General features: G+C 35.6%; 1 protein-coding gene across 2 annotated transcripts; it reads left to right on the forward strand.

The window, feature by feature from the left end:
* Positions 1–7,482: 7,482 nt before the first annotated feature.
* Positions 7,483–34,589, forward strand: LOC113074402 (protein Wnt-7b). 2 transcript variants are annotated; one of them, XM_026247233.1, is made up of 4 exons: positions 7,483–7,553; positions 16,805–17,031; positions 30,257–30,528; positions 33,750–34,589. In XM_026247233.1, exons 1-4 carry the CDS (start codon positions 7,483–7,485, stop codon positions 34,227–34,229), a joined length of 1,050 nt encoding a protein of 349 aa, XP_026103018.1. In that variant the 3' UTR covers positions 34,230–34,589. The 2 variants fall into 2 exon arrangements, with proteins under 2 accessions (XP_026103018.1, XP_026103017.1); XM_026247232.1 differs by lacking the exon at positions 7,483–7,553 and adding an exon at positions 9,402–9,660.
* The last annotated feature ends 37,500 nt before the right edge of the window (positions 34,590–72,089 follow it).

Consider the following 72,089-nt stretch of genomic DNA (forward strand, 5'->3'; position numbering starts at 1 on the left):
GGTAAACATAAATACTAATAAATATTTTAATAAAAATTTAAAAATATATATTGCATTCCACTGAGTGTAGTAAGGAGGTGACGGTATTTATACATTATGTGTGTGTGTGTGTATATATATATATATGTATATGTAGGCTATAGGTTACATCAGAGTCCATAATTTCAGTGATAAAATGTATATATTTAAAAAACGTATTTAACATGTTCACATTAACAGAAAGCACAACCAGTGTTAATATATGGTGCTTGGCAGTGGTCAAAAAATACTTACAAAATTACATTTCTGACTGTAATTAGTGATTCAGATAGCAATTAAATAACCACACAACCTTGCTGTTTTTTTTCAGGTGGTAGAAAAACAAGACATTCTTGATTTTAATAGCAAGAAAACACAGGCTAGCTCTTGTAAATGTTAAAATCCGGATTGTCAGACCATTAATGCGTATTGCATTCTTAGCGTTGCCACCAGGGGTGCTGTTTTCATTTGAATTCCAACTTTAACACAATCTCTTGGTGCACTGAGACATAAAGCTGCTGTCTGTCTAAGCTTTAGAAAAAGCGAAGTGTAGTGTGTGTATGCATGTTTTGGATTTGTAAATGCATGCCACACCCAACGTTTATTAAACCCACTTATTTCAAGTGATAAAAATAACATAGATTTAGGTTTTAGTTAACTATAATTACTCTAGAAATATCAAGACTTGTGCAACTTTATTTATATTTTTTACCTTTGTTTCAAGAGATTTTGGTTCTTATATACTGTATTTTTGTCTTGTTTTCTAGTATATGTACCTAAATATTCTTAAACCAAGATGAATGTACCTCAGATGCAAAATGACTAGATATTAAGTCTAGTTTTCTGAAAAAAAAAAAGTTTTTGCTTAAAACAAGAAAAATATCTGCCAACGGTCTCAGAAAAATGCACTTATTTGCCCTGTGATTTGAGTTTTAGATTTTCTTTTAACATGCTGTAGAAATATATTTTCTTCTTGTTTTAAATTCACTTTGATACATTTGTCAGAAGTTATTTTGCTTATGAAATAAATTTACCGTAATTTAAAAATGCTTAGATATTTGTACTGGAAGAATGAGATGAAACTACTGAATACAAAAAGCATGTTTTATTTTTTTCACAGCGTACAGAAATTCAACAACTGATATAAACTGCATTGATTTGATCTGACAGCTCTAACAATGGGTTCCAGAAGTGTAAAAGACAAGCATTAGCATTCAGCGAGATGAAAACAACAAAATCATCACTTCCTGATAAACTAGTGCCAATTATTAGCAAGAAAAGTCATTTTGATGCAAATCGAAGACTTTATTCAGTAAATACATGGTCTTTCCACATGTATCTTATCTTATAACAATGTATTATAGTCAGATGATCGCATACATTTTTTTTTTTATGCATATTTAGAATTTATGCATATCTTAGCATTTCCATTTATGGACCCCGTCACATTAGTTTTTTCATGCGCATTGAGAAATGTATTCAGTAGATGTGTTTCCATCATAGTTATGTGCATGTTATATCAGGAAAAAATATATATAAAATATTTTTTTTAATTTATGTGCATCTTGGTTTTTCCATTCAGAGTTTTTAATTTTATTTTATGTCATGCAACATCCCTGAATGCACATAAAAATAGGTGGATGGAAACAGGTAATGTAGTCCCCGATCAAAAACAAGGCAGTTTAGGCTTTTGGAGTCACTTGATGCAAAGTGAACCTCATCTGCAAACTGAAAATGAACTTCAGAAGGTTTTTCTACATGAGGTCAGCATAACTTCTTAATGTCTTCTCTTGGATTCTTCTCCAAGCTCTCAAAGTGTGGCATTCAGGCTTTGGCGTCCAGCAGCACAACCTCAAAAAAGCCCTGTTTTCCTCTCCAGACGTGTCCCAGCATCCAGACGCTCAGTAATCACCTGAGAACAGAAGCCAGACGCTTGCTTCGGCCGCTGGATCTGCATATGCTCCTGCTCCACCAGTCTTGGACTGAAAATGCTCATGACTCGGCATTCGTTATCATGAATGGCGGTGCATTGGGGATTTATGTCGGTCTAGGTTGCTGTTTTTATGTTAAAAATTACAAATTACAACAAGTGATGCTTGACTTAGCAAAAACCAGTTTTAATATGGTACGATTAAACCGAATGAATCAGTATTTCCCTGTCTAGGAAAGGGGTTTCCAGCTCAAACACAACCTTGCCCACTGGCTGATTTTATTTAGCCATTAGTCAGGAGTACTTAATAATATTCAAAGAGACCGAAGGACGCTCCTTCGCCAAAACAGGAAATAAAAAGTCAGTTTAACTTCTCCGTCCTCCAGTATTTCCAGTAGAGATTGAGTGAGATGCAAGGAAACCGAGTCTGTTGGGATCATTCATGGAAAGCTCAGAAGGAAGACAAGAATTACAGTACATCGGGTTAGTGCAGAAATGTAGGCTTTTATTCATGTATTTACATTGATCATTGAACATAAACAGAGGCTCAAATGTACTTGATTGACACGCGATGCAACAAAACCTCATTGGTTCTTAAAGAAGCTCAAATGTGCTGCGTAACACACAACAAAGCATGCTTGAGCTTCTGTTTGTCATAACTGATGCGTGCATTGATTCATGTTTATATGTGGAAAAAAAGCCTAAACATGCATCACTGCCTTTATATACATTTTTATTTTGAATAATTTACATTTTTGTGCATCATAGTAAAACATGATGAGATAAAAATCACAATTCATTAGTTGTTTGCAGTTGCTGGAGATTATTTAAATGGATTCGTAGAGACATTTAAATTTTACTGTCAGATCAGATGGACTTCATCTACAAGTTTATCAAAAATTCGCATTTAAATTGTATCGTGAATTGTATTAAGAATCAAAAGAGTATCTGAAATTAGTGAGGGTTTTCTAATCAAGTTGAAGACCCTAAACTTGGCGTAGACTATCAGATGAAGATGAACGAATGTTGCTTTGAAATGACATGAGGGTGAGTAAACGATGATGACGTGAGATTTTCATTTTTGGCTGAACTACCTCTTTAAATACCCAGAACTCCAATAATTACTTGCTATTTTCAGACCTGCATTGGATTCTTTTGACAAAAACTGTTTTACGTTTAAGGAGTTAACTCATTCCCATTCATCCTAATGGCAGTTTCTGGGTCTCTGGTGCTAAACAGCCACACATGTATGTCTGAGGCTAACTGGAACATGTTAACTAGCCAAACCCTGACCAAATGACGGTCTGGGGTAAATCACCATCTTTACTCTTCTGGTTTGCTGGGGTCATGTTTTAAGTGGAAGCAACGGTTTGAAGTTAAAAACTGATAGATTTGTTTCTTACAAACACAAACCGCTTTGACGGACTGTGGATAATTGTATGTTTTTATCAGCTGTTTGGACTCTCAATCTGATGGCACCCATTCACATCCATTGGTGAGCGAGTGAGGCAATGCTACATTTCTCCAAATCTGATGAAGAAACAAACTCATCTACATCTTGGATAATGTTTTTATCAGCTGTTTGGACTCTCATTCTGACGGCACCCATTCACATCCACTGGTGAGGGAGTGAGGCAATGCTACATTTCTCCAAATCTGATGAACAAACAAACTCCTCTACATCTTGGAAGATGTTTTTATCAGCTGTTTGGACTCTCATTCTGACGGCACCCATTCACATCCACTGGTGAGGGAGTGAGGCAATGCTACATTTCTCCAAATCTGATGAACCAACAAACTCCTCTACATCTTGGAAGATGTTTTTATCAGCTGTTTGGACTCTCATTCTGACGGCACCCATTCACATGCATTGCTGAGAAAGTGCCACAATGCTACATTTCTCCAAATCTGATGCAGAAACAAACTCATCCTAATCTTAGATGAACTGAGGGTGGGTGTATTTTCAGCGAAGTTCGCTCAAAAATGCAAAGATCTCCAATTTCAGGTCTGATATCAAGAGTTCCTCCTAACCCATGATTGGTTTTAGCATGTTGCAAGGATTACAGGAGATTTTCTAATGAGTATAAAAATGCAACATTGGAAAAATCTATTAGAATGTGGTTTAAAATGTCAGTAGGTTTTGGAACAGAAACAGTATATCGGAGCATATGCGCAGGCTACGTTTAATATTTTGATTAATTATATTTTTGACATTTTGATTAAATTAATGAATAATTGAATATGTCTACTGCAAGTAAATGCAAAAAAAACTTCCATGCAGGTGTGTTGAGGAAATAAACTTTGCAGGACACTGGTCGTCCAGAACCGAGTTTGTACTCCCTCATGCTAAGCTACGCTAGCCGTTGTTTTTCTATCTCATGAAGAAGTATTTGTTTGCATTTGACCTGTTTGTCTTTACGTGACATCATGCTTTTGTCTTTTCTGAAGTCCTCTTGGAAACACACTGTCCTCAAATACAGCACCAAACCGTCTGCACGCACCAACATGTGTGCCGCGTTTGTCATGTGGCGTGAAAACACAGTGACAGATGCCATCCGGACAATCGGACGCCATAAAAGCAACAGATTGGTAGTCCTTTAAAGTTTGTAATGAAGCTAAATCAAAAAATTACGGCCATGGTGACAAACAAGACCACCGTTAATGCAACGCTTCAAACACTGCAATGCTGCAACAATCCCCCCCTGAGCAACTTTATATTTCTGCTCAATCCATCGAGCGTCATCTGGTGCAACACTGAGCTTGATTAGAAGTGCGCTCTTAAAACTAGAAGGGATGTCATGGAACAAAGCATTTCTGTGGTTTGTTGGGTTTCTCTGTCGACAAAAACAGAACAGATGAGTGACATCATAGTGCTATTAGCAGGAAGTGCTCATTATTTCAGAAGTGTGTGTGTGTGTGTGTGTGTGTGTGTCGCACGCTTCCATTTGTTATAAGATCCCTACAGAAGGCTTCAGGATTTGTCTCACTGGGAAGAAAAACCTCAGATCATTTCTTAATATCGCAGTTGTTTCTCCAGGGCAGATTATGGGGAGCAAATGGAGACTTTTACTCAAAATCAGATGCTTCTCATTATAGCATGAAGCTGGATGGTATGCGTTTGATGTAGATAATTGCAATTTATGATGTTTATTGTTTTAGTTTTTAGAAAATTTTTAAAGCCAATTTTTTTTGTGTGTGTAATTTACTTCTGTACACATCTGTAATGTCTATCTGAATTATCTTTCTGGGCTTTTATAGACAATTACAGTTAAGTTGATTACATTTTACATTTTTATTAATTTTATTTTCATTTTGAATTTCATTTTAAAGTCTAATTTAATGCTGTACACATCTGTAATGTCTTTGAATTTCATTAATTTCTGGGGTTTTAAATAATAATTTGATTGCAGTTTTTAATTTAATTTACTTTTTTATAATTATTCTAATTCAGTACTGTGCACATTTGTAATGGGCATTTATATGGATATATATATATATATATATATATATATTTTAATCAATTTGATTGCATTTATACTTTTCTATTTTTAATTTTTTAACACATTTTTTATTCAGTTTTTTATTTTAAAGTAAGTCGCTTTTAAGTCTTATTCAAAGCTGTACACATATACAATGTCTTTATTTGAGGGCTTTTACATAGACAATTTAAATTAAATTAAAAATTAAATTTGATTGCATTTTTCTTATTTGTTAATTTAGTTAGATATTTTGCGTGTTGTTGATGTTATTTAATCAATGAAGTAGTTATTTAGTAAATTTTTGCAAGCTGAAAATGTTCAAGTAATTTTTCTTAAGATGGTGACATCAAAGAAGACTCAAATGTACTGCATATAATCCAGTGACATCACGTGTTTAATCCTGGGCGGCTACAGTGCGGTGTCTGCTCTTCACCACAAGGGGGAGTGCTGTTTCCTCATTGAGTAGAGAGACGAGGTCTCTTTCAGAACCTGCATGCAACAAAATAAATTACAAAATAATTTTTAAACACATCATTGACTTACTTTTGAAAATTAATTCCAATTGATTGTAATTGTTTATATAAAAGCTCTCAAATAAAGACAATTAAAAAACATCATAGATGTGTACAGCATTGAAAAAAGAGGCTTTAGTTTTTTGCAGTTCACTACAAATGAAATGTTCACTGTTTTAAATAGCTTTGTGCAAATATGCATCTTTTACATCTCTTTTAATCCACCAGACTCTTATAAGCAGATTTGATGTTTTTTTTCTCATGAACTTTCTCAGAGGATATACAAATAGTCAGTTACTGTCATAGAAAGTCTGTGCAGATCATTCAGCTCAAATAATAGTGTTTCTGCCAAACTTGATGAAACGTGTTCGGGTTCATGTTGAGTTTTGAAGACTTCTTGATTTTAGGAACATTAATGAGATTTATATTTTGAAGCTTCCCCATTTAATCTGAAATAGAAATGATTGAGATATTAAACGTCTTATGGAAGTGCATCCTAAAAACCAAGCACTGTTTCAAATGCATTTGTTAATCTATTGTTTGCATCCACAAAAAAAAATGTCATGCAAATCTGTTAGTTATCAAACCACTGATTAAAATGGATTGCTTCATATATTGTCCTACACGCACGCGCACACACACACACACACACAAAACAAATCTGAATATGTTATGCATTGCTGAACAAAACATGCTTTTATGGTGGTACATTGCATTCTTATCTATTAGTAAACCAACCACAGATTCACATGCATTACTTAATATGTTGTTTGGACTCAAAACCAATTTTTTATTATGTAATGCATTGCTAAATAAGACGTTAAAACCCACAAATCATGTTTTTATGTTGATGCATTGCATCCTAAACTGTAAGTGAAGCAAAAACCGATTCAATTGCATTGCTTTTTATATTGTTTGGACCCCCTTATAAACTTCTGAACCTGTACTGCATTGCTAAAAATAATGTCTGCATCCAAATAGCATGTTTTTATGGTGGCACATTGCATGCAAATCTGTTACCAGTTACACCTGTAGCCCAGTTCAAGCAATATCAGCTATGAGACATGTATGCATGGAACGATCACTTAGTTGCATGATTGTGCAATGGACTTACAGCCAATTTCATTATGAAAAGGGAGGGCTGAGCCTCGATGCCTTTCATTTGCAGTCCGTGCAGCCGAAGCACGTGCTTCCTAGTGTAAAAGGCTCTCATCTGGGAGAGTAAAGCTGAAGGGGCGTGGATAAAGGCTTGAGTTACCTGCCCTAGACTTTCACCTGCGGAGGAATGGAAAGAATTGACCAAACCACCACCAGCAGCAGCAGAGGCAAGTCAAGGGAACCTGGAACATAAAACCATCGGCGAGAGAGAAGACGAGGACCTCGAAGCACACCTGAAACATTGAGAACACAGCGTGTGTAAGCCTCAGAGAACGAGACCATGGCTCTCCGGGAACCAGAAAGACCCGTGGGAGAGACAGAACGAGCGTGTTTACCTGTGCAGGTGGAGCGGAGTGACCGATGTGAGCTGCACTGACCGGACACCATGGTCAGACCCCGACGCTTCTGGATCTTTAACGTGCTCCTGTGTTTCGCCATCATTTATTCTCGACTCGGGTAAGCCGAGGATCTACTGTTTGTGCTTTATACACAAAGCATTGGATGTTCACGCTTGGGTAGCTGACACGTAAAGTCATGTATGTGCATTTTACATAATTTTATAGACCATTTTAATCAATGTTCTGCCTTCACTAGTTCTTATTAAATGCAAATATCCATGCGTCTGATTAGCACGACATCATAAAAGATTCATCATCATTGAAATGCCACATTTGTTCAATAAAATAGCTTTTTTAATCGCATTTGTACCGAGCTTAGGTTGGGGCACATTCTAATCTCAAAGACATTCATTGCAATTATTATGATATAAATACATGCAGTTGATCAGTGTGTACTGAAAGAGATGTTCAGAACGGTACACCTGCTCACTGATCCTTTACAGCTGGAGGTTAAGGTCTTTACAGCTATGAATTCGCTCCATGCTTTTCTTCGTTAACTAGTTTCTCTCAGTAATAACAGCATGCAGAGCTGTATTTCCACATTCCTTCGCCCTCCAGTTTTGCAAGACCTCACCTGAATTCTTGAGGGATTTGTTCGTGTTCCAAGAGAGCGTCGCCTGTCATCTAGTCTATTCGGGATTTACTTGTTATATTTAACTCTTTGCTCTCATTTACTTGTTTTTATTCAGTGCATGTGCACTTGAGAAATTATACTCTCAGCAATGCAGAATGGAATTAGGATATCGCCTCCGCATGCACAAACGGATCATAGTTTATCCACCTTCTGAAGTGGAAATGCATTCATGGCGCTGTTATTCATCTGAAACAGGAGATTATACAGCTTAGAGCAATTTATAACAGTAAACCAGCTCATTGGTCACTGTTTTTCCCTCAGTTTTGGCACATTTGTCATTATGTGACAGCTCTCAGATTTATCGTGCAATCTTTAGCAGACATAAGGTGGCTCACAAGACCTCATATGACTGAAAGCATGCTTTGAGATCTGGAGATAATGTGGGGTCTCGTCAGGTCACTCCTGAGGCTCTAGATCTGTCACTATACCCCTTTACTCTCTTTCTCTGTGATGCACACAGCACATGCACATACAAGCACTGCATTCACTCAGTGCATTAATAAACCTGGACTATAGACTGATGGGTTAACACTTGGACCAGAGACCTCATGTTTTATCTTCTAAAAACAATTCCTTAATGTTAAAATAAAAACGGATTGAGACTGACTGTAGTTACCAAAGAGGTACTGATGTTAATACAATATATAGTGCATATGTGAATAAAGTGAAAATGGAGAATTGATGAGAATTAATGGATTCTAAGAGAAAGTGCTCAGCATCTGATGTTGCTATGGAGACTCATGCAACGCGGTTTCTGTTTGCATCTCGCGAGCGTTTATTTAACGCTACGTGAAAATACACACATTCAACAAGTTAAGGGATTTAACACCGTTTTAAGAAGATCGAGTGACCAGTAAAATCAGGATCATTTTTGGACATTGTCATTATCATTGTTTATTACATTTAGTATTGGTTTGCATATCCCAGTAACATAATGTTATGCTCTGAAAGTCTTTTAAATTAAGTTTTTGGCGCTAAAATAGATGTCTGCGCTGGACGAATGTAAAAAAACCTTTATAGAGCAGGAAGCGGCTGTACTCACACACGCGGATTCAAAGTAAACTAAATGGATGTTTTCGGTGGAATGCATATGCATGGGACTTCTGTGGCACCCGGTTGCCTCTCCAGCGGGCAGGGCGCGCGCTGTCAGAGTGGCCCCTTTTTCCAAAAGTGGGCGGATGGTGCCGTCCTCTGCCCAATGCCCAAAGAGTAGAGAGCCGCTTCTGTTTCCATCCCCAAATCGCCCCCAAACCCATCAGCCCGCTCCGACTGAACGAAGCGCGCGATGACACAGCGCCTCTCCTTCGCGCACGCACGCGCCTGGGAGTTACGCGCAGCCTGAGAGAAGCTCCGCTCGCGAGCATCATCCTCACGGACGCGCAGCTGGAGCTAAGCGCGCGCGTCTCATTCTCGCTCTCAGCCCGTCAGAAAAGCGCCCGCATGTCACCATGATCCTCTTCTCCTCGCGCAGTGTGCTGCTGTCTGTCTATTACCCGCAGATCTTCCTCATCCTCACCAGCGGGAGCTACCTGTAAGTGTACAAACCTCCAAATCTGTTGAATTCACGCTCGTGCGATGCAACTCTTTCACGATGGCTTCAGTGCGCCTTTATATGAATCGCTTTACAAAACCAATGCATGTTTTGAAATCTATTAGTAGGACCGGTGATGGAAGGACACCTAACACGTGCACGTGTGAAAAACATCCCACACCCTTCACAATATCCCAAACGAACATGAACAGGATTCCTATTCTAATTTAAGATCCCACTTGATGAATGCATCTCTGATCTCTGATGGAATACTGGAGTTTTTAATGTGCATTCTTACTAGGAATCGTCATAGCTCTGTTGGGAATTACATTTGAATAGATCTAGTTTTTGTTTTTATGTTTGGAACTTTAAGGAAAATTCAGGCTTGAATCCTTTAGAATTGCTTGCTATTATTATAATTTTTTATTTTATTTTTTGCACTGAATTTGGTTGATAGATGTATGATGTGAGCAGAGCTCGAATCTAGACAAAGAAGAAGCTCAAATATAAGATAGATTTAATTTGCATCACTACATCATTCCCAGAGGATGGATTGATAAAACATTAACCTTTAGCATTGATCCAAGGAGATTTCTGCATCTGGACTGGTTTTTCTGAATGAACCTGTTTTATTCTGATTATTTAATATGGCTGAATCATCTTAATCATTTTTAGGCTCAGTATAGATAGAAATACCTCTTTAATATAACAACACTTGAATATTTCCACTTGTTCCAGTGTAGAAGAGTGTATTAAAGTGCAAATCTGGTTGAGGCTGGTAAATGTTCAGTGTTGAAGCTGAATGAAGAGAATTTAATTTGTCCACTGAGGGGCAGAGAAGCTCAGTAAGATCCATAAATAAAGTGTGTGTTCAATTAGAAGTTACGGTTCCTTGGTTCAACCTTCACCTGCGCTAAACACCGACTTAAAGATGTTTTGCATGCAATGCATTGGATTACAATAATACTAATGAAGTAGGGCACAGTGGGGCTAGTTGTCACACTGAATATTTCTCATTTAATGTTTATTTCCACGCAGACACAAAGCCTACAGCAATTGAACATCACCACTGTTATTGCTCAAGGGGGAAAAAAAGGTACAGTTAATGCACATTGATCCCTATAGCGGGGTAAGTTGTCACAATGTATGGAACAATCTGTTCCTATAACAGGCCATTTTAAGACTTTTCAGCATAGTGTAAACAATGAAGAATATAGAAGTTAACATACGTGCATCACGCCTACATAGATGAAATTAATTGAAATGGAATAAACTGCATGTGACAACTTGCCCCGACCTGATTTCATGATACATTTGACAAAAATGTGTATTAAAAAAAATATTAGACAACTTGGTATTTGAAAAAGCATTGTATTTGTGTGATTTGACCCAAAGTCTTTATGACAGCTACTCTGTGTGACAACTAGCCCCAGTCTCCCCTAGATTTACATTCATGCATATTTGTACATTTACAAGTTCAAGTGCATTGTATTTGCATCTTGTCCAACTGAACAGCATGTTTGACTGACAGTGATGCATTTGGTCCCCAAACTGGTCTGTCATTTTTTTTTTCTCCCTAATAATTCCGTCTCTTTGTCAAATGACCTCCAGACCAAGGTCCTAATTTAGCAGCTGGTGACCCCAAACTCAGTTTTCTAAATAGATGTGGGTTTTTCCTGGCGTTTCAGTGGGTAAAGCATTGGTTTGCACATCACAGATGACACTAAAATTTATTCTGCACATTGCAAATTTGATACATTTTGTGGAATTAATGGATTTTAAAGCAAGGTTAAAAAGGAATCACGTAGTTGGTGCTCTTCTACTAACTAATATTATGGGAATGTTTGAGTTTTTTTAGGAAGTAAGAGGAAACATGCTTTGCTATTCTATAAGAGACATAGTCTTAATAAACTGTAGTTTTAGACATATAAATAGGCCAATGAATGTCACCTGTGCCCTCTTCTGAATGCTTCAAAATGTACAGTCTGAGGTTTGAGAGTTTTCCGGTTCCACTTGGTCCATGTTGGTAGCTTCCAGTTTGTTTTAGCAGGATTAGTTTGAAGCAGAATGGACTGGGTGATAGCGCACAGGGAACATTCATTTTCTTGTGTTTAAAACTAGAGTGCATTTACTCATCCTGTGGATTATTTATTCCTCATTTACCAGGAAATCCTACTCGTGGATGAAATCTTCCTCATGAGACAGAACAGATTTATTTAGTCATATTTTATGTGGACCACAATTAAACTTACAGTCGGGGCAATTCAAATGTTGGTAAAAACATGGTTATTTTCAGATGGGAAAATAGCATGTGTGTTACTTGCTGAAGGATAAAGATATTCTGTGCTGCCTGCAAACCTGAAGACTAGTTAAGTAGCCGTTAAACATGACACTAGCTGGTCTCAGTTTTTGTTTTAGAACAAACTTCGGTTGATGTAGATCTTTTACTATTGATTTTCTTTAATTATCTTTGTCAATTTGAGTCACAAAATGAGTCAGTAGTTGACAAACTGTAGTGCACGAAGCTGTAAAGTTAATGTGAGGATGTGTATAAGCTCAGATCATTTGGTTTTTTGAGAAGAGTTTGACGAGACATATTAAAATCTCTGATTTTTCATACCCTACGATTCTTATTATATATATTTTACATTTATTTATTTATTTGCCAAGGAAAACTTGTCACAATTTTGAGGTGTTTTGTAACATGTTTTGTGTGTTGCTATGCAGTTGCTATGATGTTTTGTAGCTTATGTGGTCGAACCATTTTTAGTGATACATTTTGATATTTAATAACAAAAGATTGAGATCAGATTTTTTAAAAGGTTTTTAATAGAGGTTTCTGCTTCTTACCAAAGATGGATTTATTTGATTAAAAAGTACAGTAAAAATAGTAAAATATAATTTAGTTTTCACCTGTGATATCTGTTAAAATGTAATCTTAAATCTGAAATCACAGCATCGTCTTCAGTGTCACATGAATCTTCAGAAATCATTTTAATATACTGATTTGCTGCTTTTTAGATTTTTATGTGCTGCGTTGTATTTTTGCGGAATCACGACATAACATTTTTCCAGGATTCTTTGATGAATAGAAAGTTCAAAAGCTTTTTCTTGAGAAATCTTTTGAAACATTATAAATGTCTTTACTGTCACCTTTGATCCTTTTAATGCATCCTAGAAATGCATTTCTATAAATAAGCATATTTGCAATCAATATTTATCTCACTTTGCATTGTATTCTCGAGCATGTATAGGATTCTGTTTCTAGAATCTTTTTAAAGGTGCCTATGATGCTCTCTAGTTAGGAAGTGCACTAGGTTTGGAGCAGATCTTTGGATTTGGCAGCCAACCTCACAGTCCTCACAGCGGCTCACCTAATGCCCAAACACACTGGTTTGGATGGCTTTGGAGACGCTTCATTGCACTGCTATGTTAACGTGTGGTCGAGTGTTAGTTTGTGTTCGCTGAAGGGTTTAAATAAACATACACTTTTAGCTGCTCGCGTCTCCATTATATGCCGAAACAGGAGATGTTTCTTAAACACAGAGCGAGAGAGGGGTCCCTTGACTGCATCCCACATGTGGTTTTGTATTTAAGAGTAATTCTTAAGCCTTTGTGGACATGGAAACACAACCAGAAAAGAAGCAAACCAGCCGTATCTGATTTCCCATGAACATTCTCGTCTTTTGTTCCATGCCGTTTGATCTATTTTGACGGGGAATCCACAAGTGGCAGCTATTCTCCCAGCAGTGACACTTTTGTGCGTGCCAGTTTTTGCTGACACATGCATTGCTTGTTGCAACTCGCAGCCGGTAACGTCACTCTTCAAACTTGGCATGCATCTTTACAGTCCTCGTCTCTGACATGTTTGAAAGGCACATATCTGAACGGGTTCAATGCTTGTTAACATAGAAGCCCGCTTGTTTAGCCGCGCGGGTTTGTGTAAACACAGAGCACTGAAAATATTCAGTGTGCATATTAAGAGTTCTGTCAAGGGCTGTATCAACACGAGAAGCCGTGTGATGACAGAGATGTGTGCGTTTGGAACATGACCCACTTTGTGTGGTCACAGTTGCATGAAAATATGAGTTGAATCAAAAAAGAGGCATGAAAAATATGATCTTTATAACCAGTAACACATTGTTCTGTCTTGTCGTGTATTTTGCACTCTTGTTTTCTATTCTGTTCTGTTTTATTCTGTTCAGTCATGTTCAGTGGCGCTGTCCTATTTTACTTTATTCTGTTATGTTCTATTCCGCTGTGTCGCGTTCAGTGGCGCTGTCCTGTTTTACTGTATTCTGTTATGTTCTATTCCGCTGTGTCGCGTTCAGTGGCGCTGTCCTGTTTTACTGTATTCTGTCATGTTCTATTCCGCTGTGTCGCGTTCAGTGGCGCTGTCCTGTTTTACTGTATTCTGTCATGTTCTATTCCGCTGTGTCGCGTTTAGTGGCGCTGTCCTGTTTTACTGTATTCTATTATGTTCTATTCCGCTGTGTCGCGTTCAGTGGCGCTGTCCTGTTTTACTGTATTCTGTCATGTTCTATTCCGCTGTGTCGCGTTCAGTGGCGCTGTCCTGTTTTACTGTATTCTGTCATGTTCTATTCCGCTGTGTCGCGTTCAGTGGCGCTGTCCTGTTTTACTGTATTCTATTATGTTCTATTCCGCTGTGTCGCGTTCAGTGGCGCTGTCCTGTTTTACTGTATTCTGTCATGTTCTATTCCGCTGTGTCGCGTTCAGTGGCGCTGTCCTGTTTTACTGTATTCTGTCATGTTCTATTCCGCTGTGTCGCGTTTAGTGGCGCTGTCCTGTTTTACTGTATTCTATTATGTTCTATTCCGCTGTGTCGCGTTCAGTGGCGCTGTCCTGTTTTACTGTATTCTGTCATGTTCTATTCCGCTGTGTCGCGTTCAGTGGCGCTGTCCTGTTTTACTGTATTCTGTCATGTTCTATTCCGCTGTGTCGCGTTCAGTGGCGCTGTCCTGTTTTACTGTATTCTGTCATGTTCTATTCCGCTGTGTCGCGTTCAGTGGCGCTGTCCTGTTTTACTGTATTCTGTCATGTTCTATTCCGCTGTGTCGCGTTCAGTGGCGCTGTCCTGTTTTACTGTATTCTGTCATGTTCTATTCCGCTGTGTCGCGTTCAGTGGCGCTGTCCTGTTTTACTGTATTCTGTCATGTTCTATTCCGCTGTGTTGCGTTCAGTGGCGCTGTCCTGTTTTACTGTATTCTATTATGTTCTATTCCGCTGTGTCGCGTTCAGTGGCGCTGTCCTGTTTTACTGTATTCTGTTATGTTCTATTCCGCTGTGTCGCGTTCAGCGGCGCTGTCCTGTTTTACTGTATTCTGTCATGTTCTATTCCGCTGTGTCGCGTTCAGCGGCGCTGTCCTGTTTTACTGTATTCTATTATGTTCTATTCCGCTGTGTCGCGTTCAGTGGCGCTGTCCTGTTTTACTGTATTCTATTATGTTCTATTCCGCTGTGTCGCGTTCAGTGGCGCTGTCCTGTTTTACTGTATTCTATTATGTTCTATTCCACTGTATCACGTTCAGTGGTGGTGTACTGTTTTATTTCCACTTTTCAGTTATACATTGGGCTGTTCAATTCTATTCTGTTCAGTTTTGAACTTTTTATCCTATTCTACTTTACAGATATATCTTGTATTATTATATTCTGTGTTACAGCTGTGTTAATCTATTTACTTTTGTTAAATTCTATTTTATTTTGTTAAATTATATTCCTGGTCACTTTTATTCTATATCTTCTTAGTTATGCTGTTATGGTCCGTTCAGTTCTACACTATTATAATAATTTACATTCAGTTTTTCTTTTTCTATTTGTTTTTGTTCTGTTCTGCTCTATTATATTTTATCCTGTTGATTTCATTTTATAGTAAAGGTTTATTTTTTTTTTTGGCCTATTCACTTCTGTTCAGTTTTGTTTTGTTCATTATAGTTTACTCACTTTTATATGTCATTTTCAGTAATTCTGTTTTGGTCTATTCATTTCTTTTCTATTTTATTAATTTACATTCAGATATGTTTTTTCGTTCCTATTCAGTTGTTTCCCTTCTGCTCTACATTTGATTATTCTATTCTATTCTATATTACAATTATGAGTGGGCCAATTCACTTCAGTTCAGTTCTATATTGTGTTCAGTTTCTATTCTGTTTTGTTCCAATATGTCATGTTCATTTATGGTCTATCCAATTTTTTTCAATTTTATTTATTTTTGTTCAGTTATGTTTTTCTTTTCTACTCTACTAGTTTTCCGCTCTGTAGTTACAGTATGTCCTGGTCTATTTTATCATTTTGTCCAGTTCTATTCTGCTCACGTTTTATTCTATGACATGTTTAGGAGTGCCTTTTTTATCTTTTCAGTTCTATTCTATTTTATTTTTTCATGTTCAGTCATGTTTGTTTTTGCATTTTTATGCATGGTACATTCTATTTTATCACATGCATGTGTTGGCATATTTACTTATGTTAAATTCTGCTTTGTTCATTTCTATTCTACTCCCCTTAATTCTGTATCATGTTGAGTTATGCTGTGTTCTGGTTTATTCATTTCTATTCTATTTGATTCATTAGCATTCAGTTATGTTTATAATTTTATTTTATTCTTTTTTTCAACATGGCTCTACATTTGTCTTATTTCTATTCTATTGTCATTTCTTCTTTTTAATTCAGTTCTGATTTTATTAGTTATGTTCTACTCACTTTTATTCTGTGTCATGTTCAGTTATGCTGTTCTGGTCTAATCATTTTTATTCTTTTTTCTATGTTTTTCTTAATTCTTGTTCTTTTCTATTCTGTTCTGTTTCGATTCTCATGTATGATATCCTCTGTATTGGTCAGATCATTAATTTCTGTTTTTCCTCCTACTGTGGATGCATCACATTTGTCAAGCAATAAAATGAATTGGCAAATGTGCAAGTTTTAATTTGACAGGTGGAAATGTTCACCCATTTCATTTACTGCTCATGAGATATTATAGATGAGGTGTTATTGTTAAGAGTAATGACAGTACAGACATCACTTAAGTGCATGTTTGAGGTCATCAACCATCCACCGCTGTACGCTGTGATGCAAGTATCTCACTAATGTTCATCCAGTCTTTAGTGTCTGTGTCTCTTCTGTCCCACAGGGCTCTTTCCTCTGTGGTGGCCCTTGGTGCAAACATCATCTGCAATAAGATCCCGGGTCTCGCCCCCCGCCAGCGAGCCATCTGCCAGAGCCGGCCGGACGCCATCATCGTGATCGGAGAGGGGGCACAGCTGGGCATCAACGAATGCCAGTATCAGTTCAGATTCGGCCGCTGGAACTGCTCGGCGCTCGGCGAACGCACCGTCTTCGGACAGGAGCTGCGAGTAGGTCAGTGTTTGGTTTGTTTTCGGGCGCTGTGTGGAACAAGATCTGGATGCAGAAAATATTACCACTGGGTTCTTGATTGAAACTCGTGCAAATGTCCTTAAGCATCGTCATTCATCTCAGTGCAGTTCTGTGAATCTCTCAATATATGTCAGGGTAATTCATCTAAAATCAAGAGGAAAAACAACCTTTTTTTTTTTTGACCATTTAAGATTAAAAAAAAATAATAATAATAATTCTCATTATTATGTCCAGATGTTTTCTCTTTTCTCTTTTGTATTTTAATAACCATAATACTTTTTTATTATTATTCATATAAAACTAAGTTGTGATCTGCAATACTACTAATACTGTTAATAATACTATTCATGTATAATGTTATTTGCAATAGTATAATATTTTGGTTAATTTCAACATTTAGTATTGCATCTTATAACATTATGTCATAGATCTGAGCCGACGTGAACTAACAATAAAAAGTTGTGTTTTTATTAACTAATGTTAACAAAGATCAGTAAATACTGTAACAAATTAATTGCACATTTTGTCAGTTAATTTTAGTGTTAATTGATTGTTAGTTAATTTTAATATTACTGTTAATTTTATTGTTGTTTTATAAAGACCAATAAATGACCAATAAATACAATGTATAAAATAAAAATCTATAGGACAAATAGCTAACAATTAAAATAATGTATCCTTTTTTTTATTGTTACAGTAGTGTGTAGGAAAAGACATTGACATTTTTAATATTAAATAATTATGAAATACATTCCAGACCCAGCCATTTACTGTGACAAAAGAAAATCTCCGGACTCTTTTCAGAAACGGCCAAATGTGGTGTTATGAAAGAAGGCAGTCTTTGTGCTGTGGGCAAACCCTGGTTACACACACCACGCTGTACGTGCACACACTCGACCCTCAAAGGCTTGCGAAAGCATGTTTGTGCTGGTCTGATTATTAATATAGTGCTGATTAAGTGGAACTGGATTCACCTCGGTTCGTTTGATTACACATTGACCATACACATACACACCAGGTAGATGCTATCAGCTTACTTATTGCACTAACATTATGTTTGGAACCACATACTAGCTATTTCTGCAGTATCTATAGTATATATAGTATGTATAATGTGCTGTTTTACTGAATTCTGTGCATGCACAGGCTAGCAAAGAAAGCTTTATCTCACAATGCAATGTGCTCTCTCTCTCTCTCTCTCTCTCTCTCTCTCTCTCTCTCCGTCTCTTGTATTTATACAGTCAAAATGAGCTACAACTGGGCAAACATTTACATTTTCATGGCTTTTGTGTGAAGAGGCATTCCTGAGTGGGTTGCAGGGTGCTTAGCTCTTTCACACTGTCATTTATATATTTCCCCTCATTTAGAAGTGTTTTGTCGCTGTTAAACTGCGGTCAAACGCTCTGTAAACTCCATCACTTCTGCCCCACTATAGGCATCGCTTTGATATTTGACACTCCTGTGGTGAATCTTTGAACTTTGTTTACTCCCCTCTAAAATACGGACGGATGGAATTCTCATTTTTGCTCATTTATAAACTACTTTTATTGGATTTTGCGTCCTGTTGTCTAAAGCAAAAATGTTAAATTATGTTGTTTGTCCTGAACTGATTTATTTTCCTTATTTTTGTATTTTATTATAATATCTATTTTATTTATTAATTTATTTATAGCCTTTTTTTATTTTATGGCAATCAGTTCATTTATATTTTTTATTAATATTATAAAATATTTTATTTTGGTTTGTAAACAATTTACTTTGTTTAACATTTGTTTAACATTTATTATTATTATTATGTGATTCTTTCAATGTTTTTTTTATTTAATCAATTTCATTATTAAACTTAACCTTTTATTTAATAATCTTGATCTTGTTTTTATCACTCTTTTTACACTGTTTTTCTCTGATATGTGACTAACCTATAATAAACAACTTCTCAAGAAGAAAAAAAACTCCTCAAGAGCCATACAGCAAAACCTTGCACACAAAGCTCAAAGCTCAAGTGCTGCAAAAATCTGTTTTAAGACTGTTGAGCATCTCTCAACTAACATAAGTTTTTTAAAATGCTAGTAACGTTATTCAAATATGGCTCTATTTCATTATAGTTGACGGTAAGTGAATCTGTCACTTTGGTGATGGTGACAGACATTGAAGTAACTGCAGAAGTCACCAAAAAACGCAGATACACACAGATCTAAGACAGTCACTGACTCATTCCTATGTTGTTCTGTACGTGAAGCCTGTGAATTGTCCTTTTGTGTTGCCATCAAAGGAATAAATCAGCCAAAAATGAAGAGGAAAAACTTTTGATGGCTACCTTGATGTTGACTGTGCTCTTGGCTGTGTTTTTGATATCGATGTGGATCGTTTTGGCCATCTGAGAGTTGATTTTGTGTGGTCTTGACATTTAAAACCCTTTGCTCTTTAAAAGCTGTGTCTGAGGATGAAGTCTGTTCCGGGAATATCTGAGTCCATTCATAATGGACTGCATGAAATGCCTCATGCACAGAGACTCCAGGATTTTTTGGTGATTGTAAATCCTCCAGATTGTAACCACTAAATTGTTCCTGCTCGTAAGGAGCTCGTCTACAGGCGATCGGGGCGGCCGCTAGACTCCGTTGTTTTCGAAGAGATGATGATCAACAGACCGCAGAGTTAATTCTCCTTCTCTCTCTCTCTCTGGTCAGTTTGGATGTGTTCGGCTGTTCTCTGCGGCGCACGTTAATAGCTGGGCTATTGAGTATTTCTGAGTCCCTGAAGAGATGGTTCAAAGAAGGATTCAGTTTCAATCCAAAGAAAAGTGGATCCTCAATTTCGGAAACGGTCTGTGAATAAATATCCATAGAAAGGGCATGTCTTAAATCTGGCAGTGCACATACTGAGAGCTGACCTGGTGAGCTGTCTATGTAGGCAACATTAGAAGGCATCACAGCCCAAGGTGAAGGCTGATCCGAAAGTAGAAGACATTCTAATTCAGCATCTCTGAGAAAAATATGCATGCTCAGTGAAGTCTGTCTGTCTTCTGTCTGTCTTGTGTCTTCTGTATCTGTTTTCTGTCTTGTGTCTTCTGTCTGTCTGTCTGTCTGTCTTTCTCTCTGTCTTCTGTCTTCCTTCTGTCTGTCTTCTGTCTTCTGTCTGTCTCTCTGTCTGTCTGACTGTCTTCTGTCTTCTTTTTGCCTGTCTGTCTTCTGTCTGTTTGTCTGTCTTGTGTCTTTTGTCTGTCTTCTGTCTGTCTGTCTTGTGTCTTCTGTCTGTCTGTGTGTCTGTCTGTCTTTCTTGTTTCTTTTGTCTGTCTGTCTGTCTGTCTGTCTGTCTGTCTGTCTGTCTGTCTGTCTGTCTGTCTTCTGTCTGTTTGTCTGTCTTGTGTCTTTTGTCTGTCTGTCTTTATGTCTTATTTATCCTGTCTTCTGTCTGTGTGTCTGTCTGTCTATGAAATATTTCTAATCAAGCTAAGTACATTCAAACAACTTCCTAGCAACATGTTAATAATGCTTGGAAAATGGTAAAACAAACTAATCATGTTAAGCCATGCTAGCAACATGTTAACATCTCATTAATCATGCTATCAACATGCTAGCAACATGTTAATCATGCTAGCAAGATAAACATGTTAATAACATGCTAAATTAATTCGCAAAATTTACATATCTAGTTTTTTATTTATTTATTTTTTCGATTTTTTTAAACTTTTTGTAACGACATGCAGAACAAAATATTTAAATATTACAATATAATACAACACAATACTATATACAATATGGAAAGCAAGAGATGATTTCATTTAGAAAGCCATACAGGTTTGTAATGACATGAGGACAAGTAAATGACAAAATGGTCTTTTTTTGGATGAACTGTTTCTTTAATTGCCTAGTGAAGCTGAATTTATCTAATCTAAGATCACAACAGTTGTCGAAATGGAAAAACTGATACTATCTGTTAGTTTTGAGTGTGATTAAGGGTATGTTGAGTGTGTGTGTGTGTGTGTGTGTATTTGTGAGTGAAGGTGCTGACAGAATGAAGTGCTCGTCGCTCACACACCTTTTATGTGTCTTCCAGGTGATTCATGGCTCTCATGTTAAAGGAGTTTGTCGCCAGTTTCAGAGAAACATTAGCAGAGTTCAACCTCTCCTGCCCTTTCTCGTTTCACAAAACACTTTGCTGTGGGGCAGGTGAGCCTCTTAACCACATGAGGAATTCCCAGTCATTCCCCAAGCCGCACTAAAAGCCCCAGAGAAGATTAATATGGCTGCCGGAATCCAGAGGGATGGAGTCAGAGCGTGCCGATGATAGCAGACGATTTACACTCGCTTTCTTCTTCTGTATTCGAGCCGCTGCAGGTCACTCACACAACTAACATTTATTACTCAGAAGTTGCTCTTTATGGAGTTTTCAGTTATGTTTAATTGAAGTACTAATCTTGTCTCAGATGTTTCTCAAAGGCTGAAACGAATGTATATTTTTTTATTTTATTATTACATTTAGATTAATTGCATAATAATTGAAATTATAATTTCTATTTAATAAAATTTTTAATACACTTATTTAATTGTAAGGGAAACAGGTCAATTTAGCTCAAAGGGAATCATTTAATAATTTAAAGGGAATTTGAACAGAATCACTGTTTCACGGCTGATCACTGAGACGCCCTGCGATTCACTGAACGAGCCGTTTAACATCAAATCTGCGCTGGATACTAATATCCAAACTATAGTGAAATCAATTAGCACAGTAACAAGATCGGCAGTTTAAGACATTAACTTGTAAGCACAAAACACAAGATACTTCTCTTTTCAATATGAATAAGGCTTTATTAGATAAATCTAAGACATAGTATAAACTAATCTAACATATAAACACACACATTCACACAAGTTGCAGGAAGATCAAAAGTTAGGGAAGAATGAGTTTAAGATAATGGAAATGTGGAATCCCAAGTTTACAGCAATAAGTTAAATTGCATAGACATGAACAACAATCAATCACTTAATTAGCACTCGCATTGAGTTCCTCAGTGAGGTTAAAATTATATTAGATACACCAGTAAAGGTCACAGTCTGGAGGTAAAGTTACTTGCGTCTCCTGTGTAAAGGGAGTCGTTGAAAGGGGGTTTCCCGATGCCGCTGATTGGCTGGAAGTTCAGTAGTCGTTGAAGTGTCGTCTTGGGAAGCCCTGGTTGGGCGTTGGATGAAAATGCAGAGTTGTGTGAGCAGGTTGAAGTTGAACTCGATTACAAAACTTAACTCAGAACACGAATCTCTCAAACGGAAAAGAAAAAGTAAAGTTTGACGAGACTAGGTGGTGTTTCTTCTCATCGTGCCTAAGTAGCAGCAGGCTTGCAGGCCGAAGCACGCTGGAACCGCGCTCAAAGAACAGCTAACAGTGATGACTAACAGCATGGCTAAAAGCTAAAACTAAGAAGCAAAGCTAAAAGCAAACTAAAAGCAAACATGACTAATAGCAGAAGCTAAGAAGCAAGCTAGAAGCTAAAAGCAAGATTTTATGGTGTCCTGAGTATTTAAACTGGCCTGTTGGCCACACCTCAAATGTTGTCTTGACCAATCAGATATTGTCTTGGTTTGGGGGTATCATAAATCATATGTTATCTTATCAAGCACGTGGTCCGAATTTTCCCGCTCTTGCAGGGTCTAATTTTGAACATGATTCCTATAACACAAATATGATACATTTGACAAATAACTGATGGTAATGACTGTTTCAAACTAACAGATTCGAACACGTACACACTAAACATGAATATGAATCCTTAAGCTATCCAATAGTTATTAAAAGACATACACAATAGGTGATTATAACATGATAGTCAAATGTGTGGGTTACATATAAATGAATATGGAGTAAAGCAATGAACTGATATTCATTTATAAGTCTTTTTGGGTTCATTTTGGTCCATATATATGTAGAAAAGACAGTTTTCTGTGCCATTATCTGACAAAGATCTTTCATGAGTCACTCCACTCTTCATCGACTATGAAGCCCCTATAATAGATGTTTCTTGGGTTGCTTGTTGTTGTTCTTTGCATTAGACCAAAGTTTGGTCTAAGATGAATTGACGTCTTTCTCTCTCTTCATTTGTGGTGAAATCAAATGCTCCTGGAATTCACAGGGCAGAATTTTGCATAATCTGAACCTAATTTCAAATTAGTCTCCATTGAAGCCTAACAATATACCGACATGGTTTTATATTCAGAAAACCTTGAGGTCTAATTTTTGACCAAATAGAGTTAAGCAACTGGAATATTCTGTAGAATTCAGTTTGTTTTCACACAACAGCATATTAAATTTAATGTAGACATTGAGGAGTCATTGTTATATGGAAGCTTTTTTCTGCCACAGGATTATAAGATGTCTGAAAAGCAGTTGTGACTTTTTAATCTCACAATTTGGATTTTTTTGCCTTCAATTCTGAGTTTATAACTCACAGATCAGACTCATAATTCTCATAGAACTGTGAGATATAAACTCAGAATAGTGAGATATAAACTCAGAATTTATGAACTCAGAATTGCAAAATACAAACTCAGAATTGCGATGAATTCAGAATTGAAAGATATAAACTCAGAATTACGAGATATAAACTCAGAATTGCGAGATATAAACTCGGAATTGCGAGATATAAACTCAGAATTACGAGTTTATATAAAACTCAGACTCCAACTCAGAATTGCAAAATACAAACTCAGAATTGCGATTAATTCAGAATTGAAAGATATAAACTCAGAATTACGAGATATAACCTCAGAATTACAAGATATAAACACTGAATTGCGAGATATAAACAGAATTGCGAGATATAAACATAGAATTACGAGATATAAACTCAGAATAACGAGATATAAACTCAGAATAGCGAGATATAAACTCGGAATTCCGAGATATAAACTCGGAATTGCGAGAGATAAACAGAATTACGAGAGAGAAACAGAATTACGAGATATAAACTCAGAATAGCGAGATAAAAACTCGGAATTCCGAGATATAAACTCGGAATTGCGAGATATAAACTCGGAATTGTGAGAGATAAACAGAATTACGAGATATAAACTCAGAATAGCGAGATATAAACTCGGAATTCCGAGATATAAACTCGGAATTGCGAGAGATAAACAGAGAATTATGAGAGATAAACAGAATTATGAGATATAAACACAGAATTATGAGATATAAACACGGAACTACGAGATGTAAACAGAATTGCGAGATATAAACACAGAATTGCGAGATATAAACTCAGAATTGCGAGATATAAACACAGAATTGCGAGATATAAACTCAGAATTACGAGATATAAACTCAGAATTGATGAACTCAGAATTGCAAAATACAAACTCAGAATTGCGATGAATTCAGAATTGAAAGATAAAAAACTCCGAATTATGAGATATAAATTCAGAATTGTGAGATATAAACTCAGAATTATGATAATCCCAGATTTCTGAAATATAAACTCACTGTTGTATTTACAATTGCGAGATTTAAAAACTGCGAGATAAAAAGTAACAAATATTCTTTGGCCAAAAATAAATTTAAAAAAAGATTTGCGAATCGCAGAATTGCAAGATGTACACTAAGACTTCAGAGAAAGAAAGAAAAAAAAAACATAATTGAGTGATATAAACTCTCAAAGACCGAATTGTGCAGACAGTTTTTTTTATGCCATGGTGGAAACAAGCTTCATCCTGTTGCATCTCAGAACTTGCAGAAATGCTTTGCTTTAGTGCATCAGCACCTCATGATAAAACCGAACGAGCAGGAAGTTTTCTTTAAAGTGACGTTGCAATTATCAGAAGGAAATCTCAAGCGCTTGCATTGAAGCATGAAATCCAGCTCCTGAACGCTTCTTACATGGAATATAATGACAGGAGCTACTTGGAATAATAAACTTGGATTAAATCATCAAACATGTCTGAGTTGCAGCCAAGCATCTGCATTTTCTTGCATGCAGCGACAGTCAGAGCGCTGTCCGTGCAGGTACTGACACTTTGAAAATGGTCTGTCTGTCACTGATAAAGTACAGATTAGTTAAATCACCCTGCAGCCACAGGAAGCAGATCTGAATCTCCTCTGGAGGTATTCCTGTTCAATCAATCACTGATCTTAAATCCAGTGTGTCCGTTTAGTGCAGGTCAGGGATCAGATGTTCTCATCAGGGATTGAGAACAGAAACAGAACAGAAATTAACTGAAATGGACAGGGAAGAGGTGTGTGTGTGTGAATAGGATGATAAAAGCTCTTGTCTTTCACAATCAGATCATCTCTCCAATCTGAATTGGACAGGTGGACATACTGTAACCCTTATCATGGACACTTTAAATATAAATAGCTGTGCATTTTCATGTCTGCTGAACATATGTGATAAGAGATCTGTTGTGGTTCTTTGATCTCTGATCTTAAAGAGCATTCAAATGTGAGTGCTTCATGAGAGCTTATCTGGATGGAGTCGTGATTAAAGAGCTGCTTGACATAGATCAAGAATGATTGAGTGATGCAGAGATTCACAATGCAGAACTCGCTCAGTGCTGGATTACACAAAGTTTGTCAACTTGTTTTCAATTGCATGTGAAGGAAACGCTTCCCTTCATGTGAGCACAGTTTTTGCCGATGGCTTATCGTGCGCTGGTTTGGTTGATGTTTGCATTTGTGCTGCTGCTCATTTCCGGACACACACTCAGCCTTATTTCACAATATTTCACATCTGAATTATTTCATAATGTATTTGCTCTGAAAAGGTAAAAAAAAAAAAAAAAAAAAAAGATTATTATTTAACCAGAGCAAACAATTTCAACCAATCACTATTGCCAAGCAGATTCAATCAAAAAAATAAAAAATAAAAAAATTAATTAATAATTAAATATTACATTTACATATATGTGCGTGTAAGTTATACATAGTTACATAGTATATATGTGTATATATATATATATATATATATATATATATATATATATATATATATATATATATATATATATATATATATATATATATATATATACACACACACATACACAATGCATAATTTTAGATTATTGATTTACTTTTATTAAATGTTATTTATTAATATTTACTTCAGAATTTCATTTAAAATGTAATAATATTCACTTTTTAAGCTTTATTATTGTTGTAAAGCTTAAAGGACACACAGTCTCTTCCTGTAATTTGTGACTCTTGACAGAGTTCTATTTTTTTGTGTGAGCGATCCCTTTAAGATGCTTGACTTGGCAAGCTCCACTAATGAGTGTGCAGTGCAGAGCCAGCGATTGTCCTCTCGCAGAAAAAAAACAAACAGATTTAGCAGCACTTGGCCGTGTTGTCCAGCCTCGAAGTGCCCTCCAGGTGGACGTAGCATCCTTCAAGTGCACTTTATCTGTTCGCCGGCATGAATGGAGCATTTGGAGCTGCCCAGGCTATCATAGGGTTCAGCAGGATTGTTTGTTCTCTCTGAGGTTGTAAATCTCTTCAGCCGTGTCAAACGTGATTTGTTTAGTGGTTGGCTCTCGTCCGCCCGAGCCAAAGTGGTCAGCAGGCATCCTTCTCTACGTAAGGTCATAGGATATATATACGTAAAACAAGGGTAAACCGAGACAGAACGTTACTCTTCCACAGAGATCTTGGATTCTGTCGCAGACACTTGCCACTAAACTCTATTAGACATCTGTTTTAATATTCCTCTCTTCTTCCCTTCCAAGTTCTTTGAGGGTTTTCTGGTCAGTCCAGTTTTCCACTGGCAGGGTTCGAGGCTATCCCAGGGTGCTTCTAGCTGGAGTCGAGTCAGGGCTTTGGGTCTGGCCTCCTCTGATGTGCCTTATTCACTTTGGCGTTTGTGAGTACGGCCCTCTCGTATACCGTTAACCCGATGTGGACAGCAGCCTGATTGGGAACCGCCTGCATGGTGGATTGGAAAGATTATGAGGCTGGGGAAGACTGTAATTTTGGAAAATGTTGGAAATTGGAATTGGGATGTTTTATTTGTGAACTTGTATTCATTTTTATTTTTCAGTTTTTGATCTGAAAGTGGTGAAGTGGTGTTTTTTGTCATATTTGAAGCTATGCTGTGCTCTTTGGCTCTTTTGGCTAATTAAACCTTGCCTTTATTTATATGTTTGTTTGTTTATTTAGTTGTTTGTTTGTTTACATATGCCTTCTTTTCTTCATGAATATTTGTTATTAATATAAACATTATACTATAAATATCTATATTTAAATATTCAAACAATGGAATAATTCTAACATTGAATAATAATATATCCATCTACTGCCAAAATACAGACAACTTGTTAGAAGGGATAAACTAGTGAAAAAGAGAAATTATTTCAGGTTTTATTAGACTTACATATGATACCAAGTACGTGGAAGCTATCATTTATATGACCCCTTCTGAAAAAAGTGAGAGCAAAAGATCTAGAGGACTTTCGTCCTGTGGCGTTAACCTCATTACTAGCTAAATGCATGGAAAGAGTAGTTGGTTATAATCTAAAACCATACATATCAGAACAATTAGATGTACTGCAATTTGCATATAAATCAGAAAGAGGAACAGAGGACGCAACGCTCATTATGGTCGATACAATTGCTAGCCATTTACAACAAGCGAACGCTTATGTGCGTGTTCTTTTTATAGATTACACCTCTGCCTTTAATACCATGCAGATACATTTACTCTTGGAACGACTCTTGGTTCTAGGTGTGAATGGGGGAATAGTTCATTGGATAAAGAATTTTCTAACAAATCGACCACAGTGAGTTTGTGCTCGGGGGTTCAAATCAGATATTTAAACATGGGGGAACCGTCCTGTCACCTTTTTTATTTTCTGTTTATACAAGTAGTATAAGAGTGCAGCATGATAATTGCAAACTATATAAATATGCAGATGATATGGCACTTGTGGCACTTTTATGGAAAGACTGTGTACACTTTAAGTACGAGGAGAAGGTTTTGAAACTAGGAAAATGGTGTGAAGAAAGTTCTTTATTGATAAATGTAAGTAAAACAAAGCAGTTGATTTTAAATCATTCAGGGCCTCTAACAGAAATAATGTTATGTGATCAAACTCTTGAAATTGTGAAGACTTAAGTATTTAGGAATCATGATTGACTGTAAGTTGAACGTGAGACACAACACACCCTTTGAATCATGTTTTTGAATTATTACCATCACGTCGTCGTTACAGAACACCAAAAGCAACAAAAGCGATATATATAAAGAAACCTTTGTACCAAATGCAATAAGTCTTTTGAATAAGAGATAGGAAATGTATATTTTAATCTTGTCATTGTGGATGTTGTGTATGGTTAGATGTATTTATTGAATGTTGTGTATTGTTAATTGTTTTGTGATTGTATGGCGAGACCAAAGATACATTTTCAGCTAAGGCTGAACAATAAAGTACTACTACTATTTTCATAAAAATTTTTATTTGTGTTCTTAATTATTATATATAATTGAAATAATATAACTGAAAATTCTAAATATATATGTATACATATATATATATATATATATATTAAATATTATTATTATTAGAATATAATTGTATATTTTATTGTAATATATATATATATATGTGTGTGTGTGTGTGTGTGTGTGTGTGTGCCAAGCAGTGGTCCATGACAGCCACTTTTCCTCCTGGCAATGGTCTTTTGTTCCTGCTTTTGCCATTACACTGGCACTGTGTGTACTGTATGTGTGTTTAGTCAAAGACTTGAACATGCCAGACAACTTGATATTTATCCACTTTCTATTACCAGTAGTGACCAGTGTTTGGCTCTTCTGAGATGATCGTGGTTTGCTTTTATCAGTTAATTTATTTCCCTACTCTTTTCAGGTTGCTAAGATGTTCTAATTACTTTTTTAGCAGTGTGTGGTTGCCAAAGTGTTCTAATTTGTTTTGAGCACATTTTAGTTGCTACACTGTTTTGGCTGGTTAATAGGGAGTTGCTAAGATATTTAGAGTTTTGCCCAATTGTATGTGGTTTCTAGGATTTTCTTGTCCCGCATGTAAAAATCAAACATGGGATCATTTAAAGTAACAGCACACCTCTCTTTAGCAAAACACATGATTTGATGAGAGAGCTTGGCTCCTCTGAGATCATCAAAGGTTGCTATCGTCAGTATGTTTATTTCTCGTGGTTGATGAGTTTAAGTACTGTGGATTTCCTCTTATGTTTGCTCCACATGTCATTTTAAATAAATCTTCAGATATGTGTATGTGTGGAACCTGCCGCAGTATAAGCCCAGATGTACCTCGCTGTGTTTCTTGTGGTGGGTTTGTAAGGTGCTCTGGCAGGAGAATTCAGCACTTTGGACAGCACCTTGGCTTTTCTTTCTCACTCTCTGAGAAACGTCTGCGGCTGCTGGTTAACAGAAAGGTATACAGAAACACTGTTCAACAGCTGGGATGAAACCAGCTCAGCACACCTTTTTCATGTTTGGAAGCTAAGTTCTCATTTAAAATTATTTTTCTAAATCCATGTATTTACATTCCGTTGTCATTTTTAATTACGGCGTAAAGATATCATGTTTTTCTTTAAGATATCAAAAATCTGAAAACATCAACTGATTTTGTTGATCGTTCTTTTTTTGTTTAGTTTCTTAGACTGTAGATAAAAGATTCTGCTTTTTAAAGAAAGCATGAGTATTGTTTGCGAGATCATTGCCATGCAGTTTCTAAGGTGTTCTAATTAGAGCCCACTGTTATGTGGTTGCTTTGAAAGAATTGACAATAAAGCAGACTTGACTTGACTAATATGTTTTTAGCAAAGTGTGGTTGGTAGAGGTTTCTGGATGGTTGCTAGCATGCTGCTATGAAGTTGATAAAGTGTTCTAATTAGTTTTTAGCACGTTGTTTGGTTGCTGTGATGTTTTGGATGTCTCTAATGCTGTCCAATATGTGATCTCAACATAACAGCATGCTTCTCCTCAACAAGATTTGATGGTGTAATAATATTTGGGGTTGCCTAAATCTCTAACCTATCAGGCTTAAAAAATTTTTTTTTTTATCTAACATGTGCTCCCTGGGAATCGAACCCACAACCTTGCGCTACTAATGCAATGCTCTACCAATTGATAAATAAGCAACAGTAATAGTGATGCTAGCTCTATGCTGATTTTGCAAGTTTGTGCATGCAAATTTGTTGGCGTTTCGAGTCCTGTTTAGCAGATATCACAGCCTCTTCCCTCTTCCCCCAGGCAGCAGGGAGGCGGCATTCACCTACGCCATCACCGCCGCTGGGGTCGCCCACGCAGTGACCGCAGCATGCAGCCAGGGCAATATGAGCCAGTGCGGCTGCGACAGGGAGAAACAGGGCTACTACAACCAGGAGGAGGGCTGGAAATGGGGCGGATGCTCAGCGGACATTAAATACGGCATCGAGTTTTCCCGGAAGTTTGTGGACGCCCGGGAGATTAAAAAAAACGCCCGACGGCTGATGAACCTTCATAACAACGAAGCTGGCCGAAAGGTGAGTGTTTTTTTGTATGCACAAGCTTAAACCATTCGGTTTCGACATTTAACAACGTTGTTTCTGCAAGACTGCTGGATCGTCCAGACAACGCGTCGTGATCTTCCTTCATAAGCTTTTCGAAGAACTTGGAAGCATTGGAAGAGTTTTTGCCTTGAAGAAACAAATACGGTCATGTGCGTTCATTTGTTATTTCTCAAGAGCATTTTACCAACACTGGTCGTGGTCGCCTTGCAGAAACATTTATCCATTTTGTTTGACTACACGGTTTGGAAAATCAAGACAATGCAGCTTAAACTGTTTTAGATGTTGGAGACTTTAAAAAGAAGCTTGAAGCTTGGAAGCGGCTTTTGGCCACCGTTTAGTTGAAGAAACATAAGAACATAAGTGTGGCTCTGCAAAGACATGTGTTGTGGCTTTTCTTGACGGTCCTGCTTTGCTAAGTAAAACAGGTCTTTTTCGGACGACATCTCAAAGATTCACCCACCAACCAACCCAAAGAAAGCTTGATCGCTCAACAACCGTCAGCCAGTTTTCAGCAACCCATTTCACTTCAGCCAATTACTGCGTGTTTTCTCGGTTCCCGCCTTGATCCCGGTTCAAGCTTGGTTTGGCCGCTCGCCGCTCTGGCCATGTTTGTTTGTTTGATAGCTGTTAGCCATCCAAGAACACAAAACAACATGCACTGAAACAGCACAACCGCATGCACTCCGGTGACAAATGGATCTAATTAATAACACAGAGCTTTATGGTGTGAGCGAAGCGAGCCTAAGCCGAGCTCCAGGATCGCGGTTGCCAATTGGAGCCTGTCCAATCCCATCGCGGGCCGCTGCATGGAATCATCGAGTCTAAAGCCTGTAACAGGATATTATTGCGAATCTTTCTGCAGCACTGCAAACACAGCCCTCGCTCCATTGAGTCAGGCTTTTTTCTCGTCTTTTATAGAGGGCCCACAATGGCAATCGTGGAGCCGTGGCATCGTAGGCTAAGGGGGAATTGGACGTATGACTCTGGATGGGGGAAGATGGAAGTTGGCGCTCTGGAATTTCAATTGCTATCATCCGTGTATGTGGTTGGAGCGAGCTGGGGCCAGAACTGGTCCACATTAGTGCTGTGGATGTAAGCGTATCCAGGCTAATGTAAACAGTGGGCCTTCGGACGCCTTGTGAAGTAGCACATCGTCCATTTGACTCATTGTATGTTGAATCTAAGTTAGTCATAATCATATTTCTCTGCAGAATCAACACTGATGCATTGAAGCCACGTGGAACTGATTGTTCAAATAACCAGTGTTTTATAAGGGAACAGTTTGTCAACTGGTTAACTAGTGGCTAAAAATCCATATTTTATGAAATATAATTACCGCTTGGCAGAATTAATAAAAGATTCAACTTGTTATTAATTGTTTCAAAAGCTAGAGAGCTGCCTTGCTTTAAATACACACTACAAAATATATTTCCTTTTTTAGTTATAAGATTATACTACTTTCATTTTATTTTAACAATATATATTTAATAACATTTGTATTATTCAATATATATTTATTATACTTTTTGTTGTATAGAAAATATAATGTTAAAAGTACTATATAAAATAAAATAAAATATAAATGGAGTAATATGAAAAAGCTATATAAAAGTCTATGTATGTTCAATTTCACTTTTACATTTGTGTATTTATGTTTTTAATATTATTATTTTGTCAAAAAAATATAAAATAAATAAGTGTTACATGACTATATATATATATATATATTTAACTATATAGTTAAACTTTACAGTGTAGGCAGACTTATGCATGAATGTTTGTGTGTGTGTGTGTGTGTGTGTGTGTGTGTTGCCTTAAAATCGATTTTGCTGCCCAATAGGTTTTGGGACAAGAACACTTTAAAAAAACATATAAAATCTTACAGCAATAATACATTTATTCTGTTAATTTTTTTTTTTTAGCATAATTCAATCAGTGGCCAATTAGGAACTATTTTTTTTTATTTCAAAAGGAAAACTGGCAGCATTCATATGAGTCACAGAAAGAGGCCAGGAAGTAGAAAACAATCCTTCCGACCTCTTTTGTTATTGCACAGACCCTGTTGAAATCGAGACGTCCCAGTCGACTTTAACCGTCAATGGCCTCGCGTGGGTCAAGGCGGTTTTGTGGGATTGATCAATTAGTTTACATGTGTTTTCCAGGCAAGTGATAATTGCTTTTGGTAAGGGATCGAGACAGACAGAGAAAAGGGTCTGGAAAAAGTCTTTCAGCATTTCATAGTGTACTGACATCCAATGATCTGAAAATCTAAAAATATAACCTCTTGTTCTCTGTGCAATACACTGTACATATTTGCTTGATGATTCGAACCCTTTCTCCATCTGCAGTGCAGGTTTCTTCCGCTTTATTTCCATTTGCTGATGGTTGTTGGGTAGCTTCGTCGCTGCAAAAGATCAGCAATGCATTAAACTGCACGTCTAACTGGGAGTTTCATGGTGTTTGGTTAAAGGAGATTTATATTTGTGTTCCTGCAAATAATCATTTCATTATTTGACTGTCAACCGTACCAGCATAGTGAAAGTACAACAGTGTACTTCTCAAATGTTAGGCAGAATACAGTATATTGTTAGCTAGTATTTTAGGTCACACTTTATTTAAAGGTCTGGCTCTCGCTGTTAGCAAAGCATTTACTTTGCCTCAATAATCTCCTAATTTGCTGCTTATTAACAGTTAGTAAGATGGTTGTTAAGTTAGGTATTGGTAGTGATGTAGAATATGGTCATGCAGAATATGTGCTTTATAAGCACTTATAAACTAATTCTAGGCATGCTTTAAGCAACTATTTAATAGTGAGAATTGGAATTCCTACAGTAAAATGTTACTGTATTTTATAGTGGATATCAAGCGGGGACTAACACAGGACCAGAGATATGTAATCGTACAATGCAAAAAAAAAAAACACAGATATTGCAAATATTTAATAAATTATATATTTTAGATTTGAGACTTTAGTCTTTGCAACTCTACAGATCTTCTTTATGCACCAAGAGCTTGTTACACTCCAAAGAGAAAGGAAAAATGTATCATGAGCCCTTTAATATATTAATTACTAATATATTCACTTTTTTTTGTAAAAGAAAATCTAAATTAAAAATAAATAAAAAACTAAACTTAATAAAATTTATGAATTACTTATAATTATAATTACTTATATTATTAACTGTTTCCCGCAGGTCCTGGAAGAGCGGATGAAGCTGGAATGCAAGTGTCACGGCGTCTCGGGCTCCTGCACCACCAAAACCTGCTGGACCACGTTACCCAAGTTCCGCGAGATCGGCTACGTCCTGAAGGACAAGTACAACAAAGCGGTGCACGTGGAGGTGGTCCGCGCCTCTCGCCTGCGACAGCCCACCTTCCTCAAAGTGAAGAAGACACACGGTTATCAAAAGCCTTTAGAAACAGACTTGGTCTACATCGAGCGCTCGCCCAACTACTGCGAAGAGGACGCCAAAACGGGCAGCGTTGGGACGCAGGGGCGGCTGTGCAACCGGACATCGCCGCACACGGACGGTTGTGACCTCATGTGCTGTGGGCGGGGCTACAACACGCATCAGTACACCAAAGTGTGGCAATGCAACTGTAAATTCCAGTGGTGCTGTTTTGTGAAATGCAACACCTGTAGCGAGAGGACGGAGGTGTTCACCTGCAAATGAATCGGTTGCACAGCAGAATCTATATTTGCTTTAAGAGTTGAAATACGAGCCCAGAGGTACGTGCACTGACTCGCGCTAAAGGACTGCAGGATGCTCGCCGAGCATGCTGGGATTTGTAGTTTGGGACTCGGCGTCATCTCATAACGCCAACGAGGAACTCGTCCAAGGAGCTCAACGCAAATCGAGGATTTTTATTTGTAATGCCAACTGGAATCTGTTAGAGTATGTTAGCTATCCAGTCACACTGGGTCTGTCTGTTTGAACACTGAAAATAAATTATTATATATTATAAGTCATAGTCTCCTAAGGAACCGAAGCGCTAACGGGTAGAAATGTGTTTATTTTGTACGAAGTGTAAACCAAGAGAAAGACTTTTTAGAAGCTTGTGATTGAAAACTGAACGTTTGATGGCTAAAGATGAGCTGACTTCCGAAACCACTGTCGTATTTTTGTTTTTGGTCAGCTGACGCATGTTAACATCTTTGCTGTAATCTAGCCGTAGTTCTCCGTGAGGAATGCGGTAGACGTTCGGGCCACTTTTCTTTTTCCGACTTTGCTAAACCAGTCTGTATGAGTCAAAAGATCCTTCCTCAGTTCCTGAAATGTGGAAAGAATATATTTCTAGATATGTTACAGAGTGCTGCACTGATATATTTTCTATTCAGATACGATGAAATTAAAAATAAAATAAATAAATATCAAGTTGACTGACATCTGGGGTGTTTTTGCAGGAAAATAAATAACTATTCGGGAATCTGGGGTCTGAAACCCATGTGTTATATAATATATTGGTATAATAATTTAAATAAAAAAATATATTATAATAAAACTTTACAAAATTAAGTTATGTAATACATTATTTATACTATACTTTATTACTATAGCAATTTATATGTGTGTGTACATTTATATTTTTTAATTTATAAAATATAACAGAAAATACAGCCTATGATATTATATTTATATTTGACATTACAGATCCTATATTTTTATATATGTTTTACATTAGTATTATAAATCTTTATTTTACAATACATGGTATTATATACAATATTCTAATATAATTTTATATAATGTTTATGGAAAATATTGTATAATATTGTATAGAATTTTTTTTTACTGATATATTAGTATTTTATATTTAACTTTTTTATTATATAATAAACATGAAATATATAATATTGTATAATATTCTATATTAATATTTACAAGTGACAAAACATTTTTGCATTACAATAACAGAGTTTGGAGATGGAAAGAAATTTCTCTCCTCAGTTTTTTTTCTTTTTTTTTTTTTGCATTTACTGTAGCATTGATTTGTCCCTGCTGATTAATTGCTTTATTATTATTATATTATTATTTATGCAAAAGTCCATTGCTGAAAAGGTTTATACTGGGTTTGTTCCCAATCGTTGGTGTTTTCAAGTGCACAGACTCCAGTTTCCTGTATTTAAGAAGCCTGAAAAACCATTAAACACACATCGCCTCTCAACATAATGATCACTAAACCCGAAAATAATAGATTCGTCGCCATCTCCCCATTATAAATGACAAAATGAATTGTGCTGGTGGCTTTCTATGCCTGTTTCTTGGCCGTGTCAGGAACAGCTTTCCACTTCCATGTCTTCGAAGCCCATTTGGGAATGTTGCCTAAAATGAAGCAGCGATATTCACCGTTACTCATATTTGAGGCCGCACTCCCAAAGGACGGAAATTGTGCCCCTATTGCGCCGTTCCAGTCACAATCTTAATAGAGCACGAGCAGGAAACATAGTTAAACCAAGCGAGCAGCTCGCCCATCCAGCCTTTCTTTACGTTTTGAGGAAAACACATGTTTATAATATCTTGTGGTCTGTTCGCTTGATTGTGGCATGTGTAGAGTTATCTTTGGAATTAAAGGAAAAAAACAAGAGATTTTAGGTTGATTCGCTCTTGTACTCCAGTGGATATTATGCTTGTTCCTACTTCTTCAGTGCATGGGACTTTGTGTCAGATGTTTCTCCTAAAATTCTAATGTATGGAGATCAGAGCTGTAAAATGCATATGGATTTGATGGCTCGAAGCTCCATCTTCTATTTAGTCTCATTACTCTATAGGCAAAACATATTTTTTTTCACTCAACACAAATTCCTAGATTAATCTGGAAAATCTGAATACAATCCACTTTTTAGGTAAATTTGGGAAGTTATTGCAGAGGAATATCGGTTCTCAGAATTGTATATTCAAAACACACACACACACACATGTGTATGAAGCATTGCTCATGTTTTTCTTTTTCACTCTCTTAATTCACTCATACACAAAATTATTTGGAAAATCTGAACGCACTTCTCTTTTTAGGTAATTCTACACACTATTTTAGCAAGTTTAACAAACTAGTTTTCTGTGAATGTTGCATTGAATGTGTCAAAATAATGTTAGATTTAAATCCAAATGTATGTTTGAACTGAAATGTAATGTTAATTGATGGGTACGGCAGTATTTTTGGAGTTCATTCGTGGACTTTACGTGGAGGGAATGCTGTGGGGACCATCGTGGTCTCGGCTGAAAGGCATGACACACAGGCAGCAAAGCAGAAGTAAGATGTGTTTTGTTAGTTGTCTGAAGCATCTAAGCTCCATCACTATACCCCGGATCACCCAAAATAAATCCACCTGTTTCTGGCAAACATTTTGTCATTAAAAAATATGAGAGAGAAAAACAGAGTCCGCAGTGTGTGTGCTCTCCTCTAAAGCAGCTTTTGTTCTGGTGTCACCATCATTTGTTCAATGCGAGCTCTACTCCGGCGGATAATGCCAGCGGATTTATTCACACAGAAACATCCCGATCGGACTGCAATGCACTAGTAACTCACACAGTTCAGAGAGAGAGAGACTGTATTTAATAGATCACTGTTCATTTATAACTGCTTAACAACAGAAGGAAGACGATTCCCTTATTTAGGATTGTGGGGATTTGTGGTTTTTGTAATGTTCGTGTCTATTTGTAATTGCATAATGACTGTTTCCGAACAGGTTTCCCTGCTTTAAGCACCAGAATTTGGCAGATGATTGATACATTTTTAAAGCACTAAACCATTATCTAATTTTCTTATAAATGTGTGAATTATTAATATTTAAATGCAAAAATGAATGGTGTAGTATTTACTTTAGAAAAATACTACATTGTAAAACATTGAAGTAAGCATGATTTTTTTTTTAAGTAGAAGGACTGACATTTTCTTGAACAACATATTCCAATCATTTTTAACATATCTTATTGGTTGTGAAATGATTTTAGCAGGTTGTGATCTTTCTCTGGAAATACTGAGCAACTATAATCTGGCGTTACCATGAAGCATCAGACAGGGAACAGGCGTATACATGTACTCCGGTGTTTAACCTCGACGGTTTTCCGTTTTTGAACACTGTGAGTGATTTCACAGGATCAGCCGGGTAGAGACACAAATATCAGACTAGCGATCTGTTAGCACAGGATGAGCTTATGGATAGCATGCAGCTGTGAGTGGGAGAGGATGACAGTCATAAAGAATAAAGTATCTTTCAGAAAACAAGGGGAAGGAATAGAAGGAGGGTGAAGACAAAAGCATAATGCCTTTGACTGATGTTTGAGATCTTCCAGAACGAATGGTTGGAGATTGAATGGAACTGCTGTCCAGCACACATTGCCATCAGAGACAACGATGACATGTAAGAATGATAACATGTTTGCTGTTGTGAAGTGTTGACCAGTAAATGTTATGAAATTAGAGAACTAAGCCAATCGTAGCACTGGCGGTGTCAATTGATTTGGATGGGAACTTCGGATTGTGAATCATTTGAGTCGGTTCGGGAGTTCAGAGGATGATTAATTTGAGTCAGTTTGGGAGCTCAAAGTGGGTTTGCGAATCATTTTAGTCAATTTGGAATTCGGAGCAAGAATCATTTGAGTCAGTGCGGGAGATCGCTAATCATTTGAGTCAGTTTGTGAGTTCGGAGCGGGATTGCGAATCATTTGAGTCGGTTTGGGGATCGCGAATCATTTGAGTCAGTTTGTGAGTTCGGAGCGGGATCGCGAATCATTTGAATCAGTTCGGGAGTTTGGAGCGGGATCGCGAATCATTTGAATCAGTTCGGGAGTTTGGAGCGGGATCGCTAATCATTTGAGTCAGTTTGTGAGTTCGGAGCGGGATCGCGAATCATTTGAGTCGGTTTGGGGATCGCGAATCATTTGAGTCAGTTTGTGAGTTCGGAGCGGGATCGCGAATCATTTGAGTCGGTTTGGGGATCGCGAATCATTTGAGTCAGTTTGTGAGTTCGGAGCGGGATCGCGAATCATTTGAGTCAGTTTGTGGATCGCGAATCATTTGAGTCAGTTTGTGAGTTCGGAGCGGGATCGCGAATCATTTGAGTCTGTTTGTGGATCGCGAATCATTTGAGTCAGTTTATGAGTTCGGAGCGGGATCGCGAATCATTTGAGTCGGTTTGTGGATCGCGAATCATTTGAGTCAGTTTATGAGTTCGGAGCGGGATCGCGAATCATTCGAGTCATTTTGGGTTCGCGAATCATAGCTGTATATTGATAGGCATTTTTAACTAATTTAGTAGCTAGTTCTAATTACGTTTTCCACTCGTGTTTAGGTGTGATATGTGAACTCGTATTTTTTGTTTTAATGATGTGCCTTTTAACAGTATCAAGTATATTCAAAAACTAAACAAATCGTGTCTAAAAAGTGCACGCTTCTAGGCTAATGTACAGTAACATGATGAAGTCATACTAGTGCGCGTGTGCATTTTGAGTGCGTTCTTTCACTGCATTATTCGGTGTATTCAAATGCATTTATGAATGCGTGTAAATGATCACAAAATTCAAGATATGGGGGTTAGAAAATGTATATATTTATATCATTTTATGTAGTTAATCAATATCACACGAAGAGTGCCATTTCAGTTTTTCTCCAAAAATCAGCATGATTAAAATGTGATATTAAGATACTACAAACAATAATTTAATTACAAATACAAAATGTTGCAGAATAATGTAATATATGAATGAATAATAGCCTAAAGAACCTTTGTGCCAAAAGGGTTCTTCCTTGTCATTATAGAACCTTTTTAGCATATGGCTCTATATAGAACCCCAATTAACCCTTTTTTCACCGTGAGTGTCATGGTGCACGCACAAATCCACTGTAATTGTAAAATAATAATAATAATTATTATAATAATTAATAAGTAAATGATAAATAATAATTGGTGACAAAATTAGAGCCAAGCTAAACTATAAAATTTTTTTTAACAGACTTACATTATTAGATTATATATTTTAAATATATTAGATTATGGTAATATATTTATATATACAAAAAAAAAAAATCTGTATTTTACAGTTTCTAGGATTTTTTTTAAAACTAAGACTAAACTATATTTAACTAAAACTAACACCATAAAAACTTTTCCATTATTTCAAATAAAATAAACTTTTACCAAAAAAATAAATAAATAAGTTAAGATAACTTTAACGTTTTTATTTTAGCTAGTTCCCATTTACTTTAACTTGATGTCTGAAAAAATAAATACAATTAAAACTGAATTAATAAAAATTATATAGACATTAATAAATAACAAAATTAGAATTAAAAAAATAAAAATAAAGAAAAACGAATAAAAAATATTAATAAAAATAGAAATATCAAAGTGATACTAAAGTAACACTGGTTCATAAGAAGAGTATATTTAGTTAACTTGAAATTGATAACAAATATTTACATCTTTTTTATTTGTGTAGGTATTTGTGAGTTTAAGGGCAAAGCCTGTTTCTGTTTATGAACACAGTACTGTCCCTCCGAATGATGAAAAGGCTCTCATACTGAATTCGTGAAAACACAGCGTCGTCCAGAGGCCGGATTCACAGTCGTAGTTTTGACTACTTGTCTCATTGAGAGACACTCACTGTGAGGTTCTCCGTCATCTGGTTGATATTAGTGGTGAGGAACAGACCCCGCTGAGCTCATCTGCTTCTGGGTACGGGACGGTCTGATAAGAAGGACCCCGTCATGAGTCCTGCAGCGACAACACAATGATGAATGCAACCTCTAGAAGAAGAGTCTCACAAACGCTGGATGCAATGCAAAAAAAGATTTTTGTGTCTTGTTTTCCAGAACATGTCAAAATATCCTTTAAAACAAGATCGATTTACTTTGGACGCAAAACTGTATGTGATATTAGCTGTTGATTTTTATGACCCCCTTGGCCAAGTGTTTGCATAAATCTCGCAGAATTTTGCAAGCTTTGTTTTTCAAGTGAATTTATGTCATATTAGGGATGTTTTTATATCATCACAGAAATACAAAACGATAAATCAACTGTGCAGTGATAAGTGCGATGGAATGAAACAGAGGTTTCGATATGTTACTCAAATGTTAAATGACTTTTCTCTATTTAAAAAAAAAAAAATGCCTTTGATATTGTTTCAGTCTAAATGACCCAAATCTGATCTGGACTTTACTGTGTTATTTTAATACAACTGAGATATGATTACAGTTTATCACTATTTTTAATTAGTTTTTATTTTCTATTTTCCATTTTAATTTTAGTAAATGTTTTAGTATTTTGGTTTGTATACATTTTGTATTTTTATTTTATTTTTTTTATTTTTTTTATTACCATTGTTTGTTTTAAATGTTTATATTGACTATGTTTATATACTTTTTCTTAATTTTATTTCAGTTTTAGTTTGAGTTATTTTAGTGCATCAAGTTTACCTGAGAAATAAATCACTGAGAGAGTATTTTTAGTAAATGCTATTAATTTTGTTATTTTTTCTATGTATATATAGGTTTTATTTTTATGTCGGTTAATTTTTGTTATTTTAGTACATCAAGTTAAACTAAATGAAGATTATAGATATTTTGCATCGGCTTAAAAGATTCCTACTAAATAACTTTTTAAATGATTAATGGTATATTTTTACTAAATTGTGTTTTACCACGTTTAAATACTTTTAAATATGTGTATTTTTATTCCGTTTTAGTTATTTGAGTACTTAAAGTTAAACTAAATGAAAAATAAATTTTGCTGTGGCAACTATTTTTTCTAAAAAAAAAAAAAAATTATCTTATGTAACATAAATTTTGTTTATGGTTTTGATTTAGTTAATTTCTTTTTTTTTAATTAAGTTTTTTTTTTTTTTCATAAATTAACTAAAATAACTCTGCAAATGGCAAAAGTAGTACAGGCATTACGGAACTCTTAAACTTGATGACTTGAGAAGACACACAGATGAATTGTGGTTAAAAAGAAGGCCGCAAAAACAGAGTGCATCACATAAACCCCTTAATCCAAATCATCTTTACTGCAGAGAATGTCGAAGATGCTTAATAATTCTCATGAAACCCGCTTACATCGTCTCTTTCTGGAGGGGAAGAGCATTTTTTTTTGCAAACAACTCCACTAGATAACCATAACCATCCATTTGTGTCCCACTGACTCTGGGAAAGGTTATATTCATGGCAGATCTTGCCCCTGCGAGAACGTCTAATAACTGAACTTTAATAAGTTTCTGTTCTGGACAATAACAGTTAACCGTAAATAACGTCAGATCAACAGATAGTGCCGTGTGTTTGGCCGGCGTGTGTGTTTATGGCCTCTGGATGATGGGTGAACAGCACCACCCTCGAACCTCAGACCGCGAGCACAGCATCAGGAGAGACGGGACGTCCTGCAGCCGGACGGGTGCATGTCTCTGCTTCTGATGAATCAATGTGATCTGTTTCATCAGAGAACATCAGATCCGTCTGAACGTGTCATGCCTTTCTTTTCACAAGTATGTCGTGCAAGGTTTTACCTTTATTATTGTTTTCTATTTTTATTTATATCATTTACAGCTCCCTTTTGTCTTAATTGATTTATTTATCTAAAAAAAATAAAATTCAGATAAATAAATCAATTTAATAAAAAAATATTATATATCAATAATAATAAATAAATAAATATATATTTTTAATATATAAAAAAAATCATGTTTTTTTGTTCGCCAAATCGATTGATTGCAAAATCTAAATCTATTTTCTGTTTTTACTGTCATCATTAGACCTATCTCTCTTTTGTGTGAATTCATTTAAATCCATTTTTATTAAATGTATTATGTTTATTTAAAAATTTATTTTTACTTTTTTAATTGTATCATTAAAAACCTCAATAAATTATATCAAATTAAATTGTACTCTTTTACAAAACAAAATCTAACTTTTGTCTGAATTAATTTATAATTTATTTATTTATTTTAATAGATGTGATTGTATATAATTTATATATATATATTATATTTTTCTATTTAAAAATGTTTTTACTTTTATTTGTTCTTGTTTTTTATCCTGCGTGTGTGTATCAAAGCAAAAATTAACATTTATATTTTTCAAAAATTATTAAAACATTACTTTTATTCGTCTTCATCATCTCCCTTTTGTCTGAATATTTTTATTTATAAATTTATATTTTTATTTTGTTTGTTTTTGTTGTTGTTTCCAACCTGTATGTATCATAGAAAAATCTACATTATACGGCAAAAAAATAAAAAATAAAATAAAAATAGTAATAATAAATATGTATAAAACAAGTGATATATATATATTATTATTATTATTTTACCCAATATATGTTGTGTTTTTGTGTTCTTACAAGAATATCACAGTGTTACCATTGTAACGTGCAAACACCGAACTGTACTGAATCAGGTCTAATGACTCATTTGGAGCGGCTGGCGTCTGCTCGTATAACTCATATTTCATACAAAATGACATTTTCTCAGTTTCAACTGCTCACACAAACACGTCTTTGAAGAGAAATCTGTTTTAAGTCTGACCACCGGCTTCTGATTTGTATCGTTTATGAAGCTATTTGCACACAAATAGTTTACGGAGCAATAATTTACAGCTCAATACTCGACAGCTGTTTGACTTCCAGGCGCTCTGTTTGCTCAAACAACAGGGCGCCTTCATAAACCGTCTTCAAACACGGAGAGTCGTGTCCAAACATCTTCTCATTAAGGCTGGAAACGACGAATTCAGAGTCATTGATAAAACACCAATGTGTGGCACAGCTGAGACCACAAAACCCCACACTTCATCCACACAATCCCAGACATTTGGAAAATATTTGCATTTTCAACATCTTGGTTAGCTCACACAGCAATCGAGACCAAAAGAGAGAGAGAGAGATAGTTTGGCGAGTGAGAAGGAACGTCGTATTTAAGGAATTTAAAGCTGTGGGTTTGTTACAGATGGAGACACAAGGGTTGGTTTGGTTGGATGTTGTTTCTCGTTTTATCACCCAAGAGCTCTCCTCAACAATCTCATTCTGGAGAAACAAATACTTCAGGACGACACACCTGCTCACCAGTGGAGGTGAATGGGTGCCGTCAGAATGAGAGCTGATAAAAACATCACAATAATCCACAGCACTCCAGTCCATCAGTGAACATCTGGAGAAGACAAAACCTGAAACACATCCAGCATTAAGATGATTTTAACTTTGCTTCTGGGTAAAATAATCCATAATATTGCTTTCTTTTGTGAAATAAAGTGCTCTGGTCTGAAGCTTCAGTTATGTTTCCAGTCTCGTCACGTTAATTAATGACCTGAATCTTGTAAATTATGACAGATACATCACACACACACACACACACATCTGTTCTGATGACAGGGGCATGAAAAACTAGAAAAAGTCATGAAATGCATCAGGGCTCAACAGTAGGAGAGAGTTTTGGCTCTGTTGACAGACAGATTATGTATAGTTTTTCAGGCCTCGCAAATGAACACATTTAATTCTCCGAGCTGTTTTCTGAGTGTTGTATGCTCTGCTGATGCCTGGTTCTGCATCATATGCTTTCATGTTTATGAATTAGAGCTTCACAAAGTTCAATTTTGGCTGTACAAGATTCAGCTATTAATGCCAATATATATATATATATATATATATATATAAACAGATGAAAATACATTTTGTCTTTTTTGTACCGAGGTACATCAGAATCCTGCGAGATGAGCTCGTGAAGCCGAACACAACATGCTGATTCCTCAGTTCAGAGCAGATGCCAGATTGGCCGTCAGACGATTGATTCCTCCGCGTGCAGAAGCCAAACCAGAGCCGTGCGTTGGCTTGTGATTGTAAAAGTGGTGAGCTTCTCCATAGAAACCAATTTGTGTTTCTGGTCAGAAACAAGTACTCCGATATCTTCTCTAGCTCTGATATGTGGGGCAATTACATTTTAATGTCCTGCAATATTAGAACGGTTGTTAAACACAGGGGAAGTGAGTGACAAATCACGCCAGAGAAGAATCTCTGTGAACGACTGAAACAAAGCAATTTCAGCTGTTGTTTGTTTTCTGTTGCGCAAATACAGTCTGTGATTGATTGAAGCTTTGCTTAGAATCAGCCCGAGCAGACGCTTCCCTGAATGAGTGTTCTCAGAACCTCCCTGATGTCCTGCCGAGGTCCTCCTCAACGCCTCAGTCACACTAATACAATGTTCAAAGTTCAAAGGTCAAAGGTCATAATAACGTTCTCAAAACGTTACATATACATCACTGACGGAATGCTTTGTTCTGAAACTTTTTTAGTTGGATGTTCGTTTAAAATTTTGTGAAATGTTGATACTTTGGAACGACCGTAGAACAATAAAAAGTAACATTAAAACAAAATGTTCCCTTGACGTTCACATAACCAACATATTTAATAAAAATCAGAAGAAAAAAAAACGTTTTTTGAACTTAATTTTTCCCGTAAACTTTAGTTGGCTGTTTGTCTAGCATTTTAACATTCAAATGTTACTGCTTGTAGAATATTAATATTATACACAATATTTAATATATTATATCAAATGGAAAATTATAAAATGGAATGTTCCCTTAACATTCGCATAACCAAGAACAAGAAGAAAAAAAAGGTTTCTAAAACATTTAATAACGTGATGTTTTTAAAACATTCTTGGAACGAGTTTTTTAAGCTGGTTTTAGCTAGTTTCCCGGTCCCTCTTAAACCAGCAGAACAGACCAGTTTAGATGCTTATTTGAGTCGATATGCATGTTAGCAGGGCTCATCTTTCAAACACAAACCGGTGTGATGTTCGTTCTTAAACAGGTGCAGGGTAAGAGGAAAGTTCCTAATGTTCTTGACCTATAGCTGAAGTTTCCTGTCATCTACAATCAGTGTTAGTGAAAGCAGACACGACTCCAGATGTCCTCGTCTTCTGGATGGCCTTTGATGAGAGACAGAAACCCTTCTGCCAGGTCTCGAATCTCCTTCAACCTGTCACTTTTCATTTGCATGCATGTGTTTTGTTGTTAAAGATATCATTCTACATGGATTCTCAGTTTGCCTCAGGGTTTAATCTGGTGCTTGAATAAAGTCGAGACTTAAAATGTGCTGCCAAATCAAAAACTCCTGGTTTGTTTTGAAGTGGTTCCTCAACTCTTCACTCAAGTAATACTTGCGCCATTTGATCAAACAAGTAGGAATTAGTATTTCGGATCTAACTAAACATCTGCTTGTGTGGTTTGAGTTGACGGCATTAGATTGTGTTCTGCTAAATCAAGCAGCTTTGCTTTTTTTGATGTGTTATCGACCCTTATCAGCTGAATCAATAACTCTGATGAGATTCAATGATGCACAAAATTAGCCAGAAGATCTAAGATTGTACATAATGCTAGGTTTTAAAGTCATGTTTCTGATTAGCATTGAGCTCCAGCAGATAATGAAAGTCAGTGTTTATAGTTGTGTCTGTTTTCTGTTGTTTACTGACTGTGTTCTCGCTCACACACACACACTGTAAATCACATTTGAAGTGAGATTGATGCATTTCATAGACAGCATCACATACATTTGTTACATACAGTACATTTGAGATATCCCAGAATGCACTGTGACAGTTATTTTATTTTACGGTTTTAAGTGAATATAATAACCCTGTTGTACATGCAGATTCTGTATTATTGTCATGCATAGTAAATGTGAATGTCAATATTTTTATTTAAACTTTAAAATGTGTATAGGTAGTATTTATACAGTTTTAGTTTTTAGTTGTTTTAATACTACAATTGATTGCTTCTGTTGTCCTCATTTAAGTCGCTTTGGATAAAGACGTCTGATAAATGACTAAATATATTATTATTGCTGTTATTTTGTCTATATAGTTGTTATTCATTTTATTCAGTTTCTTTAAAGTTGTTCAAATGAATTCTTAGCAGTGCATATTACTAATCGAAAATTAAGTTGTGATATATTTATATCAATATCTTCATTGAACATAAAACATCTTTACTTAATATCCTCATGATTTTTGGCTATAATTTTGACTCACACAATGTATTGTTGGCTATTGCTACAAATATACCCAGAGACTCAAGACTTAATTTACGTTATAAGTACTTATTTATTTTAAGCGAACTTGATCAAAAAAAATAATTAATAAATCAGGCTTTTGTAAAATGTTATTTTTGTGTGAACTTTAACAGTTAGGTGACATGATGATGGCTCATTTGACAAGTTTTATTATATATATCCATAATGAGTTTCTAACAGATTAATATGCATTCCCAGGGCAGTGCATTGGATGGATCACAACATCATCTGTGCTCAAATGCCTCCTAAAACTGTTTGACATGATCTACTGAAGTCAAATGTCCAGTTAGGGTTTCTTCAGGATTAGTGTGTTTGGTAGAGCTGGCTTTGAGTTGTTTGAAGGTTTAACTGTACTGGCTGCACAGAAACTGAACGACTCGCCATGCAATGTCTATCATTAGCTGTCAACACGAATGCACGCTGATATACACGTGTTTCAGTTCTACTTGAAAAGTACTAAACGAAACCATTGATTGTGGTGCCCGAGCTAAGTGGTTATTTGAGGAATGTCTCGAGGTGCCAAGCTGTACATCCGCCAGCGTGCTGTAAGAAACACCATCCTCTTCATGCATCTTCATGCAATGACATTCGTGCAGCTGTATCTGTTGAAGAACACTTTTAACTTCAAGCTGCACAAAGAGCTGCTCTCTGGGCGCGGGGGAAACAAATCTTGAACATATTACTGTATTTATTTCTTTGGCTGAAGCTTTTGCGGACGGGTGTTTATTGTTTGGGCTGTTGTTTTTGGGTCTTAATTAATGCTATGTTGACGACCACTGTCACGTTCACCAGCGAGCAACGATCGAGTCTCACGCAATGTGCGGCCAAAGCACTGAGAGGAAGACAGACGTGAAGGAGGAAATACACAAAGCAAGGTTTTCTTTCTTTTGAGATGCACGACTCCTCTCCTGCTTGATTTATTATAGCGCTGCAGATTCACTCTCTCAATCAAGTCATCACCCAGCGAACAGAAATATGTATGGCTAATGTAACAATGTTATTTCTGAGTGTGCTTGGAATAATCAAAGCATTTCAGTGTTTTAAAAACATTGGTTATGAGAATGTTAAGTGAAGGTTCCATTGTATCATTTAGACAACGTTGTGGAAGTGTTACTTTTGAATGTTCTCTGAACATTGTATATGGAATGCTTTTTCTGGAAACGTATTAGTTGGACGTTTAAAAAAATAATAATTCTAAGAACGTCATGAAAGTGTTATTTTGGAATGTTCTCAAATATTCTAAACATTGAGTTTTTTCAAGGCTTTATAAAAACCTTCTTGGTTGAACAACCTTTAAGAGGACGTTCCATTTTATCAATTTGCAGACAGGGAATGTTAGGAATGTTACCTAATTAGGTATTAACATAAAAAAAAAAGAAATTAGCAAGAAAGTCCAGCCAAAATGCTTAAAAAAAAAAACATTATAACATTATTAAGACCAGATAACTTCGAACTAACGTTCTATTAACGTTACCGGAGGAACTTTGAGTGAACCTTGCCAGAACGTTATCCGAAGTTCTAAGAACTTTCCCAGTCAGCTGAGTTTTTCCCAGCCAAGCGTGGAGATTCTCTCTCTGAGACGTTAACTCACACGGCCTCGTCTCCTGACAGACTCTGAAATACACCGCTGGTGAAACGCTCGTTACAGAGCCTGACTTTTGAACTAAGGTCAGGAAATCCCTTCAGGGGCCTTCCATTGGGTCTGAGGCATCGAGGGACCAGCGGCCGCCCCAAAACAGTAAAAAAAAAAATTTCTCTGCATTTTCAATGCAAATATCTTACAATTTCTAAACCAAGATACATCTATGAGTTAATTTATGTAAGTGAGTTTATAGTAAAAACCAGAAAATATCAAATCAGGTTACATTTCCACAAATCATTAATATCTGCCAATGGGTTGAGAAAAATAAACTTAATTTGAAGGGGATTTATTTTTTATTTTTTGAACCCATTGGCAGATGTATTATTTATGTATAGATGTCTTGATTTAAGAATGTTTATATATTTAAAAAAAAAAGGAAGAAAAAATATTTTTTATGTTTTGTCGTGTAATGATTTGATACTGAGATCTCTGACTTTTGGGAGATTTATGAATAAATGCATGTTTATTTAAGAATGTTTAAATATTTGTACTGGAAAGCAACATAATATTGAGTAAGAAAATCCTGCTTTGCAGTGTAATGAGAATTGTCTGAGTTGATCTTGAGAACTCTTGAGAAACTATAAGCTCTTGTAGAAACATCTGAGAAAGATGCTGCACAACTCTGTGTGTTCTCCATTTAATCTTGTCGTTTTGTACGATAAATTAAGATGTTATAAAGATCATATTTACGATTCCCCCAATAGATCACGCTGGTCAGTCATGCATTTCATTTTGCAATTGTTTATTGTGTTCATTCTGCTGTCCTTTCACCTTTGCTGCTAATATTAAGCTGGCGTTTCCATAACTATTGCCTGACACCCTGTTTTTTTTCTTCCTGTATCATAAAGTTCACCGCAGTGTCGGGAAAGTTCCTCTCTCTCCATCTCCAAAATCTTTTTTTAACCCCTTGACCACACTGAAACGCTTTTTTCCTGATATGAGTGTGTGTAAGACGGACCTTTTTTCCTCTGGAAATGCTCTGTAGTGTGTTACCAGCAACATGGAGGAAAAACCAGCCTGTTCTCAGGGGTGTAAATAACTCAAATAATATACCTGCACACAGAAAGACATACAGTTAGGCCAAGGCAAGATGGGTATTTGTAAGAAACAAATTCATCGTTGAAAATATTTGTTTTACTTCAAAACCATTAATTCTGGCTAAAATCTAAGTCCATAATCCATAATAGCGCTGAATTCCTCCAGTGTAAAAGTCCATCTCACATTTCGAGTAAACGCTGCTTGATCTGTGCAGATTTCTCTCCTGATTCAGACCAGACCTTTTTCTTTCACTGGAGGAAGCATTATTATGGATTATGGGATCATATTTTAGCCAGATGTAACGGTTTGATGTTAAAAACATCTTAATGCTGCATGTGTTTCAGGTTTTGTCTTCTCCAGATGTTCACTGATGGACTGGAGTGCTGTGGATTATTGTGATGTTTTTATCAGCTGTTTGGACTCTCATTCTGACGGCACCCATTGCCGTAGACCCCACAAAACCCTTTCAGACGAGCCGTTTTTACGAGACGGATTAATTGGCTGTGTTTTGTCTTCTGCTTGAAGGATGAAGTGGAGGTCTGGATGTGAAGAGGACATCCGTCATGATTATGTGACTATATCGCCGTTTACTTCCACGTTTCCATCAAAAACCCTCATGAAAATTCAATAAAGGACAGAAATAGTTGCATCTGATGATGCTGAGTTTCCCAGCAGGAAGGAAATGGCTTTACATATAATATATTATAATAATAATTTTAAAAAAAGAAAGAAATGTTGCTTGGTATTTTTGTCTCACTTTCCATTACAAATATCTAAACATTCTTAAATCAAAACACATTTATTAGAAAAATTACTTTAAAAAGTTTTTTTTTAATTACTTAAGATATTCAGTCTTATTTTTTGAATAATTATTAAGAGTTTTAAGTATTACTAATAAATAATATAATTTATGTTTACGCTTAAAATGTAAAAAATATCTGCCAGTGGGGTCAGAAAACATAATTCAAAGATATTTATTTTTTAGTTATTTTTTATTTTTTGTACTTTTTTTTTTAATACTTCCGCAACAAAGGGATAGTTCACCAAAAAAAAAAAAGAAATTTCCCCATGATTTACTCCTCCTCAAACCATCTTAGATGTATATTACTTTCTTCTTTCAGACGAACACAATCAGAGATTTTCTCACAATATCCTGGTTCGTCCGAGCTTTATAATGGCAGTGAATGGGTGTTGAGATTTTGAAGTCCTATAAGTTGCGTTCATCCATCATAAAAAGTGCTCCACACGGCTCCAGGGGGTTAATAAAGGCCTCCTGAAGCGACTCGATGTGTTTGTGTAGGAAAAATATCCATATTTACACATTTATAAACCAGAATCTCACGAGAGGGTGGCGTTTTCTTATTCCCCCTGGACTAAGAAAAATAAACACGTTTTTCCTTCAAATTCAGTTTTGCTTTTTGACCTCATTGGCAAAATTGTTTTAATTTTTAATTTTTTATTTTTTTTGTAAAAACTATACAATTTTCTATTTTGATATTTGTACTAGAAAACAAGACAAAAAAACTGTTTTCCCAGAATTTTATGTCTGTGAAATACTGCAGAATTCTCCCTAAAAATCAACAGGTTTTCTGATGTGTCTCACTTCCTAAATCCCAAAGGCTTTATTTGTCAGATTCACATGTCTGCCAGGCTGAAGTTAACAAGTCTCGAAGCACATCACCTTCTCACAAACAAATGTAGAGGATGCTTTCAATTAGGTAATATGACACAAGGTTTTCCCTAGTGTTTCCAATCATCCAAAAACATCATCCAAGAGAAGATTCGTCTTCGAACATTAAAACCAGAATTTAACGTGAACCAACATAATCAAGATGGATCCGCTTTATGGAACAAACAATTAAACCAAAATCATGGCATGAATCAGAGTTCGGGAGGGTTTAAAGCCAGGCCGACGTCCAGACAAAAGCACTGATCAAATGTGTGTGTTTATTCATCTAAAGCCTTGAGCAAACATTAGACGCTTAACCTCTGACCTGCAGCTCAAAACAATCCTGTTTCATTGCCGCTTTAAAGAAATAAAACATCAGGGTGGAACAATTCAACAATCCAAAAATTATATTTATTAATTAATTCTTATGAGATAATCTTTAGATTGCCAGTAAACTTTAATAAGGCAATTTAAAGTAATGGATGCACGTTCAAAGTCTGGAACATTTTATTTCTCTTAATATTTAGTCTCTGATTGATGAAGTTCATTAGACAGCAAGTCTGATCTGTTAATTGATCCAATTCTTCTTGGGATATTTTTTGGAATTCATCTTTAGAAATATTTAGTTAAACTGTATGCAAACAGTGCTGTATATACTGTAAACAAATTCTAACTTAAATGATTAAAAATAGTTTGGGTTAATTTAATTAAGTCTGGAATTAAATAAAATATATTAGAGGAAAACGTAAACATTAAAAAAAAACTTAGAGAAGTAATATTGACAGAGAAATCTAGAAATTAGTGACAGAAAAAAATCATTAAAAAAATGTTTGGATGTTTGTGGTATGATGCCCTAAATAATTTTTTCATGTCAACTTCAAATTTGGAACATAATTTATTTAGACATAAGGCTTTAATTTTATACCAATTTTAGAGTAAAGCCTGTTATGTAATATATAATAATGCATTTTATTTACAGTACATTTAAACTTCTGTAACTTTTTTTAACTTCTTTTTTTTTTTATTCTACTTTTGCAATAATCTGCTAAATTCATAACTTACAAAAAATAAGTTTGGACTTTGTTTGGATATTAATGCCTTTTTTTAAAAATGGGGTGTGACAGTTAAGGGGTCAAGTTGAAATAATAAAATTATTATTGTAAAAATGAATTAAAAATTAGGAAATGCTGAGGTAAATAGAAATATAAGCAACAGTAGCTTAAATAAAAATCACTAAAATGAAAATGAAAACCGAAAATATCAATATACAGTAAATATAATTGAAAATATGATTAATGCTTTAAAGGCATTCTTCTATTTTAATTTGCTTTGAATAAAAATATCTGCTAAATGTGTAAATGTATATATTATTAAAAGTAATATTATTATTACACTGTTTACATGACCTCTTATATGTTACATGTAATCTGTGTTTACGCTCTCAGTTCTGTGTTTACTCAGAAAAAAAATCAACTCTTAATTGACAAGGATAGGGAAATATATACAATGTTTTCATTAATGCAAATTTGACAAAATATATAGTATGGCTTGCTTTTAAAAAATACAGTTCTTCTGCGCATACAGATAATCAGCATGCTGTGCAGTTTTTATATTTATTTTATTTAATTTTTTTCATTTAATATGGAATGAAAGTTTTAAGGATTTTGAAACAAGTTATTTTTTATCGGATTTTTAAAATAAAATGAGCTTTTGTTGTTTTAATGATAATAATAATATTTATTTTTTTATTATAGCTATTATTTTATTATTATTATTATTATTATTATTATTATTATTATCTTTTTTTGGATTTTAAAACAACAGTTATTTTTATCAGATTTTTTAAACTATTATTTTTTTATAACATTTGTACATTTGTAAACATTTTATTATTTTAATATTATTATTATTATTATTATTACTACTACTACTACTACTATTATTTTAAAATGTTAAATATACAATAATAAAGAAACATTTTTAGTTCTTTAAGAGTCTGAGACCTCACTGATTATTTCTATTTATTTATTAATTATTTTGTATATGCATGGAAATAACCTTTTTAGGATTTCGAAAAGTTTTTTTTACTTCTATTTTTTATATAATTTTTAAATAATAATAATAATAATAATAATAATAATAATAATAATAATAATAATATTTATTATTATTATTATTATTATTATTATTATTTTGAAATATTAAATATAACATTATTAAAATGCTTTAATTGTTTAATTCTTAAATTTAATATTTTCTTATTTTCAAGAAAGTAACAGTAGTCTGATTAATATGTCTCTGTGTTTGTGTGTCTGTGTGTGTGTGTGTGTGTGTGTGTTTGTGTATGAGGAGACTCTACTATTCTTTCTGAAAACAGTCGTTGAGGAAATATTTGTGTGTGTGCATGTGCATTTGTGTGCTTTTGTCCAAGTGTGAGTACAAAACGTTCACCAAAGCCTTCCAGCACGCAACTGAATTGTTCTACTGGTTAAATATTACCCACTCCTGACCCGGGCCTTCACCCTACACACATAAGCAGAACAAAATCAACTTCTCAAACACACAGACACAGAACCAGGCCGGCCAAACAAACCTCAAAGAAGAAAACAAGAGGAAATCACACTCTGTAGAAACACAATATAAAGCTGCAAATGATCCACACACACTCAAAAAAAAAACGATTTAATGAGTTAACCACAAAAATAAATGCATTGTCTCCTGTGGGAAATTAAGTGTGCTTAACCGTACTGCACAATCACTTTTAGTGTACTTCAAATCTTAATTTTTACTAATTACATTTTTTTATATTGTACTTTTAGATAATATAACATTAATGAAATAGGCTAAAAAGCCACTTAAGTGTACTTAAATTTCAGTCTCTCTAAGTAAAAAATAAAAATAAAAAATGCTAGTTTCAAAAGTAGCTTGAGCATAAACTGGATGGTTTTTGGAATTTTCTATCCAATTTATACAAAAAATGTAACATGACCTTAAAATGAACATTTTGTCATTAATCACTTAACCCCAACGTTTTTCTCAAAATTCTAAGTTTATTGTTCACAATTCTACGTTTTTTCTCAAAATTCTAAGTTTATTGTTCACAATTCTACATTTTTTTCTCAAAATTCTAAGTTTATTGTTCACAATTCTACGTTTTTTTCTCAAAATTCTAAGTTTATTGTTCACAATTCTACGTTTTTTCTCAAAATTCTAAGTTTATTGTTCACAATTCTACGTTTTTTTTCACAATTCTAAGTTTATTGTTCACAATTCTACGTTTTTTTCACAATTCTAAGTTTATTGTTCACAATTCTACGTTTTTTTCTCAAAATTCTAAGTTTATTGTTCACAATTCTACTTCTTTTCACAATTCTAAGTTTATTGTTCACAATTCTACTTTTTTCACAATTCTAAGTTTATTGTTCACAATACTACATTTTTTTCTCAAAATTCTAAGTTTATTGTTCACAATTCTACTTTTTTCACAATTCTAAGTTTATTGTTCACAATTCTACGTTTTTTTCTCAAAATTCTAAGTTTATTGTTCACAATTCTACTTTTTTTCACAATTCTGAGTTTATTGTTCACAATTATTTTTTCCTCACAATTTTAAGTTTATATCTGCAATCATGTTTATTTCATGTTCGCAATTTACAATTTTTCCCCACAATTCTGAGTTTTTACCTCACAATTCAAGTTTATTTTTCGCAATTCTGAGAATTACTAGTTTGTGAAACAAGTCTTTGAATATTGTAATAATTATTAATATTATTACTAGATACAAAAGTAACGATTGCATAAATTGAATTGAATTTGGAATGTTCCAAAAAATGGAATGTGCCCTTAACATTTGCATAACCAAGAAGAAAATATTTTTATAGCGTTTTAAATAACCAGACATTCAGAAAACATTCAGAAAGGGTTTTCATAACATAGTCAATATTTGTGTTAGCTGGGAATATTCTGACTCGCTGCTTTTGTCCCCCACACGGATCAGAAAAGCTGAATTTGTGATCGCAGTGAAGTCAAAGTCTTCACAGGTTTGAAACGACATCATGCTGAAGTAAATAATGACAAAAAGTTCATTTTACAATCTGGCAGTGATCTAACAACTGTCATATAAATACAAAAACACATTCTGATTGGGTAAATATGGCATCTTTACTGCATAATCTCAGCGTTTATCCTGATGGCAGTCAAGCGTTTTCAAAGCACGCTTGTTTTTCTAATTAAATGTTGGCAAAAGGTTAAGTGCCTGAACTTCTCATCGTCCAAAATAAAAACAGAACAGCTGTGGGCCACCATACAGATGTCTGTGCGCATGACTCAAACCGCAGGACGCTTTTCTCACGGCGAGCCACGCAGGGGTCAGAGGTCACCGTCATAGAGTTTCGTGGTGATTCGGTTCAGTATTAACGTATAGAGAGCTAGAGCGAGGAATGAATCTTTCACCGAGCTGATTTACAGGCACTCCCCGAGGTTTGCATTTGTAATTTATGTGAAAAAGGCAATAAGAGCGCTGTCGTTCTACACAGTAGATCAATATCCTATATTTGCTTTTCTTCTGAGAACAAAACTTCAGGTCATCAAAAGAGCACCAGGATGGTTTCTGGGATATTACGACTCAGTTGAGCTGCCAAGAAAACAGCATTGACTTAATTGCTAATTATATGTTTCAGACAGACGGAGTGAAAGAAAAGAGTTTAGCATGCAAAGCAGGACCACAAACGACAGCAAAAACTTCCTAAACATCGTAAAACGTGCAGGGCACGAGGTCTCAGAACGACAAACAGATCAGAAATGTGTCGTGTGAGTCTGGCAGGGAGTGGAAAGAGGAAAAACATCCTCCAGTGCTGCCAGATCAAACATCACAGCAAGCCCAGGGTCAACATCTCATATTATTTGTGTCAAACCAAACATGCATCAAACAGTGCAGCTAACCACATTTCATATTGCACTCAATCGAATCTGAACACAACACTCTTCACAACCAAAGACTTGTCAAGAGCATGCAAATCACAAATACTAATGCAAACGCTTTACTTTGGGGCTTTTCTCTCATCAAGTGTTGAGAAACGAGTTTGTTTATTGTGCAAAAAAAAAAAAAAAAGGCTGCATAGCTATTCAGAGCATGTTATGGACTGAACTGGAAGTTGATGTCATTGTCAAAAGAAACGGGACATGTTTTCTCTTCTCTTGTAAAAGCAGATGCTTGTTTTTGTTTATTTTTGGAAGAAATTGAAGCAAGGGCGCATTCATTTGATCAAAAGACATTTATAATGATACAAAGGATTTATTTTTCAAATAACTGCTGTTCTTTTGAGGTTTCTATTTATCAAAGAATCCTGAAAAAAAATGTATAATGGTTTCCGCAAAAATATGAAATAATACATTTTAAATATATTCAAATAGAAAACTATGAAAGCCTGTTTCTGCCTCAGAATAAAAAAAAGAAAAAGAATATATATATATATATATATATATATATATATATATATATATATATATATATGTGTGTGTGTGTGTGTGTGTGTGTGTGTGTGTGTGTATTTATTTATTATTTAGCTCACAATTCATAATTTCTTTTACAATTGTTTTTCTCGCAATTCTCTCGCAAAAGTTAATTTTTTCTCAAATCTATTTTTTTGTGTGTGTGTGTCATTTCTTGCAATTCTGATAAGTTCTAAGCTTATATCTTATATCTATCTATCTATCTATCTATCTATCTATCATTTATTTTTCAGAATTGTGAGAAAAAGTTTGAATTTTTATTTCTTCTTTTTATGGCACAAAACAAGCCTCCATAACGTAATTTTAAATTGTATAATATATAAAAAATATTATTTAATTTTTTTTTATTACTGCATTTTCGATCAAATAAATCCTTGGTGAGCATAATAAACTAATTTCAAAACCTTACAGATCACAAACAGCAGTTTGCATGATTAAATGTATAATTTCATTTCATTGTTAGATTTTAACCTTGTTTTAAAAGCTGTGTAGACCATAGAAGATATTTCTTTAAGACATAAAGCGAGCGGATCTTGATGAAAGTCTATAGATGCAGGTGTATCCTGGTTGATCTTGTCCACTTTAACTAAAGGAAGCTATTCGTCTGGACAGCATGTTCTCTAGCGCACATTTAACCCCCGTACACAATCTGTCTAAAACCTTTAAATGCTGCCATCCGTCACGTTCCTTCTTTGTTGTGAAGTAATGAACTCAGCTGATGAATATCTCCAAATCCTCTAAAATAGAGCTATTGTCCACGAGCAGTTAGCTCTCACTATCTCGCACGAAGACATTTATGTGAATGAATGTGCCACGTTTAACTCTCAGCCATTTCAGATGTGTTTTCATGCCTTGCATCTGTCTGCATGCATGTGAATAGCAAAAATGCATGAGATCAGAAGTTATCTAATGCAATTCAGTCCGATTTTAAAAGTTTATTACAGTATTTGAGAATTATTTTTGGATGTCCAGTCAATGCTTTACATGTGAACACTTCTTCTGTATATCATATATCATTTTTCTATCAAAATATCATTTTGCTTTATGATGCAGATTTTATATGTGGCCCAACACAATACTTTGTATTATTTTAGTAGTATGTATGTACTGTACTATTAATTAATTAATTTATATTATATTAGCTTTTGTTTTTATATTTTTAATTTTAGTAATTGTATTATTTTTATGTATCTATTTACCTTTTTTCTTTGCCGTTTTAATTTTAGTAATTTTAATATTTCAGTTCATTGTCGTATTTTTTTTAATATGATATTTATATTTAATTGTATTTTCTTTCAGCTGTATTTCAATTATCACATTTAAAAAGAAAATACATCTTTACAGTTAAAAAACAAATTATTTGTATTAAAATATATAAAAACTTTTTTAAATATTCAAAATTATAATTTTTTTTGTTTAAAAAATGTTAATATTTTAATTTCAGTTCAAGTAAACAATATGAACTGAACACAATACTACACCTGTAACATATTTAAAATGTTTTGTGTGTGTGTGTGCTACAAATTCTGTGTTAATACTGTATAGATGCACAGAGGAGTACACACACACAAAAATGGTGTAGAAACAATTTTCACTCAGAAATTGCTAGTAAATTACACAAACAAGTGCAATGACAAACAGCAAATCATATTGAATTAAAGAAGAAAAACTGAAATAGTATTTGCAAGTAAAACACTCAAATAGTCATTCTCTATTTTATTGTCTTTATTGATGTCAATAAGCCTTAATTCTCAATTAACGTGTATTTATGGACTTTTGTTGATCATATCTTTGCTTGTAAGTTCCCAAAAGTATAAAATGACATTCCCACCACTTTTAACTTCTGTACATTTTATCTTTCCTCTGTCACCCAACAGCAAAATCTACAGTAGCATTTCTATTTCTAAAAGAGGAAAGAAATTGTATTAAAAAACATTACAGCTTACTGCAAAAAGTATTAAACACAAAGCATTACAAATATAAGAAAATATAAATAGCATTGCTATATTTATGATGCTTCCTAACTGTCTGCACCAGGAAGCCCCGCCCATACTCAGAGCTCATTGGACGAAAATCCTGCTCCTTATGAATATTAAACATCAAACTTAGAGTACCAGCACTGATTTGGGTCTGAGCTTCTTTACTTAGATATGTCCTAGAAACCACATAGCAAAAGCTAAATACTGAAAATGAATCAACGTTGAACATGGACACTTTTTGAATCAACGTTTAACTGACTTGAGCTGAATAATGACATTACTGTTTATTGCAATCTTTACTCTTTTCTCTTCTAGTAGACCAGGATGCACCTGGATTACACAGCTCACCCCGCTCAGGTAAGATATTAGCCCTTATCAAACACCCCATTCAAAAGAGACTGAGATCAAAACCTGAATAAGAACCACACATGCATTGATCTGGCAGATTAAAGACTGGAAGTTACAATGGCAGCTTGTTATGCCAAGTTTGAAGCTCTGCCAGACAGAGTCCGGATCACTTTAGATGAATACGGTGTCTGCGGAGGGTCATAGAGTCGAGAGGAACTTTACTCTAGTCAAAGCTGTCTCCAGAAGCGAAACAACATCCGTCAGATCTCCGTTAGAACTGTGGGAATGTGTTTACGACGGTGCAGATTAGGAGAAAAACATCTATGTGGAGGAACCCAATGTAAACGTATTAGAGCGATGTGAGTTAAGATGACAAGCTGTACTAATCTCAAAGCAGTGGTTATATGGCATCGTTTGGAATGATGTGGGAAGTGTTTTAAAATAGCAGCGTAATTTTTTATTTTTTTACAGTATAATAAAATTATAGAATTATTTTATCATTCTTTGTATCATATTTTAGTATTTTTAGTATTTTTTTTATTTTTTTTTGGAGAATTTGAATTTTAGTAAATTAATTTTTTTTTAACATAAATATTTATTTTTCTTAGCATAGCATGTGTAGAGTAGGGAATCACAACAGTGTTATTTTAATATTATTTATATTATATTGTAGTATATGTTATTATTTTTAATTAAATAATTTGTTTGTATTTTTAGTTTTCATTTTATTTGTATAATTATTTTAGATTTCTATGTAGCCTTCATTTTAATAGCAATTTTAGTTTTAGTAATTCCAGTACTTCAACTTTAAATTATTTCTCATTTCATTTTAATAAAATTTATATTTTTATTCTAGTTTATTTTTTGTTATATTTGTTTTTAATCCGCTGAATATCTTATTATAATTATTATTTACTATTATAGTATTTATTAATAGTGTTTATTTTTGTATTTTCAGTTTAAATTTTAGTTAATTTTTTTTATTTTTTTTTATTTTGGCATTTATTTATTAATCTATAGATTGTCAGTTTTACTTATTTTTAGTACTGCTACTTTAACTCATTTATTTCATTTAGTAGCCAATGCAACATTTATAAAAATAATAATAATAATAATAAGTTTTTATTTTATTTCATTTTATTTTATTTTATTTTATTTTATTTAATTTTTTCCCAATTACTGAGAATAATTTTTAATGGTTTAGGTTAAAATGAACCTTTGGCTTCCTTTGAGTGAGCTTTTGTCCTCTGGAGCTCCAAACAGTCAGACGCAGGCCGACAGGAGGTGATAACCCGTCCTGATAACCACGTGAGATATGACTGATGTGTTCATTCGGTGGATAGGGATTAGGAAGAGAGGAATGGACAGATGATGGAGGAGGACGAGGATGAAGAGGAAATGGGATGATGTCAAAAGGAGACGCAGATGTCATGACACCATTAAGGATCATAAAAACTTTGGCATGTTTGGCATCATTTTTTGCAAAGGTTTTGGGACTTGATTTGTATTAATTTAGAGTTTTAAGGGTTATTCTCACTTCTGAATATTTAAAGTTTAGTCATGTGACAGGCAAGAACCAAATGCATTTAGCAACTCCGATGCTTGTTGCAGTATGTGTGGCATGTCTGGATATTTGTGGCTGCGAAAAAGATTTGACCAATGTATTTGCATTTTAAGGTTTTTAAAACCACTGTACTACCATGGCATCTAGATGCCATCCAGTTGTGTGTGTGTGTGTGTGTGTGTGTGAGAGAGAGAGAGAGAGACAGAAGGTCAAGCAAATAATATTCTCCAGTCCTGTTTGAGATTAGATTCCAGACATTCTGTAGAAACCTCCCACAAAGTGATCAATCTCTCAGACACACACACACATGCACATACACACGTCTCTATCCATTAAAAAGTCAAATGTGCCCCCTGGACTGTAAACACAGAAGATATCATTAATCACTACATCATTAGAAGAATGGCATCTACGCTAATATTAGTCTGTTTCTCTCTTATTCTTGCCGCTGTCGCCTCTGGCTTGCTTAGTTGGGGTCACTTCATCTACAGCGATATCATTGACTTGATTACAAATAAATGCACAGACACTATTTAAACTGAACAGAGATGACATCACTGAATTCAATGATGAACTGCCTTTAACTATCATTTTGCATTATTGAGACACTGTTTTCCAAATGAATGTTGTTCAGTTGCTTTGACAATCTTTTTCGTTTTAAAGCATTATATAAATAAAGGGGACTTGACTTGACTTCATAAGGTGTTCTATGTGTTTTTGGTACATTATGCATGGTTGCTAGGGTAGTTTCCAGGGTGTTTTCTCAGTTCACGAGGTGTAGAGGTTGATAAGGTGAGAGTCAAATCCAACACTGGTCTCATCAGCACCTCTAATAAATCTCCATATCAAATCAAATCACACAGATGCTCACTAAAGAAAGGGGATGCTTTTTACTTGGACCAATAAGAAACCACATAGTAACGTCCTGGCAACCAATCACAACATGGCAACCGGTTTAGCCCAGGAAAGTAAGTTTAGTTGCAGTCAAAACGTCTTGTTCGTTCTTCTTCTCCACACTTCTCACTCCTGCCTTCCCACACATAAACACACAGTGCGTCCCAGTGGAAACGAGGCTGATAATCATCTCTGTAAATTCCTGCTCCGTTCAGAGGTGCAGAAAGGAGCGACATGCTACATAAACAGCCAGAAGCTCTGAGGAAAACACACACACATGCTTTCGCACGCCTCATGTAGGGCTGTCAAGCCGGGGCAGATCGCAGGTATGTGAAGAGCCTTCAGCAAGATGATGGTTAGAGAGAGGACAGATCTGACATGCATGAGGTATCGTGACAGAAAGGATGCGCTGCTGCTTTATTAACATAAGATGTGCGTCAATAAACACAATTATGAATAAAATTAAAACAGTTGAGATTTTTGCATCCTCTGGTTATTTTAAGGCATGCAGAGCTCAGAAACATCATCTCGGCCAATTGCATTATCTCCATTCATGGAGACTTCCGGGTGATATTCGTTTATTTTTACAGCATAAGGTGACTTTTCACATTTCCAGGCTGCGTTTCCAAAGACGGTTCCTAGACATCCAAGTGCAGGCCAAAGACAACTGGTCAAAATGAAGCGACCAGTCCTTTTTTTAGCATTTGTGCATGGAGCAGCCGCCGTGGTTTGGTTTGGTTTGGGTAAGATGGGCTGTTGTTGGGAAAGAGGTGGTGTGCCCGTGGAGGAGAGACCCGTGTAGGAACGCAGTGTTTTCTTCTAGCTGTGAGTCACTCTTTCTGTTTATCTGCAGGCAGTCTTGCAGTCATCAGTCCATGGAAAGCGTCCGGACACCATGCCAATCGTCTTTTCCCACATGCGGGCCACCGCACTCCATTTGAGGAACTCAGTACTGGTGGCTAAGGAATGACACCTTCCCGTGTGGTTTCCCTCTGGACGTCGTCCTCTTGAATGATGACGGCATGCTCCACATCAGCAGCTGATCGGACAGGAACAGGTGCACGCTGAGTTATCATCTCAGTTTATACGCTTGTAGTGCAGTGGATCTCACATCTGTGACCCTGGAGCACAAAACCAGTCATAATTGAGATTTATGCATCATTAGCTGAAGCGGAATAAATAATCTTTCCATTGATGCATGGTTTGTTAGGATCGAACGATATTTGGCTGAGATACAACCGTTTGAAAATCTGAGGGAGCAAAAAAATCTAAATAATGAGAAAATCATCTTTAAAGTTGTCTGAATGAATTCTTAGAGATGCATATTACTAATCAAAAATTAAGTTTTAATATATTAACAGTTGGAAATTTACAAAGTATCTTCATGGAACATGATTTTTACTTAATGTCCTATTGATTGTTGACAATTGTAACCAATTTTATTTTAATATTTATTTATATTATATACAATCGCATATGCATAATGCTAATGAGAACAATATATAAACATATATAATGTGGTTAATATGCAAATCCCGAAGAAAACAAAAATATTTAATTGTCGTAAAAATAGGCTTAAGTACTACATATATTTATACAGTATATATATTTATAGAAATATAATGGTAATGAGAAATGTATAATATATATATAGATATATAATTTACAAATGAAAAAAAAAAACAGTTTAGCAAAATACAATGCATTTTTGGTGCAACATATGCATATAAATATGACCCTTATTTTTCCACTGTTTCACATTTTCATACATCACATTACAAAAGCAAACTTCAAAGTTGATTGATTTGCATATGTAGTGGTTTATATGTAAGCTGTTATTGCGTTCACAATGAAACTTGGGTGGTTGTCGTCAACCCTGTTTTGTTTTCGCAGAGACAGTTGAACCCACAACAAGTCATCCTTCTGACGCTGTCATGCCAATAACCTCGCATGCTTGATATGACACCGATAACATCGGCAGATCGACTCTCTTGGCTGTGCAAATCTATTAACATTTTCTTGCCAGGACTATCCTGTTATATCTTGGCAGCGTTGGGATCCGTTCTCATAAGAAAGAGCTCCTTAATGCCAGTGTGCACAGCATCGGGGTCCAAGAAAAGCTCACAGATAGCCGCAAATCTAAATGCAGCCGCCGGACCACAAGGCTCACAGCCCGACCGTGACCGCCAAGAGCATCGAACACCTTTGGGTGCACGTATGAAAGGCCAGCTACACAATGGATCTATGACCAGACTGCTTTTCAATTTCAACAAGGCACCAGCTGGCATTAAACACAGGAAATATTATATCATTAATGGTTTTCCTGCCACATAGCATTGTGGTAGCAGAACGTGAAGCCTGTAAAGATGCTCTGGTGGAAAAACCTTGCAACACCTCTGTTAACAGGAACAGAAGCGTCCTTCTCAATGGATCACATGAGAAACCATAATTTGTGGCTTTTCCCCTCCATTTTCACTTCTGCATACACTCAACACGTTACAAAATGCGTTTGGCTCTTCCCATGGCTCACAGCGTCCTTTGGACTCTCTAAACTTCAACTCAAACTCCACTGATGTTAGCATGGCTTCTTCATTCCTTAATATGATTGGTTGGATCAGGTAAAATAGTCAATTATTTCTTAAAACTGGAAGTCAAAAATCTTGCTACACAACATTAACAATGCTCATGGGTTGAACTCATATTTAAATAAAATAAGTGTTTGCTTTGCATAGAAGTGAATCATACAGCATAAAAATATCTCATTTGCAATGCACGATGACCGAGTGTTTCTGCACTTATTGTCTTTCCGTAATGAATGTTTGGAATATCTGTGGTAGGATTCCTGTAGGAACAGGACAAAAACAAATCCTTTCAGTCTCCATGTGGCTCACTGGCACCTCGCTCAAGAGCATTCCTGGTCTGTCCACAGATAACCCACTTGGCATAAAGAGCGTCCACATGAGAAACTGAGCAATCCACTGTAAGCTTTATGTAATGTTGGAAGTGGTACACTCTGAATGTTTGTTTCTTTTTATTTTTTTATTATAAAACCTGAAAGAACGGAACTCACAGGGTCATGCTGTCAATTCCAGCTTTAGCAAACAGAACTTTGTAACTTGAGTAAAGGGAAAACATTTATATATTATATTATTATTATTTTTTTTTTAATTGATAGAGCATCAAGCAGAAATGCCATCCCAGTTTACTTCCAGCAAATTGTCAGGAAGAAATGTCAACCTAAAATAAAGTGTTTATCAAAGCAACAAACTTTATTACCAAGAAGGCACATTTATTAATAAAGCACTTCATACAGAAGAATATTTACTGAGGAATCCACTATTTTGTAATGACAATTTTCACCTGAGATTCGGAGCCAAATTAGAGGAGCCTAAAATAACTTTAGAAAGATGGCAGCAGCGTTATTTTACTTTTAAACAATGATTGGTAGGTCTATTATTAATAAAATCTGTTGACTTTAGCAATCTCTGTTGCATTATACGCCAATGGTGACAATTCAAAAATGGAGAAAAAGCACTTTTCATATATTTTTCCCAAAGTTCGCAAGTCTGTCAAGTCAAGAGATATTAAAGATCCCTTTAGTTTCTGGTTCTTAACAAGCTTTTATTTTCTTATCCTCATTTTAAAGGCCCAATATGGTTCAATTTCAGAAACACTGGGATCTCAATGTGGACCTCTGTAAAACAGTGGAGTAAATAATCATCCATAGCATTTAGGATTTTGGCTTTGTTTTTCATTCATGTATTTCTTTCCCCAGAATATAAATTTGGATTTTTGAAATGGCACGGATTAAATGACACACATTTTTATTTTAGGAAGTCAGGGGTCAGCTGCATATTTTTAGCCCCTGCTAGTATGAAATGTATAAATGGGTGCAAAATTGAGTTTGGAGTTGTTGACAGAGTTGTTTTTTGAGTGTTTCTGGTCTAAATGTAATTCATATGTGCTCTCCTTGATATTTGCGAACATGTTCTCTGTTGTCTCTACCTGAAGGTGATAAGGTGAGAAATGGGAGCATATCATAGTCACCAAAAAAACAAGGAAAAAACATGGACTTTCCACAGAGTACAGCGATCCGTATGAACAGGAAACAATAACACTGCGCTTGCCTTTACACAATAATCTAAAGTTCATGTGGGCTGTCGCTCCTGTCTTCACAGCCTCATGTTCACCACATCGACTTGATCTCTCTTTGTGGTTTTCTTCTTTGCCATGAGAATATACGTTTCATATTTCACATTTCAGATGGGCTTTGCACAAGAGCGTCATTCGGTGGTTTCATCAGTCCAGCGCACTTCCTTTAAAAACACCAGACAGACTTTGGGAACTCTGTGTTGTGATGCTGAGATTGTGCCGTATTTGCTGACCCATTGACCGACGCTTAGCTGCATGTGCATAAAATAGAGGTGCTCCTAAAGCATTCTGGACACAGACTCAAAAACACAAACCAAGAACGTGTCACACACGCTGTTGTAAACAGGAAACACTGGAACTTTCGGTGGCCACATGTCATGCTTTAGACCCGCAGCTGTTAGCAAAGACGGCCTCCTGCCAGCATTTGGTCCACTTCCTTATCTCTTCTTTGTGTTGCTGTGATGACCAGGCGGAAGCAGTGATAACCATCTCTTTTCCATTAAAATAATGCCTCCATGTGTAGCTCCAGTGGCAGGGTTGTCCAATCATTGCCAGTCAGTCGAATGCCAGCCAAAACCTAGAATTTTAATTGTTACGTAGAAACCAACAGTTCACCGGCAGTAAATTTGGCTCACAGATTAATCCCCCTAAAATGCAGCTTTCGGTAACAAAGCTAGGCTTAGAAGAAAGAGACACTTCCCCATGGGTTGCGGAATGGGGATGAAGAGATTCCCAGTTCAGGTCAACAACTTCTAGGACGGATCTCTGCCCTCTCGAGACTGACCTTTCACTTTTGACCTGATAATCTTTGGGTTTGCTTAATCTTACAAGATGCCTTCCCGGAATTTAATCATTGAAAAGGAAACGGTGGGAAAACTAAGTGTTTTAATTGGATGCCAAGCACCTCCAGTAATCCATTCCCAGTTCTTTGAGGAGCAAGGAGAGCGAAAGAGAGCAAATCTGGCCAAGAACACAAGCCTTTATCTGATGCTCTGGTAATTCCACAGATTACACCCTAACGTTGTCTCAGGAAGCCCAAAGTGAAAGGCAGTGGATTTGGAAGACCAGGTTTCGGGGGCCATGGAATGTTAGGGTCACAGGTTTATCAGTGGTGGCATTTAGTTTGAGGTTTCTATATGTACTGTATATGCACCAATATTTAAAAAGCAATGGCTTTTGGTACTGTATCTGTGTTTCAGAACATGGTATGCAATTATGATTCAATGAGGAACATTTAAAATCAATAAAAATCTATTTCCTATGCACGAAAGGTTTTCTATGCACTCTTAAAACAAAGGTTCCAAAAGAGAGTTTTTATAGTCATGCTTTAGAAGAATCGAGTGGAGGAGACCTTTTTCCACATCAAATTTGGCCAAGAGCACAAGCCTTTATCAAATGCTCTGGTAATTCCACATGTTACACCCTACTGATGTTTTCATGAAGTTGAACCAACCAGCCAAAAGAAAAAAGGGAGTGGATTTGGAGTCAGAGCCAAGGCTTCAAGCCATCAGTTCTGGGAGCCGTGGGCTAGTTGGGGCTGGTTGGTCGTACTGGTGCTGTGCTTGGGAAGAGGGTATCAGGAAGGCTTCAGCTCAAACATACAAGTGAAACCAGAACATTCCAGTGGTCACTCCTGCTTCCCTGCTCACCAGAGCTGAAAATAGGGCAAGTGACCTCTCCAGAAAGGTTGTGTGTTTTGGACAATACCAGCATCACTCGTGGTTTCAATAATGTAAACTTTTTACACACACACACACACACACACACACACACACACACACACATACACACACAGCCTAATAGAGTCTTTTTGGGAAAGATGCAACAAGTTTTTCACACCTGGATTTGGGGATCCTCTGTCACTCCTCCTTGCAGATCCTCTCCAGTTCTGTCAGGTTGGATGGTAAACGTTGGTGGACAGCCATTTTCAGGTCTCTACAGAGATGCTCAATAGGGTTTAAGTCATGGCTCTGGCTTGGCCAAGAATAGTCACGGAGTTGTTGTAAAGCCACCCCTTTGTTATTTTAGCTGTGTGCTTAGGGTCATTGTCTTGTTGGAAGGTCCTGAGCACTCTGAAGAAGGCTTTCGTCCAGGATATCCTTGTACTTGGCCGCATTAATTTTTCCCTCGATTGCAACCAGTCGTCCTGTCCCTGCAGCTGAAAAACACCCCCACAGCATGATTCCACCACCACCATGCTTCACTGTTGGGACTGTATTGGACAGGTGATGAGCAGTGCCTGGTTTCTCCACACATAGGAACCTCTTAGGAACCTTAGGTGCAGCAGAAATGTTTTTGTAACCTTGGCGAGATCTGTGCCTTGCCACAATTCTGTCTCTGAGCTCTTCAGGCCGTTCCTTTGACCTCATGATTCTCATTTGCTCTCTCATGCACTGTGAGCTGTAAGATCTTATATAGACAGGTGTGTCAAATGAAGGTGTAGAACCATCTCAGGGATGATCAGAAGAAATGGACAGCACCTGAGTTAAATATATGAGTGTCACAGCAAAGGGTCCTCAAATGGGATGAGCGGCGTTTGACTTGGAGAGAACATTGGTAAAGACTCAAATATCTTTAATGCCTGGTCACGTATGAATCGTGTGAGACCCTTCCCAAAAATGTCAACATAACAGGCATTCAGACTTGCAGTGAACTGGTGTTGGGGCTACACAATTTGACAACAGTTTTGATGAAACACACTGCTTTCTGACCATTGTGGATTGGTTGCTTTCACTGCACCAACATTAACAGCTCTATATTTCTTAAAGGCATTTGCAGGGCGCATTGGATCGTATGGTGGCATTTAGCTTGAGGTTTCTGTATTTATAAGCACCAATATTTAAAAGCATTGCCTGTTGGTTGCCACGTTTTGGAACACAGTACACTTTTAAAAATAAAGGTTCTTTACTGACTTTGGTGGTTCCATGAATAACCTTTAACATCCATAGAACCTTTCCGTTCCACAAAAAAAAATAAAAAAAAAAAAAAAAAAAAATATTTATGTTAGAAAAAGGTTCTTTAGATTTTTTAAATGTTCTTCATATAGTTTGTGAAATTTAGTATTACATTTGTGGTTTTGTGTAAAGATTACACTGGACAGTGGATTTCTAGTTTCTAGTAGCATGATTTGCTTTGTTCTAGTCTTTAATTAAGTGGAAAATAATTTAAGTTAAGTGAGAAAATTATGTTTTGAGTGCTGTTAGGCCATTTCAGATCAAAAACCAACCAGCAACCAACTAGTCACACCAGATAATGGTGATCCGGCTGGTTTTTGGATCCTGGTTGACCTGCAAATGACCAGCTAAAACCAGCTACCATTTTCCAAAAACGCAGGGTTATGATGTCTCAATGAGTTTACTGCCATTTTAAAATGTTCCTCGTTGTCTTTTCAGATTCGTAAATGCAGTGAATTGCCGCTCTTTACAGTGTTTACCAAATAATCATTAACTATGGCAGTCATGGAAAGCACATCACTGCAACTTACAATTGTTTTCCTCCATGGTGAAGTTAAGGGCAACCTACAATGTGCGGAAAAATTGGGAAGCACTCTTTTTTTGTGGGTTTACCCATTCTGGTTTTTCAGTCTTGCGTGCATCATCATGTTCAGAATGGAGAGGGCAAACTGAAGCAAATGAGAACCAGAAAACAGAAAAATAAACATGGATACAGAGTTAAATCTCTGGTGTTCGTCTCATTCCAAGACGCTCATTTGTTTTGTCTGTTGTGCCTGGTGGTTTGTCTGAGGTAAATTCTCTAGCTCCTGGGTTTTTGATCGTCAGAAGCCACAAGTACTATTGCAAGTCCTACCAAGAGGAAACATTGCTATGCTGGCTTTACTGCGTTTGATTATCTAGCAAAGTCTGTAATAGCATTTGCATGATGCCAAAGAAGAGTTGTGTGGGAAAATGCAATGAACAACTCAACCACTAAAGACATTCATCACTTTGCAAACAGATTTGTGCAAAATACTAATTTAAACAATGCAAAAACAAAATGTATTTATGTAATTTATATGTAGAAGTATTTTTTACTTGTTTTGCCATACAAATATCTACATGCTCTTGTATCATCATACACTTACTTGAGATGCATAATTGCATATCATGTCTTGTTTTCTGAAAATTTGTGAAAATTAAGTCAGTTTTACTTTAAACTAGAAAATATATCTGGTCAACGGTGCGAGAAACATAAATTAATTCAAATGAAAAAATATATTTTTTTTTCTGACCTGTTTGGCAGATATTTGTTCTTTTTAAGTATAAAGTTGCTTAATTTGACTATTAGACAAAGTAGTCATCTTAAAATTCTATAACATCATACATTTACTCGAGATGCAAAATGATAAAGTATTACGTCTTGTTTTCTGAAATATGTATAAAAATGAAGTGAGTTTATACTTTAAACAAGAAAACTTAATTTCACTTAATTTAGATTTTTTTTTCTTTCAGGGACATTTTTTTATATCTTACTTTTGCTTCTCATGTAAATATCTTGATATAGAAATGTTAAGATATTTAATAAAAAAATACAACAAAGTGTGGGGTTTGCTGAAATGTAAGATTTAATAATTTTTTGTCGGCATATGCATCACCTTTATTATTGTCAGCCATCAGACTATAATTGATTTGATTGATTTCAACCTGTAAAACTTCATATTTCCTCTTGCAAGCGTCTGTTTTCGTGAGCCAAGCGTACAATGTGAAGTGGCTTAAAGAATATGAGACTCACTTAGATATGCTTGCAGACAAAACGCTATCAAACAGTTGAAAAATCGGGCTTGCACCGTGCCATAGGGCTCCGTGACAGATAAAACAGTGCACTGTTAACCTTCCCAGAGTAAATAAATAGCATGCACTCACTGTGCTGGATCACGTATCTGTGTTTTGGACACACAACATAACCCATTCACAATAGATCCAGAGACTAGCCGGTGGAAATACGGTACGCTCCGCGAACTCTCGATTTAAGAGCTCAAACATTCAGAAAACTGGACAGCTCATTGTCTATCAGGTTGTCCATCAAAACAAAAATAGCCGCAGCCTTCCAGAAGTCACAGTTACAGGGTTTTTTGGGAGTGGTGAGGCTTGCAAAGAGCCAGAGAGTTTCGGGAACTGTACAAGAGACTGTGAAAACATAAACAGACGAATCTACGTTCAGTGGTTTGGGTTGAATATTCCTCTCACTGAGCGTTGGGATTTTATTTCAGAAGCATTATCAGCTTGCTATAGTCGCAAATAACAACACAGAGAGTGAAAAACAAGGATTACGACATTTTATATCAATGCAATGGTAAAAAAAACTTTTGAAATGAATCAGTTTATACAGTGCAAACAGTGAATGTTTAATAAATTAATCTTATTATTTATGATTATTGTTACCTTTTATTTGGAACTTAATGGATGCAATCCAAAAAAATTAAATAAAATAAAACACAAAATTACGAATGCAACATTTTTTACTTTATATTTACGTCTAATGTACATAACCATATATAAAAAAGTAACAGTGAGCAACTTTCCAAATAATTACTAAATCAAGTACATCACTGCAATTATAAAATGTGTATATGCTTTTAATAATCATGTTTGAATTGTCTTTTTTTAATAATAGAAATAATTAAATACTTCACAAATTCATCTTAATATTTATGATTATTTAATGGAGGCAAACCAAACATAAATTAATGGATGAATACTTTGTAAGATTAATGATTTAAAAAAAAAAAAATTCAACATTTTTCTATTTAAATTAATTCAATAAGTTGTAATTTCTTTTATCATTAACTATGAAATTTAGTAGCTGCTTGTTAGTGATTTATTTATTTATTTATTACATATAGCCAAATCTGTCAGCTGACACATCTCTACCATCAAACCAAAAGCCTTCGGATCAGAGGAGTAAAAGCGACTGAGGGGAACAAAAGCAGATGGTGAGGATGGGTTACAGTCAGTGGCGTTTCTGTCAAAGCTGAGATAAAATCAGCGTATTGTTTGACTGCGAGGCACGTAAAGCCTGTTTCTAGATTAATGAGGCCCTCAGGTGTCACTCTTCCGACTCTTACACATCCATTCAGGAATGATGAAGGAGAATAAACAGTGTTACGTTTGCACACTTACATGTACGTGCTGGAAAGTAAAATTAGACATTTAATATCTCAGTAGTTTAGGACTTCATCAATGTTTAGTGAGTATATAATATGCCCACATTTTAAAACTACATTGTTATTTATTATATATTTCACATGTATGCACATCTATATTAATTTGCATTGATGTTTTACATTGATTACATTTGTATTATTTATTTTATAACTTAATAATGTTTAGTTTTTTTTAATACTTCTTTATTTAGTCTGTTATAATATTTTTGCCGAATGAATTACATTTTCCGCTGGGAGTGGAGACACCACTGAATAGTGCTGCTGAGGATTACCCACAATCCCTGTGTGCCCAAAGCAGAACATAACATATTACATAGTGGGCATAAAATCATAGCCAGACTGCTGTTAAAAGAGCACTTTTACCATTGCAGCAACAATGACATGATTTTCATCTATGATGCCAAAGCACAGTCATTTAGACTTGTTGTTTAGGTTATTGTTTTGAATTGTTTAGTTGAATTTATTCATTTTCTTCCTGCTTCATTCTGGAACAGTCTGGTGGCTTGGGGAAATCTTTTTCCTGTTA

Source organism: Carassius auratus, unplaced genomic scaffold, assembly GCF_003368295.1.
Source record: "Carassius auratus strain Wakin unplaced genomic scaffold, ASM336829v1 scaf_tig00014537, whole genome shotgun sequence".
In the NCBI taxonomy this organism is placed as follows: domain Eukaryota; kingdom Metazoa; phylum Chordata; class Actinopteri; order Cypriniformes; family Cyprinidae; genus Carassius; species Carassius auratus.

Coding starts and splice junctions, on each gene's coding strand:
- LOC113074402 (XM_026247232.1), top strand. CDS start 9,578: ATGATCCTCTTCTCCTCGCGCAGTGTGCTGCTGTCTGTCTATTACCCG. Junction 17,032..30,256: donor CGGACAGGAGCTGCGAGTAG/GTCAGTGTTTGG, acceptor CTCTTCCCCCAG/GCAGCAGGGAGGCGGCATTC. Junction 30,529..33,749: donor ACAACGAAGCTGGCCGAAAG/GTGAGTGTTTTT, acceptor TGTTTCCCGCAG/GTCCTGGAAGAGCGGATGAA.